The following is a 70,849-nucleotide window of genomic DNA, read 5'->3' as shown; positions in this document are numbered from 1 at the left end:
CATCTTGTGCAAGTCATCTCCAATCTCCAATCTGTTTGATTACATCCATGCAATAATCAGTGGAAAGATGCTGCTCCGACATCGTGAACATGACCTTTACAGTACGACACTCAGTAGAAATGCTGACTGTTGATGAACGGCACTAAAATCTCAGAAAGAGAAAGGGACTGAGAATGAAAGGAAAAGAACAAAGAGAGGGATTATGTATGTTCTCTTTGAGTCTATGAGCCCCCGCAGATTTCAAAAGGAGAACCTGCATTTCAAAGCCAATGGAAATTGATTAATGTATTCTCTTTGAAGGCTGTAACCTGGCTAATTTGTGCCGAGGTTTACTTTCTGTATCATAAAAGCGTCATCCAGCAGACTGGGTGAGAAAGGACTAGCTTAGCACACGTTTGAAAGAAAGCAGACGGCGTACGGCCAAGATCAGCTGTGAGCTCGATATGAGGAGGCAGGACTGAAGGAATCAAACCCATGATGAGAGACTCTCTGCTCTGGTTCATACTGATCTCACAGAAACACTCAAAATGACCACGACCTCGTGTTTGTGGCTCATGAAGTGTTACGTTTACACGTTGGCACCACGCAGACAATGCCGATGAAGACTCGTGTGGACATACGAATTATAGGCATCAGCGTAAATATGCGCCGCTCAGAGCCGGTGAGGTAGTAGAAACGGTGGGAGAGACTGCTGGTGGGTCAGAGGAGAGATAGATGAGTCATCGAACAGATGACACCCAGCAGACCCGAGTGAGTGTCCCGTGGTGTTGTTGAGTTAGTGAGAAATGAAACAACTCTCAAGAAGAGACACACCTGCAGAGCTACGTAGAGAAGAGGAGGTGCAACGACGTCGCCCAGAAGATGCTAGCAAGCAGAAACGCAGCAACCGTTGCCTCTGTACCGTCAGTGGCAACACGACTGACAACTGAAACCCTGGGACCAGAGAAAGAAGAGCAACATAAGCAGATATTAAAGTCAACCTACAGCTGGACTATTATTCAGTGGTTGCACAATACATGGCAACATGCAAATCATTGAAATAAATACCCAGGAAATGAAATCAATCTAGCCTGTGATGAAGAACAAATGTGCTGCTAGCCTGCATTATAAAGCAACCGTCTTAGTATGTGCAGGCAGCCCAGGAGGGCCTATTTTATTGTGAACATTTTAATCAATTCATAGAAAAAAATATTCAAATTCTCTCCCTCTGCTGTGCATGGGGCAGAATAACACTTTTGCCTAATTATAGTCCGGCCTGGACCACCTGTTGTGCGCACGCTATGTATGTCAAACAGATAAAAAGACAAATTGAATGGATAGCAAAAAGGTGAAAAGCTAGAACTCAGGATTTGATGAGTCAGTGCTGCAACATGTAAGTGAAGAAGTCTCCTCATCTTCAGCGGGAGGTCTTCTGGAATATTGGTAGAACACTGAGATTATGCACAGTTGTTTCCATAAAGCTTATAGATGCTTTGTGAATATTTCGAGGCTGGAGTCTCAACAATGAATTGATTGAACCGACGTCGCCTACATCGAGTCAACAACTTAACAAATGGGCTGAAGAAGGATACAGTCACTGATGCACTACACAGTGAACAGCGTGAAGCAGGTTTCAGAAGAGTCTTTTTCTTTCTGCCGATTGAAAGTATCGACCGAACTTCATCAATCCTTTGCAGATACTTGGCAGCTCATTTTTAAAAAAACACATTTTCTTCATGAGTTTCCTCATGCAATGAAAAATGCGTTTCCCCCCGTTTCTCTGTGATAACTCATAGCAGCTCCTAATAGATGGAGCCCGTGATTTGGCACTAGTCGAGTGACTAGATCATAAGGTGATCACAAATACGAGGCTTTCCAATTTGTGCCCTCTTACCCTCCCGTTCAGAAAAGCCCCTCCATCCCATTTGTCCGTGGACGGGGTCATTTCATCGCGGCCGGGTCCACGGTGAGCCGGTAGGGCCGCTCATGTGTGAACGCACCCCGGACAGAAGTCACAATTCAGGCACTTTTGAAAACCGCCCATAAACATCGGCGGAAGGCAAAAGATGCTTACAGAGGCAGTAAGTATAGTGGAATTAAAGCGCGAGTGTTGGTGGAGGAGGCAGTGGTCCATTCAGGAGAGACCCAGGCTTTATGTTGATTCATTACTCTATTAGGCCTCATGACAGAGATAAGGACCAGCATGTTTCAAAGTGATAGCTGACCTCTGCGTTTTACCCATCCCACCGCCAACACGCCCACAGCGGCCGTCGTTTTTCAAACACACATGATGTGTGGCTCACAGGGGAGGAGGAACAGGTAAACTCACTCCAACACACACACATGCGTGTGCACAAAACCCCCCGAAAAGAACACGATGACGGAGACACACACACACACACACACACACACATGAGAACACACAGCTTCCATATTTGAGCATCCCCCTGCACACACACACACACACACACACACACACACACACACACACACACACACACACACACACAATTCTGCGCTTGTGTGCACAAAGAAAGCAGCAGCCCACATACATAAAAGGCAAATTTTCCAGCGGATCACCTCTTGAGTAAGCCTGAGCTACAATGAGCAGAACTGGCTTAAATCTCAAATCTCATTTTTTGGCTGCAACGCTGTATATCCTAAAGTAAATAATAATGGTAAAAATTGAAAAATAAATACAACGTGAATGTGGATTATGGGGTCGTTCACGAGTTGCTTTTTCTTTGTCCGTAGACGACTCACAATCCAAAGGATATGTTTCATCATCTACATACGTTATGTGAAGTTTACTGACAGTAACGTGTGTGGGTGAGGAACTTCATTTGACACTTCAAATTATTCAAATTTAAACTGATAGTTCTTGTTTCCAACTGGGCAGAGTTCCCTCACGCTGCTTCCACAGTAATAACGGAGCACCGAGTCAACCAAGGCTGCGTCGTCTTTCCTCTGAAGAAGGGGAGGAGAGCTGGCGTTCCATGAACAAAGTGCTGTGGTTATGATAGGGATTAATAACGTATGATTCGGTGGCCACACGCTAAGGATATGAGTAATCGTGCATCAGAGCAGACTGTACATCCTTCAAACAAGCTGTTTGTTTTACAGTTTACAGAGCGAACCACCTCAAACCATCTGGAGCAAGAGAACGACGAACACAGTCGTCTTTGAAGCGATCGATATTTTCCCCACCAAGACGAGACACACTTCAACTGGAACAACTAGAGCCCCGCTTTGTTCTTACATCACCATACAGTCAACCACACAATGGAGGCAAGTGAGATGCTTTGCCTGTTCCTCGCAAAATGAAGTCGTCCAGCTTTCATTTCAGCTCCACTGGAAACTCTGTGTGGCAAACCGGGCCGGCACACAGCGAGCCCCCGTGACGTCTGACACATCCTGCATTGTTACAGAGAGCGTTATTAAGACACACAATTAAACAACCTGACACGCAAACAAACAAGACGTCACCAAAGCGGACAACACGAAGACGTGCAAACAATACAAACATATGAAGGTAACAGCGGCTGCGGCGGCGAACACATTCCTCTGCAGTCAAATCCGGGATTACTGTCACATCAGGGATTACTGTCACAAACAGCAGAGAGGCCTCCGAACGTTACCGACGGTAACAGACCCTCAGCGTCAGTCCGCCAGCATTTTAGCCGCATCCGGCGTGCACCTGTGAGATCACGCAACCTCCTGCATGTGCTGGATGTGGGTCACGCTCACTGCCTGGTGCATTAGATTAGTGATTACTCAGGGCAGATGCGGCCTTTTTTTTTTACTGATTTTCAACAATGCTAACCCCCATAACCACACCCCCCAAGGGTTTGATGGTGTGACCACAGCCTCATCGCCTTGATGTCGGAGAGACGGGGGTCAGCTGCAAAGCCCTCTTCACTACCAGGCTCAGTGTTGCTCAATCTGTGGGACAAAGTCTCCGTTCCTTGCCACCGGCAACCGCGTTCGTAGCGCCACCTGTAACCAGGCATCCAACCTTTGTAGTTATTACCCATTCCTCCACGAGGGAGACTCGCACACTTGCTAAATTTTTCAGCAGCGTGTGCCTGAGGATATTGTAGTGCTCTTAATAAGATTGTAAGGTGTTGTTGTCCATAAAGGAGGCCGGTTACTGCCAGGTAGGCATCCATGTTGATGGATGTCCACCTGTCAGAGGAACGGCTCACCGGAGCCACCTTCTGCACTTCAGCTTCAGCCTTCTGCTCTGCTTTGATACAGTATATTTAGCCTCCAGCACGACCTTTAAAGACTAAAGTATGAAAGCAACCTGTGCTTGATTATATTATATTATTATATGATGTTAATCTGGGTGTCATTCACCATCAGTGACCAAGGCTTCATCTGGGAAATAAGAGAAGCTATTCAAATACAGAGTCTGATACTTTTCCTTCATTTGCATGATTTGCAAAGGTCAACAAAATAAAATATTAACGGCATATCATTCTGATATTTTTGTATGACTGTATGACCCCCCCCCCCCTGTTCTCATGCAAGGTAATACCTCAACATGGACGAATGCAGTGCAGCCATCATAATGTTACTATGTACAGTATGTACATTCAATGATTCAGTGAGGTTTGTTTTGTTCCTGGTGAATTTGAATGAAATTAGTTTTACAATGAATGCCCGTTTCTGTCAGTGAAGTGGTTTGGCCGTGAGGAGAGCGGTTTGACGTGGAGTCTGAACAGTCCATCAGATCTGTTGACAGTGAGGTCTGTGGTTTGTCCGAAGCAGCTTAGAGTTCGCTCAGCACTTAAAGCCGACGCCGTCTCCATGGCTCGATGCCACTAAGGCTCCTCATTCGACGCAGCTTTCTTTCTCCCACCAGAAAACCTTTAAGAACCGCAATTTCAAGATGTTTTACTACATTATAGAAATATGTTCCAAACATGTAACCGTTAAAGGGATCAAAAAGTCCGGAGCATTGTTTGAGCCGTGTCCAGAATCAACAGCGCTCACATTATCAGAGACGTACAGGTGCACGGCGCCTCCATCTCCACAATCCCTGAAGATCTGTGGAGGCTATCTCTCCAAACCAGCCCTGCTCTGTCAGCTCCACCGTTCGCCAACACTAACATGTGAGCAAAAGATGCAGTATTTGGAGACGATCAGAACACCCACAGATTGATCTCTTATATGTCTGCCATCTATTTCTTATATATATTTGTGACTATATTTTTTCACCGACTTTTCCTGGAGCTGAAAGGAATCCATGGGTGCCGATTCACATAGAATCACATTTCTTAATTTAGGCAAAGTCCAAACCCCTTGAGGTGGATCACCATGGGACCTTACTTCAGAAAAGAAATGTATTGTAGTCAAGTTATAAAACTCAAATATGCTCCATGAATTACACATAATGGTGTGAGTCGATTTAAAATGTAACTCTGCACATCACAAAGTGACTATTTGTTGTAAAACTGTTGACATGTGACACTGTCAAACATGTAGTTATAAGGCTGCACACCGTTTCTCTCTGAGTTTCCTATACGATGCACTCACACCATCAGCGGGTCTCGCTCGCTCTTTTGCTTCCCGGCTGATGAAAAACGTTATCTTACATCGGGTAAGATAACGTCACATTTGTGCTTATAGCTCATAGCTAAGCTAGCTAGCTGGCTCACAAGCCGAGGTAGACCAGAAGAGAGACGCTGCTCACTGAGCGGATTCACACAAAACTAAACGGTAATACCACGAATCTTTGTTAACTTCTTCTTTTAAATTGACAAACATTAATATGTGTAATTTATGACACGATGCAAATGGGATCCAAAAACATATTCGTCTTTTGACATTGACTGATTTTCAAAATAAGGGACACCGGCCCTCATGGGACCTTATTTTGAAAACCATCTGTCCGTGTCTTTGTGTGGTAGATTTTTACTCATTATGTCACTGATGCTTTGGTCATTTATTAAGTGAATTTGTAGAGATGTTCTTGAATAGATTGTTGTAACAATCAGCTCATAACTAAAACTATTGCCTCTGAACAACAATCGGTGATAAATTCACGCATGTGTTCACGAGGAACACTCTCTCAGTTTGTCGCCTCGCTCACAGGCAGAGCGGAGGTCACGTTGCAGCAGCTGGTGTGTGCTCAGGCTCTTGGCTGAGGACAGTTCTTCCAGGTTTCTGGTGGCCCACACGGAGCCCTGAAGATGAGTTGTGTGGTTGATGGACAGCCTCCATAGCTGCTCCACCTTCCTGCCGTTCTCCTCCAGGCTACATCTCTTTAGAGCATAATATATACAGCTAAATGGATCATTTTGCAGCACACGTTGTAATCTGAAGCATGCATTATGTAATGGGTTAGATTGTTATCCGTTTGTAAGAGCCAGTTAAGCATTATTGTGTGTGTTAGATTGTAAACATTGTTAGATATGCTCTCATGTCATATTCAGCCTTGAATATTGAATTATCTCTTAACTATTCCAAATAGAACAATTCTTTCTTTTGTGCTACATTCCTTTATTTCTTATTTGACAGAACATTCATACCTTTGCAGACTAAGGGGCCTTGATAGTAAAATCATTTTCTCACAGCATCACTTTTTGCATGGACGTGTTTTCTGAAAGGGATTCTCAGGATCTGATTTGAGAGACGTTGAGATTATAGCGCCGACAATGGCATCAAAGTATCTGCATTATGTGTTTTACCTGCTTTCATTCCCCCTACTTTATTTCACTTATGTGCGTCGTCTGGAGCAGGAACATGTGTTTCTTTGTTGTTTGAGTCCTGAAGTAGCCTGTGCCTTCTCCTCTTCTTTACATTTACTCTAACCTACATGTGAACCTCTCACTACCGCGTCTCGTCATCTTGATATTTGATTGTACCGTTCATTGTGAGATCACTTCACAGTCTTCTCTTGCCCTCAAATGAATGCACTGAATCCCTTGTAACCGTCCAGCTCCTCATGTGTTCATTGTGACTGGACCATAGCCTGACCACTCCTACATCAGGCAGTACAGCTTCTCAGGCCTCTTGTATCCAGGCCTGTGAGGATACGCTTCAGATGGATTTACACGTGGAAATAAAATGTGCTGCCTGTCTCCTCACGTTCAGATTTCTCTTTCTTGTGAAGAAGCACAGACACAGTGCATGTGCGCTGGCTGGCTTTCATTATTCCGCCTCTATATATTGACAGCAAAACGCAGCGCCGCTCGTTGCCCATCTGCGAAAAAGCCAGACAATCCGTTCTGACAGGCGTGCGTCTGCCCATGCTGCCTGCCGAATGTTTGGAGTGCATGATCCATCTGATGGGCTCTGATGAGGGAAACGTAGTTCCATATGGGATCTGACACACATTACATTTTCACCCCATTAATTTGGCCTAATTTGCATTTTTTGTTTCATGATTCCTCCTATGCAAATAGTTCCCCTAACATTATTGAAATGTGTTGATAAACCTGTGTAAATGTACGCCTGTAATTACCTCCCGAGACAATACGCCATGAAGAGATTTAATGCTTTATGAGACGTCCTGTGACATAACAGAGCCGTTTAAAAACAAACAGTATCCGTGTGGATGTGGCCTGAGTGAAGGCAGAGATATTCACAGAGACGTCTCTGCCTGCACTTGAGGCTCTGCCACAGGATATTGCGACTGCACTCTTTAAGAGAAGCAATAACAGCTCTGTGTCATCGGAGAGCGCGTCTCTTTAAAGGTGCAGCGCTGAGATAACCGACCTCTCCTTGTCTGCGAGAAGAAGAGAAAGTAAAGTACAGAACAATGTGAAGAATTAGAACAAAGAGAAAACGATTGACTTATGAAATGGGAAAGTAACAATGTGAGTGGGTATAGATATATATATATATATATATATTGTGGTTATTTGCCACGTCAGTTAGCATTTCTTTTCAGAACTGGCCAATATGGCGGCGAATTGACCATGACTGAAAGCATAGAAATTAGAAATTATTCAAATGTGATAGGGTTTCCTGGTTTTTATGCAAATGTTGGATCATTTTTACGTGAGCTCATTGCTGTGCATAGAAAAGAAACTGGAGAAAGAGACCGCACCTTCATTCTTTTTCACTTTGTGGAAGACAGACGCCACATTTCTTGAATATATATATATATATATTTTTTTTTGTTTGCTTTTCCTCTGCAGGCACATCGTGTGAATAGCGCCTCGCTTCCTGCCAAAAGCACGCACATGCTTCCATCGATTCCTCACTTCAAGGGTCAGGTGTTGAGACGTCGAGAGATGAAAGAAGATCACGTTACAGGAGCTGCAGAGGTTTACTGACATTTAACTTTGAAGACAAACGACAATACATGACAGTCACAATGATGACCGTCAGGGTGAGGTCATGTTGATTTGTGTGTGTGTGTGTGTGTGTGTGTGTGTGTGTGTGTGTGTGTGTGTGTGTGTGTCATATGTGAAAAAAGGAAATAAAAGAGCAAATAATATAAATTATGCAATATAATCTTAATCTTAATAAACATGATAATAATGTACACTAATACTATGCAGAGCTACTTATAACACTCTCAATAACAACAGTAATAAAGTGTTAACTGTTAGGAAGCTCAGTCCGGTTATTGTTGACTTTTTTTGGGGGTTATTGACATTCACAATTAGTTTTTAGTTGTCGTTGCTTTTGCGCTAATTGGTGCAGCTTTGGGTCTCCTGCAGACCTTTATAGGAGGGAGCTGGCCCATTGGAGACCTAATCACTTAAAAAATAAAAACACAGTGACATGCCGGGGGGGCTGACAGTTCTCATATATCATAATTATCATTATGAAGGAATAACATTATGGTGGCAGAGGAGTTTCAGACAGACATTAAGGGAGGTATGGGTTTGTGTGCACGTGCATACTGAGCATGACCTGTGTGTGTGTGTGTGTGTGTGTGTGTGTGTGTGTGTGTGTGTGTGTGTGTGTGTGTGTGTGTGTGTGCAGGAGGCTGGGTTCCTCTGACCTACAGCACGAGAGGCAGACGTGGCGTTCCGAGATACTCCCTGAGCACCCGCAATTAATGATGACAATTTAGATCTTGATAGGCTGGTCTTTGCCGGGGCAGCCGGGCCAGACGCGTTGAGGAAGTCACCTATTAGATGCCACATGATATTAATGCACAGAGGCGCGCCGCCTCTAACCTGGCAGCCTCGGGAAATCAATCACGGCGCCGGCATTACTTTCTTTTGACAAATACGCTCTCGCCGGCCAGGCGGCAGAGCTAATGGCCTCCAAAGTATATCTGTCAAAGACACAGCTCCTATTAATTATTCAGTCACCTGTGCTCCTATGCTGCGGCGCTACCTTACACATATTTACAGTGCTGCGAGGGGCCGCTCTCCCACCGGCTTACGTTCCCCGAAGTGGCGAGCTTCCTCCTCGGCGAGCCACGATTCCATCTGCTCCACTTCTGCCGGGAGAGGGAGAGAGACGAGCTGCTTTCATCGCTTATCAAGAAACACAGCGGTCTCTGGAGCTGCGTGAGAGTAAACACGACTGAAGGCTGATGAAGGGTTCGCATTGTGTTTAAGTCATTAAGGAGACAGGTTTCATCATCATGCTGTAGTGGAGGGCGAGAGTCAGCGCTGTCAAGGCCCGCAAGTGTGTGTGTGTGTGTGTGTGTGTGTGTGTGTGTGTGTTTCCTCATCAGTCTAGATGTGAAAGCATGCTAAATATAGTTGGTAATCATGTGTGCATAATGAGGCATTACAAATGTAACAACCAGGGCAAAAATAAATGTGTTTTAGAAGGTTTGAGACAAGCGAGAAGCTTTGCAGGCAGGGTTAAACAAAGAGCACAATGGTGGCAAATCCAGCTGTTACCAGACAACCACTGGCCACCATGCTCTCACTGAGTTAAATCCCCTTTTTTTCCCACCCACGGGGGGGGGGGGGGGGGCAGGGCGGATGGCTTCGGAGAAGAGGGAGAGGAGGGAGAGGAAGGAGTGGTGCTGCATTCACGGGCATGTGGGAGGAATGAGTTTCGTATTTTGGAAATGCCATCCTCTTCAGCGTTCAGGACGGTGACTCTGTTGCAAATCTTCCTCTTGGTTTGTTTTTCTCAAAAACAGACCCTGACATCTCCACTACGCTTCTCAGTTCTGACGGTAGCATCTTTACTCTGCAGTCAGATGTAATTAGAAGCATCACGTTCAGAATAAATAGCAAAAGTATGACATTGCAGGACGTGTAGCCTTTAGAATCGTCATGTTCTTTTTGTTTCATCTGCACAAGAAAGCTGCACAACTTTCTTGTTGCAACATTATACACAGGACATGTGTCACGTTGCTTTATACACACTTCCTCTTCTGTTTCTGGATGTGACTTAATGTGACAGTTGGAGGTTCTCGTAATGTCTTCCTGGGCAGAGAATTCATTCACTCTCCCTCTGTGTGTGTTGTTGTTTGAGCGGGAATTGGATGAAGTGAATGAAACAAGACTCAGACCAATTGGAGAATGTTGTGCCAACATGTTAACAGAGACCTGGCTCTGTGGGGACATTGTGGATCAGGCTGCACAACAAAGAGCAGAACTCCAATGGGACGAGAGGAGGCGGACTGTTGACATCAGTCACGCTTGGAGCTCAAACGTTGTCGAAGTTGATGGACAATGTTTCCTTGAATTCAGATGTTCAGATGCCGACCACTACTGTTTTTGTTGTGTAGCGTAAATGGACTGCAGCTGCATGTCTCTGTGCAGGATGACAACCATGGATCCCTGGGTCCTGTTTACAGCCATGCAGCCTCCTGAGTGTGCATCCATGACGTTCTCTTTGCTTATGTTTGTTTTTACATTTAAACATATCAACAACAAACAAAAGGTCTGTTTCAAATGTTGCATATGTTTATATTTGGCTCCAATCAGATCAGAAATATAGTCCTACTGTACCTGTTTTATTACCCTGTGGTAGCCATGCCAGACATGACCGCTGCCATTTAATGCAATAAATGGGTTCAATAATAATATCCTGGAAGAAGAATATATCAGTCATCACACGGACTGAACCTTTAGCAAGTTTTAATCATAACTGTGTGTTTTTACCAGGGCGTTATGTGTGTGTGTGTGTGTGTGTGTGTGTGTGTGTGTGTGTGTGTGTGTGTGTGTGTGTGTGTGTGTGTGTGTGTGTGTGTGTGTGTGCGTTTGTGTGTTGAGGAGAGATTCTCACCCACACCCCGTGAACGCAGCACGACGGTCACGTGAGACGCTCCGCTAATAATGCAGTGACGTGCTAGAGCTCCGTCAGTAGAGCGGTGTCTGACAGCCTGCCTCCCCGGGCCAACAGCTGCGTTGCCCGGCTGGGAAATCCGACAGGGGTCGGTGAAAGACGGAGCGGAGGAAAGATCCTCGGGAGAAGAGAAAAAAACAAACAAACCCAAAAACAGAGGTGCTCGACTGTCAACACGGAAGGAGCGACGGGAGGTGAAAGTGCACGACTGGTTGTTTTTGTTTTTTCCTCTCCGGCACTCGGGTGAAATGTTGTGGCAGCGGTAGGTGGGACAGGATATTATTCATCTTGATTCTGTTGTTCTCCATCGCTCCTGGAGGCTGAATCCTCCTCCCGAGCATCGTGCAGGACGAGTCGCACCCCTGCTGCTCCGCCGCTCTGCCCTCCTCAGAGCCGACCGGGCTCCGGATGACCGTGTGCGGCTGCTGTTTGGTGCGTCTCCGGGTCGAGGTAGATGTGCACAAGGATAAGATCAGGAAAACAACAACACATGTGTGTTGAGTGAGGTTAGAGGCAGGCTGCGGTGTACAGCGGACACACGGGGCAGGAGAGGAGGAGTCGCAGCAGGAGAGGAGAACCCCCAAAAAAACCTGCAGGTTTTTTGCTCAGCCTGCGGGGATGAGGACGAGGAGGGACGGAGCACATCCAAGGGTGTCCGTGTGATTAGAGAAGCGCGAGCTGGAGGAGGAGGAGGAGGAGGGAAAGAGGGGCACTAAAGCGCGAGGTTGGTTCCGATCCAAAGGAGGCGGCGATGGCAGGCGAAGGGACCGGGGTTCGCGCACTCCTCCGACAGCCGACCGCTGCCCTGTCAGCAGCCGCAGCAGCAGCAGCATGAGGAGGAGGAGGTACGCAGCACCGCACGTCTCATCGGTCCTCCACATCCTCATTATTCATTTAGCCTTCTTCCCCGCCCTTCTCTCCCCTCCATTAGGCTACAACCAGCCCATCCACCCCTTCCGAGCCGCTTTCAGGCATCCATCCATCCCATCAATGCACGCACCCATCTGCGCCTCCTGCATCTCCTCCCCACCGGGCACTTTGTGGAGCCCCAGTGGCTTCCTAAAAGGTTGCAGTGACAGTCAGGGAGGGGGGGCAGACCTGGCGTTCGAGGCAGCTTGACAAATTAAGAATGCTTTGATTTCATTACACCGTCACCCCCTAAGGGTCAGCATCCTAACCCAGAGCACAGAGTCCTGAAGGAACCATTGACACAAACAAAGGGGTCAGTCCAGACTGCATGCTGTTCCTTTACATTCAAGTTTAGGAAACTCCTCGTTGGACCTGCCAACAGGCCGGGCCAGGGAGTTCCCATTGATCCGGTTCAATTAACTGGGCTTTTTATCCACTTCATCACGTCCAGCTGCCGGAGCCATTTGGCACTAGAAGCCTGTGCATGCTAACTGCTGAGATGGATATATATATATATATATATATATATATATATATATATATATATATATATATATATTAAAAAAGCAGCTAAGCTCACCATCTGGGTATCCACTCTGCCCGCTAGACGATGAAACTTTAATAGGGTCTAATTTTCAAACCACCTCGTAATTTATTGCTGTGGCGTCTGAACTGAAGAATACGGCTTCATTAACCGAGCGGAACAGAATCACTAGAATCACTAGAATCAGATTCTACGGTGAAAGTTGTCCGCAGCGCAGTGAGACGGGTTTGGAGACATCAACTCGGGCTGAGTGGAAGAACGCCACCGTCATATAATATTTACTACGGCTATAGTAGCTCAGAGCTGCCAGAGCTTTATTTCCCAGAGGGCTCCTGTATTTTTGAGTCCACTTTTAAGAGGCTGCTGTATCCTTTGTTGCAGCCTTTCTGACAGCGCAGATTAATCTGAATGTCACGCTGTACATCTACTTTATGTGGGTTTGACTTGTGTGTTAAAGGGGTCGATTCACACATTAATACAACAAAAAAGATTTCTCACTTTTGGGCTTTTTCTGGTGATGTTTTTGAGACGTCCGTCTTGTGCCTTGTGTGGTGCTCACAACATGGACAAGTTGCACGTGACATTTAATTTATAGTGGTGAAATGATTATTCTGCCACAGCATTAGAATGACGGGTCATGAAGTTATGGTTTGGTCTAAAAACACGAGGTGACGTCTTCAAACCAACAGTCAACAAAAAAAAAATCACTGTTTCAGCTCAAAAAACAGCAAAAATGTCTCTAAATAAAAGAAGCTCCTGTTATTGTTGATGCATTCATGGAACAAACATCCATCTATTGTGCTGAGGTGGAGGCAGAGGTGGTGGAAACATCTTGATGTCACCAGAGAGGAAACCTTCCGTTTCTTTGTCATTTGAATGAATTGACCCTTTAAGGGTTAGACGGTCGTGTGTTTTGATGGGGGGGGGGGGGCTCCTGTGGCCTGTCCCAGATCTGACCAGCCTGTCAGTGTGTGATGAAGGGTAAAAAAAACCACACACACACACACACACACACACACACACACACAGCTGGCCGTCCAGTGTCACTCATCTGCTCTGCAACACTTAGCGAGAGCGCAACCCTTCCTCTCCCAACGGGCCGATCCTATTTGAGGCAGGCTAACCCAAAAACATGCCTTTTATTGGGCCTGTTTCCTGGGTGACGTGTAGTGTTGAACACTGTGGGCCTACGCACAGGTTCAACCATCTGACCGTCCAAATGAACAGGGGCGCCGGGTTTCAGGAAGCGATGCTGCTGCTGAACTTTTTAAAAGGGTTTAATGTTTACGTTTCAGCTCCACAACTTCCATTAACTTCCATTGTAATGTTCCAAGATGTGAAACTGAAATATCTGCGTGATAAACATCCCACGAGGAGTGAACTCACGGCGGCCGATAAAGACACAGATGAAGGGAAACGGCATTGAATCGATGGACAGTGTCACAGTAGTTTAATTCAAAAGCTGGACAGATGCAGTCCTAGAGTCATGGTTTAGAAATAGATAAAGGCGGCCGGTGACGATTCAGAATAAGAAGATATCGTGTAATATAATGCAGTAAGGCTCTCAGGCGGAGTCAACATCGTGGAGTCTTCCTTCCTCTCATGCGTCTTCTTGCTCGGGGGAAGTAACCACTTTAAATGTGCACTATCAATAAACCTCAATGAAGTGAGAGTAACGGGAACCGGGACGCACCGATCCAACATGTCCAGTCTGCGTATGGAGAGCGATGCACTACCGCTCTGTTATTAATTAATAATAAGGCAATCAGGCACCGCCATTGCTTTCCTTTTGTCAAACAGAATGTAACAAAAACATCCATAAATGAGCGGAGTCGTTACGGAGATAATGGTTCTCGATACCAGATCCAGCTAGCATCAGACTGGCGTCAGTGTTGGCTCATCTCCACTGGAAGTAGCTAAAGGTAATATGAATAAACGGTTGTCATAGTTACCTAATCAATGGTAGACAACGGTCACGTTTGAGGAGGAAGGCAGCTGAATAGAGGAGGACAGTGACCGGGACAAGAAGGCATTACGACACAGCAGCAGCAGCAGCAGTGCTGAGGGGAGACGTTTGAGCTCCACAGCATTCTGTGGAAGATGCTTTTTTAGAATGAGCCCAGCATGACCTGAGAGATGTGAGACTCTTGAGACTCACGGCTGTGCAGGTCAAGTCTCAACGCCAGAGAAACTAGTTCACGTGGGTCTTGCCAACACGTGCATCGGCCCACAGTAAGAAAGCAAAGGGAAGAGAGGCGGGAGGAATGAAGTGAATGAAGGTACAGCTGTTCAGACGAGGACATTGCTGGAGGGTTAGGTTTGGTGTTCTGGTTCCCAGCTGGAACGCTGACGATAGAGAGCCGGGCCGAGTCCCAAGTAAACAGAGAGGTAACTGGGGCTTTCTGGTAGCTGGAAAACAAACACTTTGAATATGTTGTGTTCAAAATGATAATGGCCATTGCTATTTATTTTGTGACAATAATGAACTGGGACAATGATCGGCAGATGGATTGATAATAAATAATCATTGGCGCCACAACTGTCATGGTACCTTTGTTAAATCAGTGTTCAGCCTTCGTCATCCCTGACTTTTCTTTACCCTGATAAAAGAATGCACGTTAACATTAACATGAATCATAAATGCAGTGGTTGAATGAGGATTGTTGCTTCGAGGCAGTGAACCTCAGTCAGCCACATACTCAGTCAGGCTTGTTTCAATAAAGCGCAATTCAACCTCTACCTTCAGTGAACCGCCGCGCTGAACGGCTCACAAATCGTAGCTGTAAGTGTCTCCAGGAAAATGTGTCACTATCACAAAGTGCACCGCTCCACTGAGTGAAGGTCACATCGCCGTCGACGGCGGCGGCGGCGGGGCTCGTTTTGCATGCGTTACGCACGACGTGGAGGTTTAGACGTGGAAACAAAAGGAAGCTGTCACCTCGCTGTGGAAGCCGTCTGCTGCGTTTACCGTGTCCTCTCTTTCCTCCGGGTTTGAGGCCGATGTAACGACGGAGACGACGCTCTGATGTATGCCGAGTGCGTCACCGTGTCGCTACCGCAGCCTCCGTTCTGATTATTGACCGCTGCAGAATCGCTGGGGCTTTAATTAGTGCTAGTGTAACTAATTGGCTTGCATAAAAGTGACATTGATGGGAGGCCGGAACATGAATTAATGAGGGCAGGCTTTGGCAGATTAAATGGAACCGCTAAACAGTAAACGTCTGGATGTCTTTTTGAAAAACAACAAAACAAAGTCTCACACTCGACCATCCATGGTGGTCTGCATGTGAGGACTGTGGCCGTGTGGGCGTCCATCACGTGTGTGTGTCTGTGTGTGTGTGTGTGTGTACTTCTGTGTACACAAGTGTTTATGAGCCCCTCTGGGTGTGCACACTTCATCAGAGCTCACGTAACTAGATGTTCATTTAGTTGACAGGAGAGATCTCTCAAGCGTTGGATATGCTGCGATGTAAAGTACGTTAACCTTTAGAACAAAGCCGACCCTGGCCCCTCTCGTTCTGCTGTAATTGCTTGCGCTGGGTAAGCACACTCGCCTGAAAAGGTTATCGTGTTCCTTGCCAGTTGTCATGATGAATGAGCAAACATAGCAGGAAATGAAAATTGGAAGTTAAGAAAATCTGCCCCACGCCGAGCCGACGCGAAGCATTCGCACAAAAAATAAAAATAAAATAATGCTCGGTGTGAATGATTAGAAGGAGAGCGCACAAACACACAACATGGTCACTCAGGAAGGAAGGATGGATTCAAGAGCTGCACTGCTGCTACATTAATATTCACTAGTTCAACCTGCAAGTTTCTGTTGGCATATTCTGCTGGTGGTATGTATGTGTGTGTGTGTGTGTGTGTGTGTGTGTGTGTGTGTCATCATTGAACACAGCACTGATGCTGTGTGTTTCTAGTGTGGATGTAATTATGTGTGACGGGCACATGCATCTTTTGTGTGGGTCTATAGACACAACAGTTACATTGTGTGCACTGCGTTTGTACCATTAAGTCTGATCTGCATTAGATTTCGTGCACGTGGGTCTGTGGACGCACACACACACACACACACACACACACACACACACACACACACACACACAAAAAGATTGTGTGTGCACTGCAGTATTTGCCGTGCATGTGATTATGTGCGATGCACAGTAAATTTTGTGCTTGTGCAAACTGATTGTTTGCCCCGGCGAGTTGGAGAGTCAGTGTGCGCATACGCGATCGCCCGTGTGCGTCCCTCGGTGCACAACTCCCCGCGGGCGCCAGATGCAATCGTTCACGTCACATTTTGTCTGCTTTGACGCACGCTTGTGTGTGTGTGTGTGTGTGTGTGTGTGTATGCATGTTTCCTTGCGTGGCCCGCGTTCATGCCCGTGGTAGAAGATCGAGCAGCCCGGGTGGTCTCGACTAGACGGTGGGCGGCATTGGTAAGCTGAAGGTGCGAGGTGAATGGCGGGTGAAGGCTGTTATCGCCGGAGGCTGGCTGAGGCTTCGGCACCGCTGCCTGCTGGACCCTGAAAACTCATTTTGACAGATGCATCTCCTCCCTGGCTGTCGAGGCGCGGTGGGGGGCTGATGACACTCGCCCGCCCAAGCGGCTCAGCGTAGCGTCAGCCGGCATCACGTTGAGCAAACCTGCAATTTATACTTCTGCCCCAGGCATTAAGCTGAATAATGACATGCAAGAAGCCACCACCATCTCGACATGCCCGGCACCAGACAACCGGCTCATAGTCTCAATTCCTTTTTTACAGTCCCAACTGTGAGATGTGTCCGTGACGATCAAGGAAATGCTCTTATGTTCTTTCACTGCGTGAAGTAAAAGGACAATGTGCTCATTTAGTCAGTGGTGTTGATTCACTCTGATAATATGGGTTATTCTGTTTTGCCGCCCCTAGTAATATGTAATACAGTAATGTGTACGGCAGCGGTCTTCATGCGTGCCGCAGTGTTCCCTGAATCTCCCGTTTCCTTCCTCAGAAAGCAGGCGTTCCCCAGAGCCTGCTGTGTTTTTGCGTCCCCGCTCAATCAAAGATGCTACAAAGCTGTCGTATTGATTGATTTCTCCCTTTCAAAATGTTAAGTCAGCTTACAAAAGTGCCATTTACCATAGTGGGCTCTGCTTCCACAGAAGGCTCTAATTGGGGCCTTTTGCATCTGGAAGAAATTAATTCAGAGTTACTCTCGAGCGTGTCAAAACAAACCATGAATAAAATGATTAAGAAATATGCTCGGTTCTCCCCACAAGTGGAATGAAAAACACATCTGCATCTCAGACAATTGACACTTGGCTCGGTGCCAGTGGATCGGAGGTACTTGTCGGACCGCTGCCAACATTGTTTTCTCATGTTTCTTTTTTCTCGTTTCAGCACAGAGAGAGCAAACACAGAGGAGGTGACCCGCATCGTATCCTGAAGCAGACGAGACATAGAGCATGACATTGTGTTTGTCTACAGTGCCGAGGAAGAGTCAGGAAGAAGCCTCCATGGCCAGAGAATCACCGCCTTCCTAGCTCCACCAGGAGCCCCTTTAACCCTGTTGCAAGCTGCACTGGGGGGCTCAAACGTTCCCCTGACTCCACCAGGGGGCTCACTCCAACCCATCTGCCAGCTCAGATAACCCTCTGACTGTTGGCAACCACATGTTTGAGGCGACTGTGTGTGACCGCCGCCGCCGCCGCCGCCCATTCTCGAGCAGCAGCAGCTTCCCGCGACCCCGATCTGCACCATGCAGTGGAGACGGCGGCACTGCTGTCCCATCAAGATGACCTGGACCGTCAAGCGTTCGCTCTTCCGGACCCACGTGGCCGGCCTCCTCTCGCTGGCTCTGCTCTTCACCCTCTTCTTATTTTTCAGCCACCAGGACTGGCTGCCGGGGCGCAGCGGACCCCGGGAAAACCCACTGGCCTACACCGTCAGGGGCTTCCGCAGCCCCAAGGGCGAAGCCAACCAGAGCAGCTCCCTGAGGAGCCTGTGGAGGGAGACGGGCTACGTGGCGCCAAAGCCTCTGCTCAACCTCAGCTCTCAGCAGGCGGATGGGGCGGCGGGGGAGACAGCAGGAGGTGGAGGAGGGGCTGGAGGAGCCAGGATGGGCGTAATGGGGCTCGGGGACTCTATGAGCACTAACAACAGTTTACAGAAGGAGATGGGCGTGGGAGGGAGGCTCAGCGCTCAGCCCTACCGCTACATCCTAAACGAGCCTTTCAAGTGCAGGGACGGCATGCCCTTCCTCATCCTCCTCATTGCTGCAGAACCCGGCCAGGCCGACGCCCGCAACGCCATCCGCCAGACATGGGGGAATGAGAGCATCGCGATGGGCCTGGGGTTCGTCCGTCTTTTCCTGCTCGGCACAGGAAAGAGCTCGGACACCTACCTCCAGAGCAGCATAGAGGAAGAGAGCCGCGTTCACCACGACATCATCCAACAGGACTACCAGGACACTTACTACAACCTGACCATTAAGACGCTGATGGGCATGAACTGGGTGGCCACCTACTGCCCACACGCCTCCTATGTGATGAAGACGGACAGCGACATGTTCGTCAACACAGAGTATCTCATCCAAAAGCTGCTGAAGCCCGAGCTGCCTCCCAAGCAGAGGTACTTCACCGGCTACCTGATGAGGGGCTATGCACCGAACCGAAACAAGGACAGCAAGTGGTACATGCCGCCGGAGCTGTACCCAAGCGAGCGCTACCCGATATTCTGCTCGGGCACGGGGTACGTGTTCTCAGGGGACATGGCCGAGCTGATCTACCAGGCCTCGCTCAGTATACGCAGGCTGCACCTGGAGGACGTCTACGTGGGGATCTGCCTGGCGAAGCTGCGCATCGACCCGGCGCCCCCTCCCAACGAGTTCCTCTTCAACCACTGGCGGGTGTCTTACTCCAGTTGTAAGTACAGCCACCTGATCACGTCCCATCAGTTCCACCCCAATGAACTCGTCAAGTACTGGAACCACTTGCAGAGCAACAAGCACAACGCCTGCATCAACGTGGCCAAGGAAAAGAACGGCAGGTACAGACACCGGAAGTTTCACGGAGAGAGGCCTCCTTGATGCAACCCGTGAACTACCGCCCGCCTCAAGAAGAGGGGCGATGGGCCGGAGGAGGGCGCATTGAACTCAGCACTATACACTATATGGGGAAAAGCACATTGTTTTTGGTATTGTGTACAGTCGATGATCCAAACTATTTTTTTAATTTGAGAAAAAACAATGTTAAGTATTGTAAACCTGTTAAGCTATTTCTAAGAGGGAGGCTGGAGGACGTGTCTGCGATGTAGAGCTGCTGCTGCTTCAGAGTGGTGTTTATGATAATTCAGGTGCCAACCGAAAAGTGTTCATTCATGCTACAGTTAATGTGAGGGCTCTCCTTGAAAGGGAAGTACAGTGTGTCGCACTCTACAAATCTAAAGAAGAAAAAAAAAAAACAAGGACACAGTTGTGTTTACGCAGACAAAAGGGAAGTGCACATGTGTTTTGTCGACAGTTACACTACCTAAATATGAATGAAAGTATCTTTGACGTTGACCAGTTATGCTGCCCTGTTTCTCAGTGTTTACTTTATGGATTTATCAAAGAATACGACACTAAAGAAAAGGTTTATCTGTCATATACTGTATTTTGTTTTAAAAAAAAAAAACCTACATGAAAGCACTCATGTCACGTCAGAGATGACTGAGATTGTATTTTTTAAAGCTTTACATCGAGTATGACTGCACTTGAGCAAATGTGCAACGAATTAATTAACAATTAAATGTACTGAACTCATTTTTGCTTGCAGTTGCTTGTGTGTGTGTGTGTGTGTGTGTGTGTGTGTGTGTGTGTGTGTGTGTGTGTGTGTGTGTGTGTGTGATTCATCCGGGACGCTTTTCTGCAATCAAGCAACTTTAGTGTCATTGCTGCCTATGAGAGCCAAGGGTCATCAGGTAACGTCCTGTGACCCGTTTCAAGGCACAGTTTCTGAATACGTTGTGTGTTTCCTTTTTACAATATAAGTTATTATTATTACTACAGACAAGATCCTCTACATGCCATTTGTTGAGGGGAAGGTGTGATCTAAAGATTCCCTCCTTCACGTCACTTCCTGTCATTAAGAGTGCTCAGACGTCTCCGCTCTTTATGGCCACCAGTGGTTGTTACTGAACGATCTAAAATGATAATTCACGAACGAACCGAGGCCAATAATGTGTGTTTTCTACAAAACAAAAGCCACCGATCGTTAATAAAACAAAAGGTAATATCGTATCCAGTGGACCTTGAAGAAACGCATTAACTTCCAAATAGAAAAGTGAAACACTTAGATAAGTTTAGGTAAAGCAATATGAATACAATCAGGCTGAGCGATGACAAATTAATTATACATCCAACCCTTCAGTGTCCCCTGGGAACATTAAATATTCGGCTGCAAAAACACCCAAGTTTAGATTTTAATTGAAAATGAATGCATATGATTTTGAAAGGCTGCCAGTGTTGCTCCATGATGGAACTGCCTGTGCAAGTGTGTGTGTGTGTGTGTGTGTGTGTGTGTGTGTGTGTGTGTGTGTGTGTGTGTGTGTTTGGGTGGAGGGAGGCAATAAATAAATACACGCCAGAATGCTCAAGGCCACCAACAAAAAGAGCAACTAGAATTGGGTTATGACTTGAAATAGCTTATATCAGATGAAGGCAGATCTAAATGAACTAATGGGAGCCGGGCCTCCTGCGCGTCTGTCAGGCCTTTTTCTTAATCACCTCCACGTTTGAGCGATTCCGTTAAGGGAGCTGTAAAATGGGTAAAGTTCACACAATGGTATATTTTAAGCCGCTAATCACTAAGCAGAGGAGTCTTAAAGGGCGGAGGAGGCTGAAAGGTAAAGACAGCGGAGGGAGAGAATATCAAGATGTTCATCTCAGATAAACTGCACAGTGCAAAGAATGATGTGATGCCGGAGCCACAGGCAACGAAACAACAGCTGTATGTGTTGCTCTGTACACAGTCATGAGAGGGATTACCAACAGTACCAACCTCAGAGACGGAGCATTATTATCTCCAGCCGTAGGATCTATAGGAACCCATAACGTGATCCAAACGACAGATACCTTATGACATGTTATCGTGGCTTCACACCCATTTTAACATTGTGCCAAAATAACTCCCCTTGTTCTTCAGAATAACTTCTACAAACGTCCTGATTACCTGCAGTCAGGTTTGATATTGATATTTGATATTCCAAACTCATCGAGCTGTTGACCTGACAGTCTTCATATGTGGCTGTTTGTTCAGAGGAACGTCAGCGTTAAAGAGAGCCAATAGACGGCAAGTACTGCTGGAATGGATTCTGGCTGAAGTTGCAGTAACTGGGTCATTTCTATATGAAATATATAATTGTACAATTTAAAAGCATAGCAATCTCTTGTCCCCTTGATTTCCTACAGGTGACCCTAATACAGCATTCAAACCATCGTTCTATTTCCACCTGTTTCACTCTTGTGTGTCAGGTCTTCATTCATGGTATTCTTTGAGGAGAGACTCAGATCTAAACCTGGCTCATTATGGTGTAGTTTTGCATGACATATCTAATTCACCGAGTCCTTTCAGTGTGGAGGGTTGAGTCCTCGCCGTCTGAGAGAGGCGCCCCCTTTTTTCTGGCCACAGAGGCGGAGCTTCATCAAACTGCTCGTGTGGCTTTGCCTCCCGCTGCTTTGTGGTCTCAGCTGAAAGGTTACGGTGTGTACGTTACACGAGGAGCCAATCAAACGCGTCTCTAGAGATGCCCCGACCAGCCTTTAGGTCTTCTATTAAACCAAAACCTCTTGGTCACCACACAGGAAAACGAGGACATCCAATTTCCTTCTCGAAGCCCGTTCCATTCCTGCACAGAGGAATTCATGAAACACTGAACCGGTCCCAGGTATTCACCCATTAGCGATGATTAAAGCCATGACTCAAACCTTGGGAACAAGGTTTGGTATCATTCACGCATGTCCATATGCAATCAGAGCGGCAGATTACCAGCATCCGGCTGCACTCAGCCCTTCAACAAACGGTGAGGAGGAGAGAGGGAGGGCTGGAGGAGGTGAGAGGGAAAAGTGAGGCAGAGACAAATAGACTGGTCTGCTACTGCAGAAGTACGAGGAAAAGAGAAAAGGATGAGGAGGAGAGAGGAAAATAGCGGGAAGGAGGGAGTGATGAATGAAAGGGAAAGGAGCAGTGACTGATCAGTAGTGAGAAGCCGTGCCGCTGTAAACGTGGTGTAAAAGGCTAACAGTGGAAACGGATTGAGATGTCGGTGGTGATGGAGTGGAGGCTGTGGTCCGGCTTTAACATCACAGCTCACTGTTCCTTTAGAAACCAGAGGAGAGAAAATACACTTGAGGAAGAGACGAATCTCCTGACCTTTCAATAACAGCCGGGCCTGGAACCTGACTAATAGTCCGCCTCTCCGTGGCCATGACGGATGAATCCCTAATGGAGGTTTTGGGTGAAAAATAACTGAATTTGACAAAGAAAATGATAAATGTCGTCCGCTGCAACTGCAAGTGAAAAACAAATCAAATTTTTGAAGTAGATTTTTATGATTTACAAAGTCAAAATACAGCAGCTGTATGTGGAGTAGACTACAGCATTCCAAGCCCCCACAGCACCAAACCAAAGCAGAGTAGCTGCACCTCGTTAGACACAGGATACACACAGCTGTAATTCACCACTTTAATCACGGCCTATAGGAGGGCCACGGCCCTGCTGCTGTGCATGCTGGCTCGCTTGAATGACTGTGACGCCACATAGAACTGCATTATTACACCTGTGTTCACCCTGCCGGGACAGGTCAACATGGCTGCTGTTGTAAAGAAAGCTCAAGCTAGCCGCAATAGCCACGGCTGACCTCGGCTGAAGCTACACTCACCGACATTTTTTGATGTACAGGGGTACATCCCAAGTCTCTTAATTGCATCCTCGTTTCCCTCACTTGCGTCCTTTCTCACCATGCGAGGAGAGAGGAAACAAGGAGATACGTTTTAAGACACATGAGACGTCCTTTCCTCAGTCGTGAAGCGACGTCTGTTTCTGATCACAGCTGGATCAGCTGATCGGCTGGAGAGACTTTTGATAGTTTGTGTGTGTTCACATGATCACTGTACTTAATAATAGTAACTATAATGTTAATAACCAATAAAGAAACACAGTAATCATCACTGTAGAGGTATTTCTCTGTTTCCTCTTTTAACAGACTGTGTTCTGTTTATGAGCACAGGACCGATTTCTACGGCAGAATGAGTTTGACTTATTTATGACTTATTAGCGTCTGTACGTGTTTATTAAATAACCCAGAATATGATGATGGTTTCTCTTAAATGATAAAACTCATCAAACACTCAGGAATGATCAGCCTCACGTGACTGAATGAAATGATGATAAATGACAAAAAGAACTTGAGATGTGTCCCTGGTCAGTCGCCAAATCCAATCATTGTAGAAAAGAGACAGAAAAGGAAACAGTAACCTGTCACAGCAGAGTTACAGTAGCTGCAACGCAGCCTCGAGTGGAATAAGCATTATGTGGGGAAGCTACCTCTAAAATGGATCAACTGAAATGAATTTGTAATATTTTAATATCAACAAACAGAGAGACAAAAAGACTGAGCTACTTCCGTTAACTAGTCCTGCTTAATTTCACCCTCTAATTCAACAATTCAGATCAAAATCATGTTCATTTATTAATTTTAAATCAATAAACGTTTGACATTTACAGAGCAGCCCCTCAGCCTTTGAATTCATGATTTGTGTACGTTTCCTCTAATATTAAATTAGAATCCATCATATGTTGATTTCATGTATTTCTCCTGTGAGCTCTGCTCCAGAGATAAAACTAAAATAAAGATAACTTCCTTTTCTTTTGAGGGCAAAATACCCAAAAATCCACCGACTCAGAACAACCTTCACACAAATCCCCGACGGTCATTTCAGCATCCGCGAGGAAGAGCTCCCTAACGCTTTCAGACAGATGGCAGACTCCAGCCAGGACTCCAGCACTCAATGATGGGGTGGTGCCAGCATTGAGCCAAAATCTATTTATAGATACAATTTGACGGTGACACTCCACACTGCAGGAGAACTGCTGGACGTCTAACCTGCCAGGGCCCACATAAACAAATCCAACCCTGTTAGCACTTTGAAGGACCTCCGAAGACGTTTGTGAGGAACTCTGGACTTAAGCCACACAGAGCGGCTACGAGGGACGCTGGCCACAGTTCTACAATGGACAACCTGCACACAGACAGCATGAAGGGGTCCAAAGGAGCAGGAGGCCAAGTTTACAACGATCTACAACAAGGACTATGTGGTGCTGACGCTCCTTAAAGGACTCAGAGACACGCTTTAAGGACGACGCAGCAGACGACCCTGAACATGAATGAAAAAGGCTTCCAGAGAGGTTTTGGTTTTTAGGATTTAAAAATGGAAACTCATTGAAGGTACTCATCTGATCTCCATCCAGCTGCACGCAAACACACCCAGAAACAAGCAGGAAGTAAAGATATCTGCAGTAAAGGTTAAGATTAAGATCAAGAAATCATCTGACATCATCTATCAAGTATGACTTCAGCTCAAGCCTTCACACGTTGAAAAACCCTGGAATTGTAATGTTATGATAGAATAACTGGAAATATTGATTTTGTTAATTATTCATTATTTGTACATTATTCATGCTAGATTGGTGCAGTCTTTGGTGCAGTCTTGATGCGAGTCCCCTGGTCTGATCCTTGTGGGGGTTCAGGTGTGTTCTCAAGCTACAGATCTTATGCCGTTTGGAAGTAAACGCGCTCATATTAAAACCACCTTAACCACATAGTCATTGTTTCATTATAAGTCTGTTACGCTGGCGTGCAGAGCCACAATGAAACGTGTATTAATCTGGTCATTTAAACCACACTGTATAATACAGTGATCCATCCCGTTGAGAGCAGTGAGCCTCAGCTCTGTACCTGCAGTGACAATTCTTCTGTTTCCCACTTGTTCTGAATAACGGCCTCGTAGCGTGTGAAGAGCGCCAGCTGCACGGAGGAAAAACCTCCCCGACAGTAAATCCAAAGGAAGGAGACGTCACAGCAGCACCCACGCTGATTGACAGGTGATCTCCACCCGCCAGGAGCCGGGGAAGAAACACCACGGCAGTGAGCGATTCGCACCACAGATGGTGACAACAGAAGAAAAGAAACCACTCAGTACTTTATTAGCATGATCAGGCCGTACAGACTCATCCATTTACGTCTCTCAGCTTATTAACACGGCGGGGAAATTGAGCCTCGTGCAAGAAAACAAGTCGTACGAACGGGTTTGTTCTGAAGCGGCGTGAACCTGCCGCCATCAACGGTTCAGTCCAGACCTGTCGAAGGAGTCCTGCACTTTGATGCAGTTATGGGTTTGAAAACCCTTTATGAATTCCACTTGACTCAAAATATAAGCTGATGTGATTAACGTAGCTTTATCACCGCTAAAGTAATTGTCTATCGATGCTATTTGACGACCCTGCAGCATCGATATCTCAAACTGCAACATGTCTTTGGTTATGTTCCCGTCGCTGTGATGAGGCGTTTTTTCAAATGGAACCATTTATTCTTTATTCCAGAGCCAGCACCACTTCTTCATTTTCCCCGTTCTTTCGCTTAAACAGGTCCCTTAATAATAATTAATAATTCTGCTACTGACGCCGTTCAGAACCACAGACTTTCCTTTCTGGATATCTGAGAGCAGGACTCAGTGCAGGACATACGGGCAAGATGCGTAGCCTTAAATGGTATCATTGTGACGGTTATTACGGTAATTTACAATTCTCATGAATACACAGGTGGCATTCATTGTGTTTACGACGGTCAGCGGCGTTTTCTGAATCTGACACACTCGTACAAACCTACTGTGTCCAGAACTTCAGATAAGAAGATGAAGATGTTCTTGCATGGGGTCCGATGTTCTTCATTTGTATCAATGCAGAGAACACTTTTTTTTGGGCCGTTGGAAAGTACATCTGGACGGATATTTATCCAAGAATAGCTTGAAACCATTTTCCATTACCAGCAAGCAAAAAATAGAACCAAGATTGTTTTAAAAAGTACATTAATCTACACAAATCAATGGGGGGGGGGGGGGGGGGGGGGGTAATTATCTCTCCCCGGGCCTGTCCGCCCCCCCGGCGGGGGGTTGTGGAGGGCAGCAGGCGTTGCAGTTCCTCTACCGGGCTCAGGTTTCAGCGCGGCGTTCACTCTTGCACTTTCTGCGATGACAAATGAGAACAAATCGCGGGCCAGGAGTGCATCAGTCGGGTTATTGGGTTATGTGCCGGTAAAATATAAGACCGACAAAATGCTTTTTCCTACAGAATCTCAGAGGTGTCATCCGGCTAAGTGGTAAACAGAGATCCTGCTGCGTAACAATCCCACTGATATCCGTTTGGATGAACTGTGACGTGAGCTTTTCAGTCATGGACCACCGCTCTGAGCCGGGTCTCAGGTCCATAACTCTGACTCTGAATCTGGTATATATATATATATATATATATATATATATATATATATATATATATATATATATATATATATATATATATATATATATATATATATGGGGATTAAATATCTGGTGATGCATAGAGGCTGCCAGCACATATGCAGATTAATGCACAGTGCATGCTTTGTGGGATGAAACTGGGTCTCAGCTGTAGTGTCAACAGGCGATCCAATGTCAGAACAGGTATTTGGGCCGTAGCGGGTCAATTCATCGTTTGCAGTGACCTACCACTCAGATTACCAATCTGTTGTTGTCATTCCTTAGTGTGTAAAACTACCATCAACCGGCACAACTAACCCTCTCCCAGAGGATCCCATCTGTGGAGCCCTGCAGTGATTCCCTTACAATGATTAGTCTGTTTCTCAATAGACATTTGACTCAATGTGCAGGTTTATTCTTCAATAAGCAACATTTAGCATTCAGCTGGCATCCGACAGGTAATCAGGTAGAAATACACAAAGTAAAATAAATGAATCACTGAAAGTCTTGCGTTTATCATTTACTAAAGCCTGCTTATAACAAACACAACATTGCCCTAATAACCATATCATGCTAACGAATCAAATCTGTTAGCAAACAGTTGCAATTTGGAGCAACATTTGCAAACATTTGGATTCGTTTTTGTGGCCACCTTACAACCTTAAGCACAACATTCACTCTTTCTTTTTGCTCCGTTTTGCTCTCCACCAACTCCTGATCATTTTAATAATCACTATGTTTCATAGCCAGTTGCTGACTGTCTTTGTACGCCTTTAGCTGCTGAACTCGTAGCATGCAGCACAGCGATCAGCCGTAAAACCAAAACAAACTCTAATATGTTAAATGCTCCATTGCTCAGGGCAACGGCAGAATCAGGTGATTGTTAATATTTCAGAATATTGATCAGAGCAACCTTCAGTAATTATAAAAAAGTATTATCTGTTATGAATATACTCAAGGACTAAAAGCAATAACAGCGATAGCCTCTCCATCTGTCAGAAAGGAGTTTATTGCCGAAAATGTTTCAACATGTGAATATAATCCAGCGTGAATCAGAAAGGCGTCGTCTGTGACGTTTACACGTTGTGTCAAACGACCCGGTGATCAGAAGGGTTGGCAGCCGACGCTGCCGATACAGTAGCTGCTGGATTAAGTCCTACAACGCTGACATCAGCTTGGCGCCGTTTCCTTCATCCCTTCCCACGCGTCCTTAATCCTCCCTTCTCCCTCACACTTTTCATCCAAAAAAAATGACTACAGAGCTTCTCCTGGCCCCTTCTGGAGACCTTCTGGAGACCTTGTTGGCTGGCTGCATGTTTAACAGAAGAGCATGCGACCATTTCCAGGAGGGCCTGATATATGGCATGGCGAAGAGGTTGTGACGGGGCTCTTTGCACGCGGCAGACAGGCCTGACAAGCTCACACCGTGCGCCTCCCGTCTGCTGAACGGCCTCGGCTACAGGAGACGTTTCGGATCGCTGAGAAGAGGAGATTTGACAGACGACGTCCAGACGGAGATATTCAGCATATCCCACATTTGCAAAAAACTATTAAGCAGAAAATCAAGGCAGAGCTGAATGTAGGACACCGAGATGTAGAGCATCTTTTAACTTCACTTTGTTTTTGCAGCTCCCCACACACACACACACACACACACACACACACACACACACACACACACACACACACACACACACACACACACACACAAGAGTAAAGGATGTACACACTATAACCGAAGCTCCCTCTTGCCTAATTGAGGTGATTGATGCTGTGCACTAACCTGTAACATCCCGAGTTTCATTAAAACAAAATGCAGCAATCAAGATAACGGCACAGGGGGCCTAAATAAAAGTGGCAGCCCTGAAATTGGAGCAGATATAAGTCCCCGTTCTCACTTAATTCCTGAAAACGGACAATTTTAGACAAACGATAAATTCAAGGCTTTTCTCACTTTGTTTTTAATTAGTTTGGTACCATCAGTGACAGATTAAAGTCAGAGTCAGGACCACAGCCACGTGGCTTTAAGTCAGAGACCAGGTTGATTAAATGGTCATTTGCATTGGATTCAACCGTGACATCACACAGTCAGCCGATCTGCCACACCTTTAACCTGCAACCACCAACACTGACATGTGTACCAGAGGTTCTAAAGCTGGGAGTCAGGATCCCCAAAGGAGATGGAAGAAGAGGTTACAAAATGATCAATAACATAATCTGCAACATTTTTCAAATCTAATTATCTTTATTGACAATTAAAAATAAACAATCAGAGAAGCAATGCAAGTCCTTTGCTTGCTTGCGTGGAAGTCTGAAGCATGCTCATCTCCCCCCCTGACCCCCTCACCACAGTAGTGCAAACACGTCTTCCTGCATTCGCACTGAATGTTGGGATTTAGTGGTAAAGCAGCAGCTGCAGGTGATTTCACTGATTGGCTCCTCCTCTGGCTGAAGGTGTGCTAATCATTGAAATCAGCTGTTGAAGTGTAAATGTATGAATCTCCCAACATCCAAACACAATGTTAGCAGCATAGTTTACATATAGTACTTATGTTTGGCTGATTTCAGGTAAGAGAGTGTTCTGTAACCAACAGTTCAATGAAAAGAACAGAACTAAACAAAATGTTCCATTAACTGAATTCTTTGTGGGTTCTTTCTGTCCGGGCAGAAAGGACTCAGGAGACGCATACAAAGATACAAGCTGCAAAATGATTTCACTTCAATGTTTTTTTAATGGAACAATGACTGGATTTGTCCTTTTTCTTTAGCAGATTTTCTGGAACTAAAGTTGAATTTCGTGCTTCATTTGGATGAAGAATCCCCTCCAGACGAGGCTCACGGGTCGGACGGCGCCGCTGACGTTGTTTGCTCCAGCTGTGGTCGAATCTGAAACGTCTGCAGCCAGAAAGGACCGTTCTCCTCTGAGAGAGTCTGAGCGACAGCGAGGAGAAACTCTCAGGAGATAATCAAGCTTGATTACGCTCCGGCTCGGGCAGATTGAGGTCACACACACAAATAAAAACTTAAAGCATGTCTGGGGATCGCAGCGTGTAAATGAATATGAAACCTGACTGAGCCATTAGACCGTTGTGTATTGAGTAAACAAACACATACTTGAACAAGCTGTTGGATAAGTCAATCTCATGAGACCTGTTGGAGAACAGGAAGTTGTCCTTTTGCACTCAAAAGGTTTAAATAACGAGGAGAAACACTGATTGTACCACCAAGAGCTTAACGGAGAACCGTCTGAAAACAGCTCGATGAATATGAAAGAACCAATAAACAAATCACTTCCCAGCATGCTTACAGCTCGGTTTACTGTACACCAACTCTGGGCTAAACTCTAGTCTACATTATTAGGATTCTAAACCGGATACTTTTGATTATTTTCTTGATTTGCTTCTGTTTTGCCCTTTCTGAACTTCCACACGGATGCTTCTCCCTCATGTCACAGACCTGACAGTAAAATGAAAAGTCAACATTCTCATTATTCATGGCTGCGGGCGCTGAGGCTGGGCTTTCTTTCCACAACATCCTTCAAATTTATACATGAGAAACGCAACATGAGGAGCGGTACTGAACATGTCGCCCGGGGCCAAACTCCGGTTGCCGTTGCTTTGCTAAAGCCCGCTGTGCTGCTGACTCTCCAAAAAACCTGACTCTGGCTTGTAAACCTCAGTTTGTCCCCTGATAAGCACAGTGTCGCCATAGAAAACAAATAGTAGAAGTGCTCTTAAGAAGTTCTTCATGCCTTTAAAATACAGTCTCCTCTGTTTGACTCTGTTGAGCTGAACTGAGCCACAGGGATCAGTCATGTGAACTCGTCTACAGTAAGGCAAGGAAGCAGACTTTGATTCAGAGAGATGGTGGACACAAATGAGTCGATGATGAGCAGCTCTGACGATCGTATTCTGCAATATAATGTAGTAAACTGGCAAAGTTAAAAACCTCCGGACTAGATGGCAGTGTTGGTTTATGATTTTAGGAAATTGGAACGTGCTCTAATGGCCGCTTAAACAAATTCTACGTCGCTGACATGAATGAGTATTAGTGCTTGACTGGCTCAGGGTCAACCTGAATCTTTAACAGGCAAACCATGACAACAAAAAGCAAACATTGTTGCCATTTAAAATGTTTATTCATGATTTCATCATAAGTGGTCAAATCAATGAAAACACAACAAATCAAAAGAAGACATTGTTCTACGTAACTCATTGTCCTCCGGCTCTCTGTTGGTTGTTGCTCTCTCATAGACTCGGCCGAGGACTCGTTGTCCACTAGGAAGCTGTCCTGTGTGTGTTTTCACTTCCTGAAGCCTCCCTCAGGCGGATTCACTGACGCAGACACACAGGACTTGCTGCAAAAGTGATTATTCAGCGTGTCGTCACTGTGTGAGCAACGAGAGCAATCTTTTCTGTGTCTGGTCACGTCTGCCGATCAGCTTTCCAGATTGACAACGGTCACATGTTTAGCTCATCGTAATGGATGCCCAGCTGCACTGTACATGGCCTGCTTCTAATTAAACAGTCTCAGTAACGGAAAAACTAATTAAATGAACAAAAAACATTACAAAACATGGAGTAGAATCAAAGACTGTATATAAGAAGTGACACGGAGCCCATTGGTTGGTGGACTGACGTTTTGGAGTCCGTCGGTTTGGCCATCTTGTCTTTTTTGCAATCAGAAGTCAGAAGAGAGGGTGGAGCTACAACAGACTGACTTTTTGAATGTGACAAAAAAGGTTACAATTAATTTCCATGAACTGAAAACACACTGTGAAAGAGTTAAAGATCTAAAACGGAAACATTTAGAGCTCCTAGAACAGACAAGGCAGAGCTAGCGAAATGTCAGTAACAGTAGACTCCCGAAAGCTTACCTTTCTTTATTGTCATAAATAAACCATAACATGAACATCACGCTGTAATGAAAACAACTTGAAACTATAGCGATCGAGAGCATAAACTCATGTTATCAATGTTTATTGAGGTAATAAATGATGTGAGAAGTAATCATTTTCTCATAGACTTCTATACAACCTGAATTATTTTTGCAACCAGAGGAGTCGCCCTCTGATGGCCATTAGAAAGAATGCAAGTTTAAGGCACTTCCACATTGGCCTCACTTTTCAGACCCGCCTGATTACAATAGAGAGCTGAAGTGAAACTTCCAGATTCTGTTCCCAAAGTAAGAAAGTCTAATTCAAAGTTTTGGCTCCTGTGAGTCCTCATGTGCAGTCCCAGAACACGCCCCAGTCTGCCCGGTGAGGTGTAATTCCTTCATCCGCTCTTTCTGCCATTTCCCTGCGGCTGCTTCTATCAAATTCAAAAGCTAATGCAAGTGTAACCTTGTATTGTCCGGTTTACAGTCAAACCTTGCACTCCAGCCCTCCTCCCCGTGTCCTTCCTGGCAGCTCCACCTTCCCCACTGTGGCCTGGACATCACTCCACCCGGGCTCCAGAACCGCTCCACCGTGCCCCCCCCCAATGGTCGAGTGACCTTCCTACTCCCAGCAGGACTGCAAAGTCACTCCCTGTTTTCCGTGATATGAATGAAGTGACGCTGCGTTTGAGAGAGCCGCTCTATACCGACTGCTGTAATTTAAGACGAGGTGCATCAGCCGGTTCTGAGCACAGTCCTGTCAGGCAAACACCTCCTCTGACCGTAACGGACAGAATGAAACAACTCATCAGCGGTGACGACGGACCGCTCCATTCGAAGGAAGTGGGACTCACAACATTGGATCATTCCATAACCGCGTTTATGCAATCCTTCATCGTCAAGCATCACAGCTCAGCTGCGGTAGTGACGTTGCCTCAGATCATTTCTGAACAGCTTCTTCTTTCCTCAGCTGCGTCGCAGTGCAAACGTCCTGGTTCGACCATCGAGCGCTGCCGGAGTGAGTCCTAAAACGTGAATAGGTTTTTGGTACGATGCCTGAAATACGGTCTGTGGTTAACACGAGCTCAGGACATTTTAACTTATAGAAATAGAAAATACGTCAGTAAAGATCCTCTAAATGAGACGACTGAACATCATCACACTGAACGCTCACTGACCGTGGAGTACCTGGTTTACAGGCAAACAAGAGCTTTTTACTTCTATAATAAAACGTGTAAGTATCGTAAACGTATGTCTGCCACAGAGGTTATTTTCTTTTAAAATAAGAAGTGGAAGAATCTGAATTTGTCTTTGGTCGGGAGAATCGGTACGATGTTAACTTCCGGGGACGGCCTCCGAAAAAAATCACGTCATCCCCGCAGCACTCAGCTGTGGTGACCTTCTGTCATTCACTTTGTGATGAAGAGTGACGGTGGGCTACCTTCATCGGTACAGAACAGGAGTCGCAGCGGTTCTATAGACGCTCCATAGACCATGAACTGGGAAAGATGTTCTGGATGAACCGTGGAGCGCCCAGGGGAGTATGTGGGTAACACTAACATAGAATAAAGCTCATCTGGGTATTAAAAAGAAACAAACACTCTGTGGGTCCATAAAGTCCGTTGTTTATGGAGCAGCTGCAGATTTACACTTCTTGACATCCCGAGTTTGAGACTCCTCTGGATTCTGGTTTAGAGAGAAACTACCTCATGTTCACAGCTGGTTGAACCGTGAACATGGCAAAAACAGAATTCTTGATTTCGGTGGTCTGTCCAATTGACTGCTGATGGTTTGATGTTGTAGCTTTAGGACATTGATGAATTATGAATTTTCCAAGCAGCAATACCCATTGTTCTTTGGTTACAGCTGCACAGATGTGAGGGAATGTGAGTTTTTCTTAGTCTTATTGTTGTTATTGTATTGTTATTGTGTTGTATTGTTTGTAGTTGGACCATTTGAAGACCTTGAGACAAACATTTCTTTTTACATTTATAGACTAAGCGATTAATAAATGATCACAAAAATAATGGTTGATTTTATCACCACCACGCTGAGTAGCGCCCAGAGTTGATCAAAATCAAAAGTGGACCATAGTTCACAGTAGACTGAGGAGAAGTCTGAGGAGAATCTCCGTGAGCTTCCTGTCTGTCTGTCTGAACGAGAGGCTGTTCTCTTATCTTACCTCGTTTCAAAATGATCAAGTCCACCAGCCTGCGACTCTTCTTTAACGTGTGTTGTTGTGTAGCACTCCCTGTTATTAAAAATGATCCAGACTCACTCCTGCAGAGACATTAATCTGCTCATTTAGATCAACATTCTGTGTTTGTCTATGCTGTGCTGAATAGAGCTGAAGTCATCAGTCACAGGCTAACCTTCACTCTGCACGAGAGAAAGAGGTGAACGCATGAATCGCGCTTTAGACTTGTTCCATGCGTTGCGTGAAGAAGAGTGGGAGGTTCCAGGGCGGCTTTGATTCATTCGTCACATATTAAGGTCTAAGAGTCAAAGAACTGAATTGAATAGAACTAAATAGACTATACTCTGCACTACCTGGTATAATATCCACGGGTCCATTGTGGATCTATATCTGCCACCTTTTGAGTCCTGTTATCGTGAGAGCAGAGCTGCAGTGCTTAGAGACACAAACACGTACGCCTTGAGTTCTCTGAAGAGGTGAAGAAGCATTAGAACAATGATGTCACTCCACTGGCGCATGTTCTGTCCGTTTGCACTGTTTCCTCATATATATTTAAGTGCGGTATCTGTCACCCTTAGAGGCGCGTTGAAAAGCGTCGCCATGTTGAGATTAGCAGGAATAAAAGACGTGTAGAGTTTGGGTAAACAGACTCGACGCTTTGAGACTTTTGAAAGATTTTGATGTGAAGCAGAACAGCCTGTTTAAACCTCCACAGACTCTTTATTCAGTACATCCTTCACTGGCTATCCATCCACAGCAACACTTTATGAAGTGCAACTGCAGCTGCTGCTGCTGCTGCTGCTACACCAAAGGCAGGGCTTTCGGAAGCAATGCAGGAATTCAAGCTTGGCTGGTTCCTGGTCTCGGCGATATTACCTCTGGAGAAAGGGGGGCATCAATCCTGCTTGTCGAGAGGAACAAAAGCCTGCGTGTCTGCAGACGGGGAGTTTTCCTTTTGTTTTTATTTTATTTATTTACTTCCTTTCCACAAAGCTCCTCCTCTGACTTTTATTTAAAAAACATCAAAAGCAAATTAGAAAAATACATTTTGTTTTTGTCATGTTAGTTGTATTATTTAAACTATTTTGGGGGGAAGTTGTGGGATGTTCACTGCTCTTGTTTCAGTTCTCTGTTGGACACAAATTCTAAAAAGAAATGCAGCAAATGATGAATAAATGATCAGTGAGCCACGGGCGTCAAGAAGAGAATTAATGTGATTTTAATCTCTGATGTTTCTACCAGCTAGATGCTTCACTCGCTTCATTTTCTCAAATTAAGTTAATTGACCCAAAGATTTGGAAAGATTTCGTCGAGTCACGCTGCGGATGTTTGCCGTTTCCTTTCACTCGCAGCGTTCCACTTTGTTTTCGGTCACATCGGCTCCCGGTGTTTGTATTTGTCAGACTGCAGGACTTCTTATTCCTCTGACGTCCCTCTGACCGCTCGATGACCACCTTCCTCCGGCGCTCGCTGCAATTACAAAACATGATACATTCACTTGGAGCCCGGCTGGTGTGGTACATCCTGAGGCCCGGTGGATGCGATGCAGTCTGTCTCTGCCAGCCCCCTTTCTCTCTCATCACCATGCACAGCAACCTTTCCCTCACAAGGGTAACTTTCTGCATGTCGTGAACAACGGTAACCACAGTTCGCCATCCGCACTCTGGAGAGATAATAAAGCCAACTTTTATGCAAAATGGGGCCACGTCGTTCTTGGTTTATTCTAATTATCCAGAGCGTCTTCCTATAAATACACCGGGTCGTAATCGCTGGAGAAGTTGAAAGGGGAAGAGAAGCGAAAATCAAGGTGCTGGGAAGGACAGAAAGGGAAGTGGAGAAGCGTGAAGACGTGCAGGAAGTGACAAAGCGAGCAGACAAGTGGGAGGGTAGAGATAAGCAAAGGTGTGAAATCTGGAGGAAGACCTGGCAAGGGGAGGAGAGACGGGATGAAAGAGACGGGAAGGATGACGAAAACATCGAACACTTTGGGAATCAAATTTCTCTTTCACCGCGTCAGTTCTGCTGGAAAATAGATTATATTCTGATCAAAACAAGCTGGCTGCACAGGGGCTGGCTGATTCCCAGCTCTGTGCCTCCAAGCTGCTTTTTATCAGCGTTCAACCTAAACCTCTACACTCTGGAGGAAGCGCTAACGGCGGGCAAAGCGCCGCTTTATGGCGACGGGCTTCGCCGCCGCGCAGCTTCTTTTTATTCCGACCCTTCTAATGTGTTCGAGACATTTCAATAAATAGCCTTCACACAAAGTGTCTTTAAACGAGAAAGAAACCAAACAAGCCTGACAGCCTTTTGAATCTGGTCATTATTCTGCACAGAGCTGAGAGGAAGCCAAGTGTGGCGGGTGAGAGCGTCTCGAGTAGACGGCTGCCAAAGCCGCTCTGGCAGCGCGAAGGAGAGCGCGCATCACCGGCGGAGGCCTCCGACCGGCGAGGAGCAGGTACGGTCGGCGTGCGGCGGACACACGCAAAAAAACGCAGACGAGTCACGCACGTGGCGCACACCTGCACGGGTGGTGGTTTTGTTGCCACGGCAACCGGTGATTGATCCCCCGAGCTGTGCAGCGTGCGAGAGAGAGAGAGAGAATATTAATGACGGCAAAGGGGAAGAAAAAGCAGCGGCGGCGGCGGAGGATGGAAAGTGACGGCGTGGTGGGTGAGCAAACAGCTAATACACACACAGAGGCTTCACACTAATGTGCCGAGGGAAGGATCAAAGGAAGCAGCATGTAGGAAGATTTGTGCTCGGCCATGTCTGCGAGGCAACGCTGTCACACTGCAAGCCTTCATGCTCCATTTCAGACTGCTGCTCGCTGCTGATTGTGTGGAGGACTGTTGGTACTGTATCAACTGTTGGTTGTAACCCAAATAGGGAAAAAAGAACTGCAACTTAAATCCTTTTTCATCTTGTTTGATTGTACAATGAAGAGTAGCCGACTGCATGAAAACGGTTCTATGCAAAATGTCTCCGCTTGCTCTGGAGGACCTTAGTCTAATGTGCCATTATTAATTGAGCACTGTCTACTGTTATGATGGGTCGTGGCTACCCTCACTTAACAGAGGCTCTCCGGTGCGTAGGGAGTGCCACTCTTTTGATTATGGCGGTTAGCGTTGCTGTGGCATCGGCCCTGAATGCCTTGTGAAGTTCTGGATACAGCGCAGTAACAGGCAGGCCCATACGCTGTGCTCGTTCAAGCCAGCAGGGGGCGAAGTCTACGAGAAAATGACCCTAATTCTCTCTTGTTTCAAACTTGATCGCTAGTTTCAAGTCTTCATAATTCAGCATGAAGTTCATTTAGTAAACTATGGGCCCTTTCAGAGAAAAGGGCGTGGCTACCTTGTGATTGACAGGTAGCTACCCTGGTGTGGGAGTTGTCTGTGTTTTTATCTCACAGCTTCAACCCTTTCCCAGTGTGTTTTCAGTTCATGAAAGATAATTGTAACAGTTTGGTCGACCTACATCTTCAAACTAATTCAGCGTTCGGTTATATTAAATCTACCTCTGTTTGCAAAAAAAAAACCAAGATGGCGACGGCTAAAATGGCTTCAAAACTGCAGTCCACGAACCAATGGGTGACGTCACTGTGACTACGTCCACCTTTTACTGACGGTGTATGAACCAGGCCCGTTTAAAAACAATTTCATTTTTTAAGAAAGGTGGCACAAAATCAAAGCGGCTCCCCTCTGGCCACAGACGGTAATGATTATTGCTCTGACATGAAGCTGTGGACGGTGGGTTGAGAATCATTACTTTAGTTCCTTCATCGAGGTTCAGCACATTGAAACATTGATTAACATGCCTAAAACCATAATTGGATCATTCAGTCCCACACGCTGTATGGAAAAACTTGAGATAACACATCCACCTCCGTTCACGAAATCTCTTTATGTGTGGTTCCACCACAAGCGCTCTGTGTGGTTTTAGTTTTAAACATTAATGGTGTCTGCAGTGTAATGGGAAAAAATATATTCTTATATCATGAAATGTTTTAAAAGATGTAAAACTGAAAGGTAAGGTGAGGAACACAAATACTGACATAACACAGCAGTCCTATAGAAGTAGTGAATCAGTTTTAATGAACACAGTGTCTTGTTTCTCACGGCTGGTCACACACTCCCACTTCGGACAAAGGAAGTGAAGACACAGTGTCTGACAAGTTTAAGACAGACCATAAAACCATCACTGATTCCCATTAAACACACTTGGCGTGTGGTTAGATAAGAACGATAGCCAGGGTACGAGAACATCTACTCCCTGTCTATGATTTATCCCAGGGCCTGAACTCATGTGTGCATAACATGGTTTGGTATCTTGTACGATGTTGAACTTTTCACCACAGACACTGACTGAGGTGGCTGTGGTGCATCTTTCCCTTGCAAGCAAAATAAAATAGAAGGGGACAACTTTGAATCATTTGAAGACTTTATTATTTTCTTTGAATTTGTGAACAAAACTCTTCTCCCGATTTATAATTAGAAGTTTTTCCAAAACAGCAGTAAACTATTAATTAGTTAATCCAGCAATCATCTACCTGGGTTAACACTAATGATGCCTGCCCATACACGTGTTACCGGAGCCTAAACTGAATAATTAATCAGGCCGGCCGTCCTCAAATTGGGCTATTAGTGGTGCACTTGACGGGCAGCTCTCCAGCCCATCACATAGCTTCAGCCCTCCAGGACATTCAACCTTTGTGGGAAGACCTTGGAGAAAAAACGGAAAAACATTTAAGCTTGCGTGTATTTAAACTGTGGGACGGAGGGTGGATAAAGTCCACACAGAGAGCTGCAGTCCAGCCCGTGTTTCATTGTTTGAAGCGTGTTAACGATTAGCTGGAACTTGGAAATGATTCATTTTGTGAAGGAATGGTGAGAAGAGTGATAACATCAGTGCTCCTGATGTCCCGTACACCCACAGATGCTCTTGGCGGCTAAAAGAGAAGTCATTTTAAAAAGAAAGAAGGATGAAGGCACATATTTCTCTCATTTCAACAATTGATTGTTTTTCTCTTGTAGGCCAATCAATTAATTGACTGATTGTTTCAACGGTAATCTCCAATATTCGTCTTTCCAGGCAAATGCCGCACGTCTAGTCATCGCTTCTCTTTACCACTTATGCAGAGCGTCCTCACATGGTCTCATGTGTGCCACCTGTGAAGGTGAACACATAGCTGCAGCACTTTTGGATGCAGCAGAACGGTGTGGTGGAACAAGGAGACACGGAGCCCAGAGATAAGAGCGGTATCAGCCTCGAAGGGGACCGTGATGAGCAAGATCCCTTCGAGAGGAATCGTCTCCGAGGTGCATGGGGGACGGGCTGACTATCCGAGAGGACTGGCAATAAAAAAAGAAATGTGTCAGTCATCAGTCTCGGAACAGACGCCGCCGACCGTTCATTCTGATCAAACACTTATAATCCTGTTGAAGAAAATCAGCCTGTCGCCACACACCACATGTAAAAATAACGCAGGCGCAATTCTGTGAAACATGAAAGGACTCACTGTCACACTTGCTTTTCAAAAGGAATAAATAATATGCATAATAATGACAGAACACTTTCTTACATATGGAAGGCATTAATTCTTAATGTTTCCTCCTCTGAAGCGATTATGGATTGATAAAGTAGCTGTTATGAAGAGCATCTTTTTCCTTCTTGAGGACGATGAGGCTCAGTGTGTCGTCTCCGTCTCTCAGCCAGCAGCACTGTAACCCCACAGCGACAACCTGGACGCCCGCTGGGCCGCATCTCCTTTATTTTTTTTTTCTGCCGATTCGCTTTCCAGGCGAAGAAGATTATTGTGCTTGTGATAAAGTGTTTAAGTCGCCGCAAGGTCAACGTAATTCCTGCTGCAGATAAAGCGACGTATAGAGAGACCCGGCGCTCTGCTCGGGGGCTTTGAAGCCCGTTGATAATACTGCACCGGGGGAAGGATTCTCAAAACAGATAAGAGAGAGAGAGAGAGAGAGAGAGAGAGAGAGAGAGAGAGAGAGAGAGAGAAAGGGGGGAAGATGGATCGCCAGGTCCCATAGCCAACAGGAAGTCATCTGTGATTGCTGCAGGCCACCCACACAGGGACAGCGGCAGCGACAGCCTGTTTACTTATCTGCTTTGGCCTACCGAGCCCCAGGGGTCGAGGATTATTAGAGATAAATGCTACAATTTCCCCTTGATGTGTGGTACTACTGCGCACGACGTAACCGTATCATTGTGCTGTTTATGCCCACTTTGCACATACAAGTCTGGTGTTGAATTTGAAGAATGCATGTGACAGGTAATTAAACCAAAGGCTGCAAGAACAAACAGAGTAATAACACTGTAGTGACAGTGGCGTCTGCGTCACACTAACTTCTTCACTTGTGAGTTGATTAGATGCTTCCTTGAGTATCCGGCTTTGTCACGGTGTTGTGGCTGATGAGCGATACAACAAAGCTACTCTGCCCTCCTCAGTTCAAAACCAGAACTACACAGAAGCTGACTCCTCAGACGTGACAGCGTGGAGTCAAGAAATGGCTCCCCGTGATGGAAATTAATTCAGCTCTTCTCACATTTGTTTTACGTCAAATTAAAGTGTGTGTGTGTGTGTGTGTGTTTTTAAAAAGACTGAATTAATCTGTCAAACGTGTGTCTGAACTATTTGCATTTGTATAATACACTCATACCTTCTTTTGTACATTTTGCCGTTATAATAATATCAATCAAGTGTGAGAAAAAGGAAATGCTTTGATAGATTTCAATGGCTCGACTGTCGGACTGTAAAACACTCATAATGAATACTATTGGTAAATGTCAATCAAATACACCCGCGACAATTTTTCAGAAAATGTGCACATTTGAACATTTGATGACCCGCATGCATGCATTAGCGTCGTAGCGTGCAGCTTGAGCGAGTGTTCGATGAAACAAATGAGTGTATTCAATCAATTCAGAGGAGATCACAGCGTGCAGCGAGCAGCTGTTGACCTTATTTGTAGGGGGACAAGAGCACTTGACGCTGCCGAGCGATACAGATCAGTGGAAGTAGGGTTCAGTAAGTGTTTCAGCATCGTTCAGGGGGCCGTTTTATTTGCCATCTTGTATCAAGAGCTCCAGGATTACTGTGCTCAAGGAGCTGTGAAATCTCTTCCGACACCTTGAGCCACTGAAACAACTGGTGTCCGCCTCTCCTATCACGGAAACACACACTGGCCAGCGTCCATCCTGAATAACAAGGAGAGAACACACTCGACACGCGGCCAAAAGAATTGGAACCTGTCCCTTTTAGACTTCCAAACACTAACCTGACATGCCACCGATCCAATTTGTGTCAGCGGCGGCCCCTCCGCCCGTCCCCTCGACGACAACAACAAAAACAGCAATTGGTGTTGACAGCAGTCGAGAGAATACTTACTTGACGCTTTGTCGCAACCTTGCCTAAAACAAACGTCACCATCAATAGCGCTGCCCGTCTCAGCTGACACGAGACGGGTCCAATCGTTCAACAGAGACATTTAAAAAAAAACAAAGATGACACGTGAGCGGGAGAGGAGCATGCAATTCACTTAAACCCGACAAATGGAATTGTGCTCGCACCCTTCAACGAAATGACAACTTGGTGGATTTCTGTAAATTAACAACAACAGTGTTTCTTCTTCTGTTTAATCTTAGACAAGTTCTCCATGTTCTGTTCTTAGCCCTGTGCTATCTCCACACTTTGTGTCAGCGCTGGCTGACATTCTGGTCTCTAATTATCAGGGGTCCTCATCATGTATAACTGCATCTTACAGTCATACATAAAGAAGAAGCCACAAAGTGTCATTTAGGTCCTCCACTGAAACATGAAGACACACTCCACGCCAACAATACACACACACACACACACACACACACACACACACACACACACACACACACACACACATTCATACGGAAGCACTGGGATGATGCAAGCATTTGGACTAAAATCAAATAGTTATACGGTCATGTAGTGCTTTTCATAAGTTGAAAAACATTTCCATACAGCCTGATCTATATATGGCTTGGTAGTGACTACATTAGGATTCTTATTAATCTGATAACAGTGAAGACAATCTTGCTGATTTCACTTAAAATGTCAGTCATAGTAATCTTTTTTTTTTTTGCAGGTTTTATGCTTACAGGTTCAGAACCTTAACTTTTGTAACCTTAACTTTTGTAACGGCGTCTAAAACAATCGTTTTCTGTTTGGCACGTTTGATTGAAATTCTGCGACACACTTCTTGCAAAACACAACATTACACACACACACATGTTCAAGAATGAATCTCCTGCAATCATTGGAAAAACACATGCAATGCAAAACATGCGTGGAATTGGCAAAACACACACACACACACACACACACACACACACACACACGAAAAAACCTTTCCAGATGAATTGAACACCAGTTGGTTTGAGCCTTGTAGCGCTAGGAACAGACATCAGGTAAGCTCCCTGCTTTTGTGAGAGCTTTGCAGACATTGAGGCAGTGAGAGGAAGAGGAGGAGGAGGAGGAGGAAGAGGAGGAGGAGGGAGAGAGCAGGACGAGAACAAAGAAAGGAACTCGATATGACATTTCTTATGATGTGGCCAGAAATCCATAAACCATCCCCCATCTTTTACAACACTTCTTCTTTTGTTCACCATTGCACTGCGTTGTTATTTTACTGTAATTATTTCTGCTTCAGTGAGTTTACAGAAACACATTGTATTGAATTCTACTTTGTTTTTTGTTCTCCTGCAATGGGACAGAAATAGTCTGACTACATATTGTTCTATTTGTGTGTGCATTGAAATGTGAGGAGATGTACTGTACTGGAACCATCTCTCACAGAAGATTGACACGGTATGCAGAAGACGTGCAGCAGTGTTTCACACATAAAGTACATCAGCGTGTCGTTGCTGCTTTGAAAGAGGAGCGAAAAATGCCATTATGAAAAAAAGGGTTGTGAGGTTTTGTTTTGAGACAGAAGTAATATGTTGAGTCTTGTTGAGTCTTATGTGTAGAGTTTTGAAGCCATCTTAACAAAGCTGTCACAGCTTAAGGGAACAAAACAGCCTTCCTCTCCCCACACAGGCGGTTCCCCAAACGCGCCTGTATGCATCGGACCTCTTCTCAGGACGTTGTGGGCGTGTACAGACTTGATTGATGAGCATCTCCACCTGATGTCAGCCTGAGTGGAGGTCTACAGGGGACAGGCCGACTGATTGAAAACACCTGTGTGGGTGAGCGTGTCCTCTAACGTGGGTCGAGTTTGTAACGATGCCGTCCCAAGTCCGTAGTTCTGATCCCATGACGCTCTTGCAGCTGCACTCCACTAAAATCATCTTCTTCTTCTTCTAATTGGACTGTGTGCAGAAGCTCTCTCTCTCCAGACTGCTTGGTCCTGAGACACATGTCTTTGCTCAAGAGACCGTGTCAGAGAATCAAAGAGACAGTTTGCTCTTTCTATTACATTCTGATATTATTGAGGACCACAACAAACATTATTTTCATGATAACGTCGTCAAGTAATTGTCAATAGCGAATGCCCTGATCATTTCTGCAGTAGTTCTTCTTCTGACCGGACTCTGTGTTCACTCCTGCATGCCCGGCTATTTACCAAAGACCTCAGAACGCTCACGAGCAGCGAGTCTCACCTTATGCCACCGTAGTGGAGTTCAGGTGCAAAATTTGAAAGAGAATCTGAAAATAAACATTTTATTACAGGTATTATCACGGCGGGTCGTCAAGAGTTTAATCTCTTATTCACAGTCGGACTCAAACAGTGGAGACAATGCAGCACCATTCCCTGTGATCTGAACCTTGAACAACACGACAATCATGACTCAGGCGCTCAGGGGTCGAGTGCTTGGACCTGGGCGAGTTGAGAAAGTTTCACCTTTATGCAAAAGTCCACTGATGCGTGGGAACAACAGCAACACATAACTGGTCCTTAGGTTCCCTCACATATCATGTATGCAGTAGTCGTGTGTTCCGCTCCAGCTTAACGATGTAAAAGAACTTCAAACAAAAGAAGGATAATGATAAATCTTTATCACAATATAACTTCATCAGGCAACCGGGACCTAAATCTAAAAAAAAAAATGACTCGTGGAAATGAAGTCGTTCGTCATGTGTCAGTGCGGCGACGTGACTGAATAAAAACTGTCCACTTGGCGCCAACTATGTAAATGAAGTGCAGAACACAAACACGCAAGTTTCAGGCTTGTGAGAGCCAAGACTCATCATGCTGCTCCTCCACAACATCTGGATGATTCTCCTGCTTTACAACTTTCTACTTGGAATTAAAACAATAAACACATGAATCATTTTTTCCCACTACATGCATTTGCATTACAAAACATCACTCTTCATTTTTGACCAATTGTCCAAAGACTGTGAAGAAAACCATGAAACCCAAACAAGAAAAAGAAAACAAATGTTTTTGCGTGATTGCATCCCGACAGCCAATCGACAACCTGAGTCATGAGTGTAATCAGGAAAAGCTGCCATGTCCTGCTGGCGAGCTGGTGATTGTCCACCGGAGGAGAAGGGGCTGCAGAGGGGGGGGGGGGCAGTACAGCCGACGAGATTCATGACAGCCTCGTGCGGAACCTTGTGGACTGATTACACGTCCAGGAAAATGCACGCCGCAAACGGATATTAAATCAACACAGCTTATTGCCATGCCGGTGTCGGGCCGAGCCCGAGCGTGGGCAAAATGCATCCGTAGCTCACCCATATAAGCACTTTAGGCAGTGGGAGAATTACTTTTCTATGGGGGCTCCCGATGAGTTAGGCAATCCTCCTTTGCGATCCAATGATTAATAGTGATGGTCCCATAAATTGTTCTGTCTGAGAAATATATTGCTGCTATAGTATCTGTTGTTTTGCACAGGGAGGCCACTCTGCCTTTGAGGGCAGCGGTTGGATAAGCAGTCAACAAAAGAGGAAAAACAAAATGCTCTTGTCCTACTGCTGAGCTGATCCATCAGAACCGACTGTCATTTGACATGCACAGACTTTTCCTTTTAAGCCCTTTGATGCAGAATTAAGCTCCCAGAGACCAAACAAATCAGAGAGAATTGTGGCAGCGTTATCTCATTTCATCTGGCTGACCTCGTACGCTCGCTGTCATTCCAACAAAGGACTCCGTATTTTTAGCTGACTGCAGGGCTATACTTGTTCTGGAGTCTGGTCCCCAGACCATTCCCGAACATCTTCCACTTGTCACGCACTTCTGTTTGTTTGACCATAGCGTGCAGACTCCATCTCTCAATCCAGGTTTCTGTTTCCTACTTGCAGACAGTATTTCCCTTTGCACTACAGCACTAGCAGCAGCAAATAAATACATAAAAACATGCCGTCACTCTCAAAGAGAAAGTAATGCACCCTAAAATCTACATTATTTAATAATGGAGGGTTTCATTTAAGGTGTTTAGTTTGTGCCTTTTAAGAACCTTGTATATCATTGTATACCTTCCACTACAGTTGTGTTAATTAACGCCTTTTCAACAGAACGGACACATTACGGTATCTCTGTAATACTCCTGAATGTTCCTCTGAGGAATAGATTACTACTTATTGGTATGTGAAGGGAGTCTTCTTTCTGACTACCATGAATCATGGCTTTAACTACATTTTTTTTTTACTTTTTTTTCCCAGCGTGCCAGAAGAGCACAAAGTGAACAATGGACAATAGGTCCTGATTTTCTCTGGCCGTGGTGTTGGCTCGCTCTGGACCCCTCTGGACCCCTCTGGACCCCTCTGGACCTGGTACTAAGCATATTTGGAGTCCAGCCAGGTCTTCCTGACTGACAGCTTTCTCAACACGTAGCTGTTGAGTCCGGCTGAAGCTCAGCTCCGTTCCTGACAGAAACTCACATGGAGTGAAAAATCACAGTGACACACACTTTACTTATCCGCATGATAAGTGCTATAGATTTTAGTGTTAGCTTATTGACGAACTGACTAAAAATGAGTTATTATGCACTTTGCCAATTGCCTGTTAAGCAGAAACTCCACAGCACTCAATCAAGCTATGGCCAAGAGAACTATGCTTTAATCAATGGAGACTACGATTGAGAATTGTCTTTAGCAGCGGGCTGCTGGGCCGGCAGAAACTGCTAACTGCAGAGAAAATACAACCGAGAGACTGAGAAGGAAAGACTTTCTGTCCTCAAAGGTTGAGAAAATGATTCACGTGTTAAAGAAATAACTTCATTTAATTACATTCATTAGTATGATACAAAAGTGAATCGTACCAATCGGCCTGTCAATCAAAAGGCTCATCTTCAAACGCTTGTTTAGAACTCACCAGAACCAAACAGCTGTCGTTAAGATATGGCCTTGTGTCCATTCGTTACTTTTATGTTTTTCTCCACAGGAATGAAGAGGAGGAGCACACACTGTCAGACAGCGAAGAGGAATCTGACTCATCAGTCTCACATTTCACACCTCATAAAAAGGTGTTTGCGTGTTTCTTAAGGCCGGCAGTAAGCGTCTTCAGAAGTGCTTCTTCAGATGCTTCTGAACCCCCCGATGTTAGATTAGGGGCAGCTGTGTCCGACCATGTCTTTCTGAAACATTCACACCCACTTTATGCTGTGATGAGCCGGCCAGGGTGTCTCTATCTTGTTTGTGTACGTTTCCTTCAGCAGTCCAGAGATTCCTATCAGGAGGGTTTGAGCGTGACTTTCTGATGCTGATGAATGCGACGCTCTGTTTTGACTCTCACTGTGATGGGGAAGGTCTCCAGTCCGTGAAGCAGGAAAAATAAATGACGTAAATAAACGAAGTCCACGAACGCATCGTGATTTGCATTCCAAACAAACGTGGAACCAGAAGAAGCAACGTCAACGGCTCACCCTGCGCTGTCTCTTAATTTGTCAGAGTGAAGCATCAGAGTCCTGATGCCAATGAGATGTGTCATATAGATCACACTAATGGCTGCGCACTCTTTTGCAAAGACAAATTATCCACAACAAACGGCACCGAGTCCATTTTCTGAACAGCATTAGAGTTCCTGATGTAGTCCTGACCTGATCCTCTAATCTATTCTTAATGTACGTCTATTTTGTCTAAATTGTGTTCTTCGTATCACATGTTAACATGCTGTGTGTGTGTGTGTGTGTGTGTGTGTGTGTGTGTGTGTGTGTGTGTGTGTGTGTGTGTGTGGGTGCGTACACCAGGAGACTGTGTAGATGTTATAGTGGCATTACAGATCAGATGGCTCTGTGGCACCCAGCGGTGCGAACACGTCCACCAACAATTTGTCAATGAATTTCCGTTCCACGTGTCAGAATTTCATTGCAGCTTGAAATGTTTTTTATTCCATGCCTCATTACCTGTTTTACGTGAGGAAGAGCGCTCACGTTTCCCTGACTGTGCCTGAAATGTTACATGAGATGTTTGTCTTTTACAATTCTTTACACTTTAAAGACTCTTTGTAAGAGAGAAATCATCATCAGACAATACATGTATTACATTCATTTCCTGGAGACTTGCCCTAACCATCCCCCCCCCCCCCCCCCCCCCCCCCCCACACACACACACACACACACACACACACACACACACACAAGTCCCCACAGAGTGAATGAAATGCAGTTGTAGCCCATTTGCTACGAAAACAAACATGATCAGCAAAACAGTAGTGAGTTCCTGTGCATTTTTTAAACTTGCATCAGGAGGAACATGAACAGCATCAACAAAAACAATTATGTGGGAAATATGGTTGACATTTTAACATAAAAAAATCGTGCATCCCATTTGACTACGTTTGAGCGCCTACAGTCGCATCATTGAGGTAAACACTGCCCCCTCTCGTCCCACCAGAGTACTGCACTCTGTCCTCTGGACATCACTGAGTCGAGAGGACGCTACCACCCTACTCCTAACCCTTACACTAACCCAAATCCAACCTTATCCTTACCCTAAAACCATGTCTTAAACACACACACACACACACACACACACACACACACACACACACAGCCGATTGGATGAAGATGATGGATGAAGCTGTCTCCCAAAAGGAAGCACGTTCCCTTTATGTGAGGGAAAAGGTTTTACACCTTTAAATCAAGCCAGGGAGGTGTTGAAGCTCCCTCCAGCCTGACTAAAATAACTGAGGTTGTAGAGATCAGTTGGACCAATCCTCCCTGTCTTTTATCACGTGCATCAATTCTGTGAGCAGGTATTTGAACCCTGACGTTATTCTCCCCTGGCTTTCACAACATTTCTGGATTTGTGTCGGGTATTATCCATTCCAGGGCAAAAACAGATGTCTCCGGTGGTGGAAATCCATTCTCAAATCGGGCAATTCTCGCTTGGCTTTGAAAAAAAAAAAAGCCAAGCGAGAATATGCATTTGAATTGCTTCACTTCGAATGCATATATATATATATATATATATATATATATATATATATGATATAATTCTTCTCATTACATACAAAGCCCTTCATACCTTTAGACCTCCTGCACAGACACACACAGATAGATAGATACTTTATTCATCCCCAGGGGGAAATTTGTCAATTTTATATATATATATATATAGTGTGTGTGTGTGTGTGTGTGTCTTTTAAGTATATAATAATATGTCCAATTCAACATACATTAACTGAATATGCCGTGTCATAACAATTATCACTTAAGTATATCTAATATTTAGCCAATAAAATCAGAGCCGGGCGAAATTGTTATATTTAACTTTTTAAAAATGTGTTTTTGATGAGATAGCGGCTGTTAATTTACAGAAAAAAACGCTCATCTTTAAATGATATCTTTAAAATAAAATACGTTTGTTTTGATGACGCTGGGGGCGTTTCCAAACTGCGGCTTTGCGTCACAACTGTTTCCGGTGGTCACGTAAGGTAGGCTTCTTCTGCCATAAACAGTGTGAATAAGGGGCAAAAGCAAGCGTACAGTAACAGCCAGGGGTGGAGTGTGATTGGAGGACTGTGTGTACACTAACCGCATGTTTCATCCAGGCCACCGACGCGATTATTTTTTAGCCATATTTTCATTTCTTTCCATGTTTGCGCGAGCAGGATGTCTTCCCAGGGTGGCGTGGAGCGGCTGCCGAAGGTCGTTGTGGCTAGCTTGACTAAAACGATAGCTGACGTTTAGCTAACTGTAGTTGTGTTAACTAACCTCACTGACGTTTAGCTAACTGTAGTTGTGTTAACTAACCTCACTGACGTTTAGCTGACTGTAGTTGTGTTAACTAACCTCACTGACGTTTAGCTAACTGTAGTTGTGTTAACTAACCTCACTGACGTTTAGCTGACTGTAGTTGTGTTAACTAACCTCACTGACGTTTAGCTGACTGTAGTTGTGTTAACTAACCTCACTGACGTTTAGCTGACTGTAGTTGTGTTAACTAACCTCACTGACGTTTAGCTGACTGTAGTTGTGTTAACTAACCTCACTGACGTTTAGCTGACTGTAGTTGTGTTAACTAACCTCACTGACGTTTAGCTGACTGTAGTTGTGTTAACTAACCTCACTGACGTTTAGCTGACTGTAGTTGTGTTAACTAACCTCACTGACGTTTAGCTCACTTTAGTTGTGTTAACTAACCTCACTGACGTTTAGCTCACTTTAGTTGTGTTAACTAACCTCACTGACGTTTAGCTGACTGTAGTTGTGTTAACTCTACAACTCTACGTTAACTCAAAGCTAACCCGCTCACTGCTGAGTGTTTAACCACGCTGAACAGACACGTTTCATAACAACCTCATAATATTTTAAATTTAACATATATTAAAGGGCCAAACGAAAATATCTTTAAACTTTTACAGTTCAATACGTTCCTCGGCATGCATGTCATCTATTACCAAGTATTACTTCATATATAAAGAAGTCAGCATTGATCGTTGGCATGCCTGTTGGTTGTCGACGTTAGCTAAAGCCATGCTAGCTCTGCTATCTTCCGCCTGTGGTAGTGGAAATGTTACATGTAGACTCAACTGAAACAAGTGTACTGGAGGCCGAATCAAGTGTAAACGCATGTCCAATGAGGTGGTCACGTTTCATCACGAGTTAGGACGTTATTCTCGTTCACGGTGGCGGGTAGTCTTGATATTGCTAGATTTGTAATGGGGTTTGGCAACAAGCATGTCAACATCCGATCTGAGTTAATTACCAGTGCCAGTGAAGAGCATGTGCTCTCCTAATCCGGGATTACCGAGCACACTAACCTGACTGCAGTTGTATGCCAGGCGTGGTTAGAACAGTCACGGTATCTACGACTAGATCAATGGAAATGGTTGTTTTCAGACCGGCAGTTCTCCTCCACATCATTGCGATGCTAATTATTAGCCTTCAGCTTGCCTCTGCCTGTGACATCTTCACGTTTCAGAGGTTACTACCCACCTCGGTAGAGTCGGTCCTTGTAGAGTATATCAGTCAGACTGACGTAGATTCACATGTTCACCAGAAATACTACACGCTCCAATTCTGTGACTTGTCTTTTTCAGAATGGGGAATTTTACATCGTCCCCGTCTCTGTCCAGCACATCCTGTGTACAGTATGTTAAGGTAAGTGGATGCTCTCAGGTCTCTCTTTAATTGGTTCCTTTCACCTTTGCTGAGCAACTCCTTTGAGGCCTGGTACCTGCAGCTCTGTGTTCTACTGATATTTAATTGAATCTTTTTTTTTTTTGCTTGCCCTTTCAGGAGATGGTGTCACAGAACTGTGTTGTGATATTTTCAAAGACCACGTGTCCTTATTGCAAAATGGCCAAGAACGTGTTCAGTGAAATCGGTGCGACCTACAAAGTGATCGAGCTGGACGAGCACGACGACGGGAGGAGAGTGCAGGAGGCCTTGGCTCAGATGACCGGCGCCAGAACGGTGAGAGCCTCCTGTTGGGATTTGGGTTACGTTGATTTGAAGTAACTTTGTAGCCTGTTATTTCAGCATCTATGTAAACAGGAATCAGAACACGCAGCGTGTTTGTTCTGGCAGCTCTGCATTCAAGTTACATCTAGATTACTTGATTAGAGACTCTGGTGGATTTTATCCTGACTCAAAACAGCTGAATCTGAGTCACGATAAAGAGCAGACAAAGCTGCATCTTTGTCCCGCTATAGTCTTTAATGATAGCAAATATATACAGTTAATAGCAATAACATTTTGATTGTATTGGGTTTGAAAGTTGCAATATGTAGATTGTTTTAAGATCAAAATAAGATTTAAGAAGAAACAAAAACTTAAATTTACGTGGGAGGAATGTATCAAAATCATGCAAGACTCCTTTATGCATTTGATTTTTGTCTTTTATTTTATTTCAGTGCTGACTCACTGTGTTCTTCCTCTTCTACCTCAATGGCTGTGGAAGTTGTTCATAAGTTAAAATATGCGCAGCTTATCTCTGATTCTATATTTCAAGGCATTTGAAACTGGGGATGTCCCGATCAAGTTTTTGTCCAGTCCGATACTTAAACTGACCTAAATGTTGATTACATTATGTGATGTCATTTCAACGTCTGACACATTAAAATAACGGACGTAGACGACCAAATCGGACCCGCCGTATTGTTCATTGTTGTTGTGATTTCTGTGTTCAGGTGCCGAGAGTCTTCATCAATGGACGCTGCATCGGGGGTGGCTCTGACACCAAGCAGCTCCATCAGCAGGGACGGCTGCTGCCCCTGATCCAGCAGTGTGCTCCCTGCTGCGCCAGCGGCTCCAGCGGCTCCAACGGCTCCAACGGCTCGGGCAGCGGGCAGTTCGCCTCGGCTAAATGACTAACCGTTCTCGTGGCGTTTTTCAATCCCGTATTTATTAAATGGTCGCTCGATCTCGCGCTACAAGTGGAACATTGCTTGAGCGTGTTATTTATTTGTCAAAGTGCATTTGACACTTGATGTTAGGCTACGTGTTCATGCAGGGATGTACAGTATTCTTATTAAAGTTGCCATCTGTTAAAGAAAACCTGTGGAGCTACTTCTCATCTGCATGGCTGCTTTATTGAACAATATCACGTTCATAAAAAGACATGATCTCTCTCTCAGCGTCGAGCATCACCAAACTGTGAACACCGTTGGGTTGTGAACTATTGACGGTTCATTTTTTTGTATGTCGTAACATTAAAAGAACTGAGCATATTTGTACGATTAGCACATTTTAATGTGCCGTTATTTGAACATTACACAATTCTGAGAAATGCTCATTTGTTTTTAATCGTTTGTTTACTGGCGTGTATGAATAAGTTAATAAATCTTGATGCTGGTCAGTGTTATGAATGTACAGATTAATGACCACTTGAAAATGTTTTCTTAATGCCAAGAATGTGTTTATTATAAAATATTAATAAACGTGAATGAATCTCCACCTCAGCCTCCCATTGCTTTGCGTTTTTTTACTAAGAGTACTGCATTTGTAATACCGCGTCGTCTTACGCGGGCGGGTATTGCGTCTAGTTCATAAGACAGCAATGTTCAGTACGTAATAGTTCATTCGTTTTTATTCTTCTCTTTGTAAATGTTGATACGTGTATTTTCTGAAAATGCTACTCGTTGCCAATATTTTTAAGTAACGTCAAATATATGCGTTACTCCCCAACGGTGTACGCCGTGCGATAAAACGCGCGCACCCCGCATTGCTCAACACCGCGACGGCGTCACGTTGAGGTCACTCCAGTCTGCTTCATTGAAATTAGCTTTGAGTAGCGGGCACTGCTAAGCTAGGATAATTAGCATCTCGTATATGCGCACCGTAGGGTTTGAATACGCGACACTGTAAACGATGGCCGGCAGCGCAGGAGAGTGGTGTCTGATGGAGAGCGACCCCGGCGTGTTCACGGAGCTGATCAAGGGTTTCGGTGAGCGGCTGGACGTTAGCTAGCTCTGCTCATTCAGGCAGCGCTAGCTAGCTAGCTTCTTTAAAGCTAACGGACACTTCTAAATTAGCTACTGTTGATTTCCTACGCTTTATAGTAATATGATACCATGCAGAATGAACCGAGATACTTGAGAGGCGATGTATTCTGAACAGCCACCATACACGCTGCATGTTGTAAACAGTTGCCTGTGATAATTGGGCAGCTATAGCTAACTCAATTAGACGAGCTAACTAGCCTAGCATTACTCAGCGTTCAAAACAACGGCGCGTGAAAACAAGTCCCTCGTGAATGACATTTGTTGTGGTTTGCTCCTGCAGACTACCGGCCGGTGGGAGCATCGGCTCACTTGGTTATAACGTTTGTGAATTGTGCCTAAACATTCGGTGTGAAAGTGTGAATCAATATGTGGTGCTTTACTCGTCCATGTCAGGTTGCAAAGGCGCCCAGGTCGAAGAAATCTGGAGCATGGAGCCAGAGAACTTTGACAACCTGAAGTATGTCAACAACCCGCAGCCTCGGCACGTTGCACCGCTCCCTCCTTCAGACGGACCCTTTTTATTAAAACGCATGTCTTCTGTTCCAGACCGGTCCACGGGTTGATCTTCCTATTCAAGTGGCAGCCGGGCGAGGAGCCAGCAGGGTCCATCGTCCAGGACTCGAGGCTGGACCAGATCTTCTTTGCTAAACAGGTAGAGTGATCTCTGTCGTTGCATGAATACTATTTTAATATTAGCAACACAGTGTTATTTTTGCAGCTCTGGTGTAAATAACTGCCAACTAACCTCACAATCATCACATGGTAACTGTTATGACAAGCTCTTTTGATGAACGTATTCTATCTGTGTGTGTGTGTGTGTGTGTGTGTGTTCTCAGGTCATTAACAACGCCTGTGCCACCCAGGCGATAGTCAGCGTTCTGCTCAACTGCTCCCACTCCGACATGCTGCTGGGAGACACGCTGACGGAGTTCAGAGAGTTTTCACAGAGTTTTGACGCCGCTGTACGTTCATGCTATTTTTCTCTTGAATCCAAAAAACCCCACAGTAAATATATACGTCTTTTTTTAACTCAAGCGATGCCAGTATTTGGCCTATACCTCAAATAATAAGTAGTAAATTATTCATGCATTCAACAGAAAATAAAGTGAACAGAGCTTTCCCTTTTGGAGCAGTGCTGTATTACACAACGCGCTGTTCTTCCCACTTCCACCTGCAACCCTGACAGTTTCATCCTCTTACCTTGACGACTTGTCTGTGGAAGAGATCCCGACTGAAGTGACTTTTGATGCTCAACTTCTCCTTTTGATGTGGAAAAGTTCCAAGTAGAGACACACTTTGTGTCGTTTTTATAAGTTTATAAATGGAAACAAGTTATTAAGCAGGAGTGGACTCACCGCTTAGAATAATCTGTGTATTTCTAGGCAAGATGTAGAAGCAACAAAATAGTAATTTCTTCAAATTGGTACCTTTTTTTTTAATATTATTGAAATAGAAAGTCATTGAGTCATCTGTAAGTTCTACACTCAGCGTTGTAATCCTGCACCTCCCGCTCCTCAGATGAAAGGTTTGGCTCTCAGCAACTCCGAAGTGATCCGACAAGTTCACAACAGCTTTGCCAGGTAAGCTCCCTCTCGTACCACATGGAGCCGGAGAGAGTCTGCTCCAGTGGCTTCGTGTTATTTTTAGCTCCTCTCTGGAGAAAGCGATCGGCCCGTTTGTTGCCAACACATCTGGCTGGGTCAGGCGCTGGTCACCCCGGAACCCTGTCAGTGCCGGTTCTCTTACGTAAGAAATAGAAAACACAAATATGTTAGTGTCGTCACGGCGACGACATTCTGTTCATGGCGTTGATTTATTGATTTGGAGTCACAGTTCCTAAATCCCCACGCGTCTGACAGACTAAACCGCTTCTACTAACTGTGTGTGTGATTCATGACGAGCGTCTTCCACGTCGACCTCACTGCTGTGCGTCGTCTCGTATTTACAGGCAGCAAATGTTTGAATTTGATGCAAAGTCGTCGGCGAAGGACGAGGACGCCTTCCACTTTGTGAGCTACGTCCCTGTGAACGGTCGACTATACGAGCTGGACGGACTCCGAGAGGGACCGATCGACCTGGGTAAGCAGAACACAAGACGTCCGTTATGTCTCCGTCATTGCTTTACGGCTTCAATAATACCGGCGGTATTATTTGTCCCCGTCTGTGTTTTTCACCAGGAACGTGCAACCAGGATGACTGGATCAGCGCGGTCCGCCCAGTGATCGAGAAGAGAATACAGAAGTGAACGTCTTTACATTGATTCCAGATGACTACTGTTGGCTTTTAATCAATCGCTTTCTTTTAAGACAATTAATACAGATAATGAAGACATTAGATATCTGTGTAATACTGGTTATTATTATTATTATCGTCCTCTTCAGGTACAGTGAAGGAGAGATCCGATTCAACCTCATGGCCATCGTGTCGGACAGAAAGATGATATACGAGAGGAAGATCGCAGAGCTCCAGACCCAGCTTACTGAGGTGAGACGTGACAGAATAGATAGAAGCTCCCATCTCCCTGTGAGGCTGCATGTGACATGCATCAGATTTCATAAGTCGCAGGACATCATCGTGTTCTGTCTTTTCTTCGGGACTCAACCCAGTATTCGTCCTCCACACACACACACACACACACACACACACACACACACACACACACACACACACACACACACACACACACACACACACACACACACACACACACACAGTGTGTATGATACCACTACTACGTTTTTAATAAAATCTAGTGCAATGATGCAATCTGTAACATTATGAAAAGAAGTATTCGGGACAAGGGAGTCCCGAATACAAGAAGCTCAAACTTCTTCTTTCACTGACCTGCTTTTGGTTGAAAGGTGTTGTCTTGTTACACCTGGTGCCACTCCCAGTGTCATTATTAGGTTTATTATTGTTGCCGAAAATGTGCTCTGTTGCACCTGTAACCAGCCACGCCAACGTCAAAGTACACGAACCACACCCTGACTGACCACACCCTGACTGATCCCATCCTGACTGACTGACCACACCCTGACTGACTGATCACACCCTGACTGACTGATCACACCCTGACCACACAGCAGCACGACTGCAGCAAAGTGAAGCATTCAACCACTGGAGGTCAGCAAACACAAGGTTTAACTTTATATTTTTATTTATATTTATATTTGAGTTTTGTCCCCTTGTGTTGGCAGGATGAACCGATGGACACGGACCAGAGCAGCACGTTTCTCAGCTCCATCCAGTCTGAGATTGCCAAGTACCAGCTCCTTATTGAAGAGGAGAATCAGAAGCTTAAAAGATATAAGGTGGGTAGACTACTACTACTACTACTACTACTACTACTACAACATGTGACGTTTACTGTGATATATGTAGAGGCTGTGTTCACAATGTGAGAGGGCTTTTTTTTTTTTAGTTTCAGTCCCGCCCAGTTTTTCTTCACTTGTGTGAACTTGTCTGTGTTTTCTCACAGATTGAAAACATTCGGAGAAAGCACAACTACCTTCCATTCATCATGGAGCTGCTGAAGACACTGGCAGAGTACCAACAGTTAATACCTTTGGTGGAGAAGGTATTTGCTTTTCTTCAACATCACTTGCCTTCTATCGCATGTCAGACTCAAGTATTCCTCTTGGTTCTTTCTAATGGGATGTCTCGTAGTGTGAAGGGACTCTCGTGGGTAAATAATAGCTTCAGCTTCAGTGTTTATTCTGACCACTAGAGGGCAAAAGTGAACGGCTCACAAGTTCATGAATAAGACATTGATGATTATCTAGTTTTTACAATTCTTTAGGTGTTTTAATCCACTACAGTGATTCAAATCAAATGTCTTTGTTTGCTCTCACCAGGCGAAGGAGAAGCAGAGCGCCAAAAAAGCCCAGGAGGCCAAGTGAACACCATCACCACACTTCCAATAGAGAAGCCTCTAATCACACACATCCAGAGCGACAGTCCCCCTTTCATCACCGAGCCACGTGCAGATGCCGTTCACCATCGGTCATATTCACGTTACGGACCGCGGACGGTCTGCAGCGCTTCCTCACCGCGGTGAACCATCCAGACATTAAGAAGTGCGCCGCAGGTGCAGCAGAGAGACCGGACGGCAGAACACTCTCCGTGTGTGTCCATCGGCTCCAATGCATGTAGAAGGAATGATGTGCTCAGATTATGTCCTGTCTTATTTTCATAATAAAATGTCTAGATGTTTGTGAATTTGTGTTTTCAGTTCTTAACTCATCTGCAGATTTATTTAGTTATTGTTTTCCTAAATGCTCCTCTCAGGTGAATCGTTCTACGATCAGAGTGGTGGAGCTTTGTCGCCACCTACTGGTAAAACAGAGGAAAAATATGACTTGCATTACATTACATTACAAAAAGCCATCTGCTGAACCTTTTGTTCTGTCCAGTCTTACTTTATAAGTTCATGTATTTGACAAAATTAATATCAAACGTTTTAAAAACAATCAAATCTGTGCTTTTGACCCGATGAGAGCACACCAACAAGCTGCCAAGTGCTTCATGAAGAAGCGACTGGAACAACGGCCGTGACTCGTGTGTCTTGGATGGCCTCCAGTAGAAGCCCGGTGATGTTTTGAATCTTCCTCTGCTCACTTACGGGTCCTTGAACACAACGTCCGTCTAGAGGCCTGCGTAGTCTGACGCGTCTGCAGTCTGGTGACCGAAGTAGAACGTGGTGCTTTTTCTATTTCTGGCTCCTCTGTTTACATACACACCTTAAGTACTTCTTGGATCTGGTCCCAGTAGTCTGTTGCCAAGATCCGTCATAGATAATGGAAACCTACAGGTTTTACTACCATCTGAGAGAGAGAACAGTATGTGTCTGTTGTATCAGGCCACATGGATGAGTAAACAATAAACATTCAGGGTCACCGTTCCAGTTCTGCAGGGTGTTCATGAATACCGTCACCGCCTCACTCTAAGTGCTGTCATCCAACATAGCAATTATCCTAATTGTCATTACGTCGCTGTGTTATCCTACAAAAGGATGTTATCTTTTATATTGGTCTGAGGTCACAAAACATGGAATGTATGTACTGGCACGCAGACGTGGATGCAAACGCTACAAAAAGAATCAAGTCTTAAAAATAGACAGATTGCTGCGCACCGGAATGTGCGCCGCTGGGGCCTGCTTTGAAGGTCGTGGGAAGTTTGTTTGTACAGTTCATTATCACGTACGGCGTCTCAAAGGGCCCGTAGAGGCAGCAGGTCCACACCACACAAGCACAAAGTCCTCACAAGATAACACAAAGGCAAATAATGCGTTTTTACAATGTCAGGAACGGAGCCCGAGATGGAATTGCTAGGGTTGTTTTTATTTAACAGTTCAAAACCCAAAAGTATTCAATTTTACAATGATCTGAGAACGAGCTGACTGCCAGACGTACAGTAAGTTTGAAAAAGACAAAACCAGAAATGAACAGGAAGGGAAAACTGTTCATATAAACACAGCCAAAGAGGGTTTATAACACGTTTATAACACAATTGAAGCGTCTTCACCTGTGAGGCTCCATGCGTTGCTCTCAGGCACCGCGGTGCTTTGAGCTAAACGCTAACATCACATGTTAAGCAGGTATAATAATAATTGCCACGGTCGACGCCGTCATGGTTTAGCATGTTAGCATGCTAACATATGCTAATTAGCACTGAACACAAAGCATTCTTGAATACCGTCACCGCCTCACTGTAAGTGCCGTCATCCAACATAGCAATCACCCTCATCATTGTCATTACGTCACTGTGTGATGATTTAGCATGTTAGCACGCTAATTAGCGCTGAACACAAAGTATTACAATTACCATCAGCTGATGGTAATTGTTGTGCAGGTATTGTAGTAGTAGTGACAACGTGACATTTCCATGTGATTGAGGCGCTATATGAAAAGCTGAGAGGTCACCAGAGTTAATGCAGTTTATTCTGAGGAGAATGTGGATTTAATGGCTATTCATGCAGCGGCTACTGAGACGTTTCACTTTAAACCACAAATGTCAAGCCCATGGTGGTGCTCGGGGAAAAGTCAGGGGATCACCGAGGTCAGTAGTCTTAATTCTTTGGGGATCACGACTCATCATGTCTGTGCAAAGTGTCATGGCGGTCCACGAGGTGGGCCCACAGATCGCCTGACGTGTAGTCGGTAGTATATTGGGATTATTATTGTTCCAAAATAACTCTTTATTAATCCGGTTACACACACATCCTGGCCAGTGTCAGTTTAGGATCACGAGTCCTTGAACCCGAAGGCCAGCAGAGCGTACGGTTCTGGAGAGCTGCCGGTGTAAAAGATGACCTATTGCGGGTCGACAGCGGGCCGCAGGTCCGAGGGGAGAGCCGGAGCCGTCGGCCCGTCAGGAGCAACGTCTCGGTGTCTGGGTTCACGGCCGGAAACGTCTTCTTTATCAGAGAGCAGACACGCGGCAGGCAGGCGAGGATTCACAGTGAGGAACTAAGCAGGAACTAAGCTGCGATGACGTGGCCCATCAGCTGCACAAAGAGGAATTAAATGTTCCCAAAAGATGAGGAATGTTGCTTTTGTTGTGCAACACGAAGATCCAGCACATTGTGTGTAAAAACATGTCAGCGTCAGTATGTGGATGTGTCTGACCTTCGTTAATCCAAACACCCAGAGAGCATGACGTTCACGTTAAACCACTTCAAGTGTTGGTATTCAAGATAAATGGAAAGCTTTGAGTTTCAGAAGAGTGCTTCACTTTAACAACAAACAAGAGATGTGAGGACGGAGCCACATGTTAGTCCTTTACAAGGAACTACACATCTTATATTTAATCAGTACTTGTGTTGTTAATGGATCAAATAACTAAGGACAGTGTGTCAGAAATTGTTCAGACCTCTTTGACTTTTTCACATTGTTATGTTGCAGCATTACGCTAAAGTAGATTAAGTAATTTCCCCCTCATCAATCCAGACTCCATCACATGATGACAAAGCCCACACAGGATGTCAGACACACAAAGGCACACACCTGTCGATATAAAGTCACCTGTTGATATAAGGTGTGGCGGCTGACACTGCATACCAGACAAACGACCGAGGCATGATGTCATAGGACCTGCTGCAGAGCTCAGAGGCACAGATCTTGGGAAGGTTAAAAAAAAAAGAAAGAAAAGAATCACTAGACTTTGCAAATCCCCTAATTCTGTCCCCAAGCTTATTTGTCATTGTTTTGGTCATTGTTTTGTCACTTTCACGGTTTTCATCAATGCCGTTTCCGGCGGCAGTTTTTCGCAAAACCGTTCTGATAAAACCCTCGTTGGAAAGCACAGTGGAGCATTTAGCGGTAATATTTGTTTCATTGTATCATTGGTGGAGAGCATGAAGTTAAAAAGAGAAGGAATATTGGACATAGGTTTGCCAGGTGACCTGGAAACATGACTCCAAATGAATGCTAATGTTGTTCCTCATCTGCTGGATGAACATGCTAGCCAAACCAACTGTAAAGGTAACTGTTTGCCAATTTCGTGTTTAGGCAAGGCAAGTTTATTAGTAGAGCACATTTCAACAGCAAGGCAATTCAAAGTGCTTCACATAAAAGCATTAAAAGCATCAAAAACATAAGCTGGTTTATGCTGCTGCCAAGTGGGCAAAACATCTGTTGATGCAGGTTTTAAGTAAATGACCATTTATCAGTAATGTAGACATGTGACCAGTGAAGTAGAAGAGATGTAACACTTTAAAAATACATGAAATAACTGTAATGACATACACTGTTCCCAAATGTCATCAAATGAAGAAGTTGATTTCAGAAATAAACGCAACAAAAGCATTTCAGAATTGAAGAAATCATATTTTATTTCTTGAGCAGTCCAGCTGCCTTCAATTCACATTCAACACATGCAATATTTACAACACATAGCGCTGTCACAGTGATGCCAAATACAATCTTTAGTGGACGTCGTGAATACATTTATAGAAGTTAGAATTGCACTTTTTGTGTAAACAGATCCAAGCAAATCCAGAAGAGCGACATGTCCGTCAGAACCAGGGTCCTGTGGATCGGACAGCTGTGCAAAGTCTTCACAGTGGAAGTGAGCGCAGAAGTACATTCTAACAGCACCGGCGGTGAGGCGGTTCAGTGTAAAGTGTTTGGACAGTCGTCTCAGCTCTGAATGCAGCCGCACTTCAACAGAATGTTCTTGTACGCATCATTCTAACAGCCTGGTACAAAGGAAGTGCCGGTAATGGTCCAGTGAGGAGAACGAAACAATCATCCCGTCAGGTCGAAACGCCTGGAGCAGCATGTCGCATCCTGACCATCAGCTCTCACACGGCTTCACTTTTGCATTATCCGCACTTGGCGTTATTGTTTATGCTGAGGAATGAACATCATCAGCGGAGCATTCACGCCGTCGCAGCGGTAAACAAAGGACTCCAGGAGCGAGTGTCCTAGTGTGACGAGGACTTAATGTGCTTGCCCTCTGACCCTGGCAGCAGCACACAGCTCTCTGTAGAGGTTGGAGTAGATGAATCTGGGGTAGGAGTTGTTCTCCATCAGGCTGTAGACCTTCCTCTGAGCTGCCAGGAAGCTGGTCACAGTGGGCTCATGGAGGCTCTGCACGATGGCATTTCTTGTGTGGAAATCCAGGTTTATCTGTGACCAAAGAAACCATGTTTAATAAAGAACATGTCGTGTGTTTGTACAACCTGAAGGACATATGTTTGTGATTGACAGGACATGCTATCATGGCAGCTGGTACCTCTTTGGGAGCTTCACTTTTAATGAACTCCTCGTAGATACTGTTGGCCTTGGACGCCAGCTCTTTGTGCGACGTGGTGTTCCTGAAATCCTCGCAGGCTGTCCAAAACTCAATGTTCTCTTCGCAGAACTCAGATTTCAGAAAGATGAAAAACACAGTTTTCCCGTCTGTGGGAGGAGGAAAGAGAAGAAGAAGAAGCGTTAAAGAAAAGGTGGGTGATATAAGCCGGGGGGCGTCGTTTGCTCATCGACGTAAGGTGAAGTAAGTGAAAAGCCATTTATTTTATTGAGGCCAATAAAGCGCCTTCATTTAGCCCACGGTTACGGCGTGACCTTTGAGGCCCTTTTATGTACTGGTGAGGTGAACGATGCTTACATTTATGAGCGAGCAGTTTGTCGAGTGACTGCGCCCACTGGTGCACGTCATCAGCCGACGGCCTGAGGGGAGAGGAGCACATCTTTAAACCCACGGAAACAATACTCACTCCTGAAAAAGGTCATTGTTCCATTGAATTAATTACGTTTCATTTGTAAACGTTACTATACAGTGCGTCAATGGGCGTTTCACTTAGAATGAAATAACTGATCTGAGACATAAAAACACAGTCATCTGGTTTCATTTAGTCTTAAAGCAATGATACAACATGCACAGTGCAACAAATACATTCAATAGAGTGGATAATGGGTAGGCTGTGCAAGGACACAATGCAGTCAAATAAAATCAAATGAGGTCAATTAGATTATATACAAAACTTAATTTAAAAAGTAATAATTTAATTACATATTTAAAACGTAATAAACATGAAGCACAAACAAGACGTTGTGCAGGATGGTGACGTATAAAAGCCTCACCTGTAAGATCGTTTTTTCATCAGATGAAATATCGACTGGGAAGTGTTGGACTTCAAGAACAATCCTATTCTGTTCCTCCAGTTCTTCCTCCTGGAAGAAAGAAATCACTCATTTTAGACAAGAGTAATTCTCACCATCCTAACCCACATCCTAACCCACTCCGTCGTTATTAACAGCCACTCACTTCATCCCCTTCCTCTCTGTGCTCAGCTCAGTGGGTGTCATGCAGTCAGTGAACGCCATGCTTTGGGATGACACACCAGCAGGATTCTCTCTCATGATTCAATCTCCTCTCCTTCTCCCTCTTGACTTCTCAGGAGACTTTATAGTTTCTCTCTCTCTCGCTCTCTCTCTCTCTCTCCATACACGATCCCGGAGCGGGACAGGCGAGGGGCGGGCCTCCACGTGATTGGCTCTCGCTGTGTAAACAGTGACTTGCCCCGGTGTGGCTCTCAGGGCCTGAGGCATTGGCAGGCTGTCACTGCGGTGGCGTTCCCTCCCTGACTGTCCTGCGGGCTTCCATTTTTAAGTGAGAGGTCAAGATGTGACGTACATTGAGGACGCGATGCCCTCATTCCTAAAATAAAGTGATGGCAGCGGTTAATGGAAATGATCTCAATTTCCGGTGTGTTTTTTCTTTGATCTTTTACATTTTTAAGAGCGTTTTGCAAAATTGCAGCAGCTCTGAAATGTGTCCCTTATCAATTCTCTAAGCATTCGATGCCTTCATTCTTTTTTACAAAGAACTACAGAAACACAGCGCCCACACACACACCCACACCCACACACACACACACCCACACACACACACACCCACAGCGTTCATCCGTGAACGAGCCTTTTCTGTTTCCGGGAGCTGTTGTCCGTCACATGTTGCCATCACGGATGTACAAGTGATTCATTGTTACTTGTACACATTACCAACAGTGTTCATATTCAATACATTACTCACAGCGGATGTGGACGTCATGACGGCGTGTTGAAATATATCCGGTTGGCCTAAAGATGATGATGCAATATCCTCTTGCCTCTATATGAGTGTTTGGGGAAATTGGTTGGAAAGTTAATATGTAGGTTAACCATCTTCAACAGCAGCTCAATAGCTGTGTTTCAGAGTGGAAGCTAACACCGTGACATGTTAATCAGTCAGTCAGCAATGCGTCCGTCGAGGAATTGACCATTTATAGCAAAGAGTTTTAGCCGACGGGTAGATTTGGTGGAAAAGAGCTTTTCTGTTTGAGGGGGCTCAACGGTCGCTGCTAGGAGAACTGATCCCCCGTCAACAAACACACGCATGAACATGAGATATTGTTATTAAAGTCAACAACACCAGAAGCTCCAACACCATAGGAGGAGGGTAGAGGGAGCGGCGTTCGCACGGGGGAATCAGCAGACAGGATATCAAGGTATGAATGTGACTCCGATTGTAAAGAACCAAACAGCTGATACTCATCAGCTGACGTAAGGGCAAGTTCAGCGCTCGGTCGGAAGCCTTCCAGTCGCCGACAGGCTGTCGACAGGTACTTTTACGTAACGGACACCTAAGAAATGTAACCGTCAACCAGCTTTTAAGTCCAATATTTACTCTGATTTTGGTTTGTTGTGTCTCTTAAGCTGCTCTTTGACTGGCGTGGCTTTAAGGGGCATAGCTAGTTCTAAAACTACAACTACCATCGTGCACCAGAGGACGCCACCCACTACCTAATACAGGTGTAGAGAGGTTTAACAATGCCCTGCTCCAAGAAGGAAAAGCGCTGAGAGGACTCATGTTGAAGAGCAGTTCGTCTGGCCCTTATAGGATCGCCACCTGACGTGGCAGATACACCCTCCAGCTTCACGACGGAACCGTCTGGGACTCAGGAAGACGTGCTGCGTACCAACAAGCCCGAAGAAGAGAAAAGGGACGCTAAGGTGTTCACTTAGGGTCAGAGAGAGAAAGAGTTTGAAAAGAGGAACTGTAGGACCTGACTACAGAGAACAGTTAGTTAGAAAACTACAACTACCAATGTTCATTTACAGGATTGATGTTGTTATTGTTGGTCAGGTTAACGTCCAGGACTCGAGAGCTGAAACATGTAACGTCCTCTCTTCAATATAACTGAGTAAACGGCACTACAGGTTGTAATCACTGTAGTTAAGACACTCATTCAGGTCACTGACTCTGTCTGCTCAGTCCTGTAGAAGTAATGGTCTCTGGGTTTAAGCTCTTTTGTTGTTGTTGTTGTTGTTGTTGTTGTTGTTGTTGCTAAAAACTGCTGCTGGAAATGGAATCGTTGCAGAACTCAATTTGCAGGCGAGAAACCAAAAAAAGGACTCCTGTCACTTTACACTTGATCTATTTCTAATATAGCTTTATATAATCTCTATAATGAATGCTGTGTTACTAGGACACATAACTAAAACCAATCTTTTGGCTCAAAGTGTTTGCAAACTAAATAAGCGGTTGACATTGATCAAAGCGCAGCTGATCAGTTTAGTAACTTAAACATGCGAGACGTCTGTCATGTGCTGCAGACCTGCGTTGATGAAGCCGAGTGTCAAATGAATCAAAATGTGTGATTGTTGAGCTGAGACCTGCACCGGTGTTCTTCATGACACACAATCTGTCTGCATGGTGATGGAACAAATACATACAGTCTTTGTTATGGTTTTTTATTTTAGCGTCCTTTCAGTAACACGTGAGATGAATGCATGCTAGTCGAGCGGTCTGCACATCAGCTGAACACTGAGAGTAATTTCCCGTCAGTCTCTGCTTGAGAATCTTACCTTGTAAGCACTGTGAAGTCCTTATTCCAGTAACAATATCGACATCACGTTCCCGAACCACTAACAGAGCATTTCCATTAAGGAACGGGACAAACGTATGTAAAGCACAATCACAATGTGTTCTCGGTTATCTGTGCCACAATGCAAGTGCGTCACCTGCTGCGTCGTGTTGTGATTATCAGCGGCCTCCCTCCCTCTCTCCCTCTCTCTGCAGGGTGAAAACACGGCGTTCACCCCGTGTGTTTATTATGGTGAGCAGACTGTGTGTAAGCAGCCGTCTGTTTACAAGTGGATGAAGAGCAGAGCCAAGTTTCCACTGAGGCACGAGGTCTGTCCAGAGCGCCTCACGCAGAAGGTGATTCCCAGCACCGAGTTGTGGATCAGAAAGCCCGGCTGCACTGTTAACTCCTCTGAACTCTCTGGGCTGTCAGCGCCACAGACAAGTGCCTAAAGTGAAAGGTGCACACAGGTCATGCATGTCAGGAGAGGTCACCGCCATGGAAGACAAGTCTGCAAAGGCAGGCAGGGAGGTAAACGAGCACAGCTACTGTGTGTGTATGTTACAGACTGGAGAAAATAACAATATGAACCACCAGGGCTGCTGCGTAGGCACTCGGTCCAAAACAATTAGGGGGTGAGATTACATTAAAGACAAGCAACGGATGGTAACTGAAATTGACTTTCCAATTCGGCGGCCGTGTCGGTAACTCGTGATTAAAGTTCAACCAAACATGAGATAAAGCCCTGATCTCCGGTTCCTCTGATACTCCTCGTTATTTATCAGGATTTGACCGAGGGGATTCTTCACAGAATTGTCTTGAAATAGCCTGATATTGTTGAGGATTTCTTTATAATGAATCAATGAAGCAAACGTGTTTGCTACAAGAAGAAAAAGGCATTTAAATAAAACTAATTATAGAGGGAGCCATCTCCAGGAAAACAAGGCCCATGTCATTCTAAGAGTCAGTCTTTGTGACGGTAACGTGAACGTTGATTCCTCGACCACCTGTTTCCTCCTGTTCTCCCTTCACTCCCTGAAGTGGTGAAGGGTTGTGTCGTGACTTGACGCTGGCCTGGCCTTCCTGTATAATGTTGGGCAGGTTAAGACAAGGCTTCGTCCCGGGACGGCAACAGTTCTCCATAGTGACTGATATTATGTTTGGGGTGTTTTGGTGTTACAGCAGGGAATCAACAACGCCACCTGGGGAATTACACCCCAGGAAGTATAAGCTTAAGGACACTAATATATGGTGTCGAATTATTAAGACAGAGACGTGTTTCGTAAAAATGAACCGAAAATGTATTAAAGGAATCGATGAAAATCATCAAAACAAACAAAGCCGAAAACATGCAAAACAGAAGCAAAACATGCAAAACGGAGGCCGCAAAATAGCAGCAGGTGAACCATGAGTCCCAGGGACCAAAGAGGAGTGAGGCCTGAGGCCCGGACCTCAGGGGTCTTTTATAAACTGGCACTGATTGGTGGGGGAGGAGCCTAGCCTGAGGGCTGCGTTCACAACCCTACACTTCCTTCTCTGGGGAGCGTTCCCCACTAAATTACAATGATAAAAAGAAGTACATAATGCTCCTGACAGTGGTAGAACTGTAGTGTGATTGATCCAAAGCGTGATAATGAGTCAGTCAACAACACAGGACAGATCACACCAGTAGAGGAAACACAATACTAGAGGATATTACATCGCTCTGGGGCCAAATCCAGTAAAAGTGAGACCAATAAACACAGAAGCATTCCCTCAGTTAATACAACACAAGCTGGTAGTCAGTCCAGACACACGAGTCAGCTGAAAGGACAATGGACTCACTGTTCCGTGCAGCATCTGTAAACTGTGCAGTCCTATTTTTATCATTCGTTGTAATGTGGTTAAGGAGATAGCTTGATATTTGGGAAATCTTAACAGAGAGTTTGACAAGAAGATTGAAGCCAAACGCACATTTGTCTCATGAAGCCGCAGTGTCTAGGATTTTGGCGGCATGCTAGCGGTGCGGTGAAATATAAATTAGCAAAGCTTCTAACACAAAACCGATCAGCTGCTACAGTTACTGTAAATTGGATCAGGGTACATTTTGAAAATAAGTGGAAACATGATTGATTCATTTTTCTGTCCTCTAACGGCCAAAAATGTGCATTTGCCAGCCAAGCTTAAGGCGCTTTCCTGAAAACTGATGAGGGAGCTATGTGCAAACTAAATGATGAAATGACCCATTAAATGCCTTGTATAACGGCGTGTTCGAAAATATATGATGTAAGGTTTCACAGGTTTAGCAGCTTCCACGCTGAACGGCTGTAATTTGATGGAAGAAATTTGTGTAACTCCAGCCCCGTCAATGGTGATGCATGTTTAAATGTTTTAATGTGCAGCGTATCAAATGTAAGCAACTAGCAATTAATCCCTTTCAAATGTAAGGGACAATAGAACGTTGCATTGAACTTGTGGCATACATGTTTTTATGGAGAACTGTTCTAGTTTTGGCATGAAATGCATGATGGGGCCAAGATTGCACAACAATGAATTCCAACCCTGTAAAGGTGTGTGTGTGTGTGTGTGTGTGTGTATGTGTGTGTGTGTGTGTGTGTGTGTGTGTGTGTGTGTGTGTACTGCCGGGGTAAGTTGGCACACAGAGTACACACACAAACCACGGAGGAACTCCCTTTTAACAGAAGCTGGCAGTAAAGAGTCGGCCAACATAAGAGGACCGGTTGGTCTGTTATGTAGACGCAGGCTACGCCCCGCCAGCAATTATAAGGATTCACTACAGAACAATAAGGGTTTTTACAAGATTTAAGCATTGACAAAGCGTTCATATGTAAGGCGTTGTCTCATCCCATTCTCATTACCATGGCATCAAATAACAACCATTCCACGACCCTCGGCGTCTCATACCGATGCCCCAAGGCAGCCTTTAGCATCTATAAGAGACGCACCGAGCTTTCAAGTACTTATGATGTGAAGGAGAGAGGGTCGGTGGACGGGTCACACAAACACTTTCAACCAGGAGACCAGTGATTGAGATGGGTGCTTGTGTCCCAAAGTGTCGTTGAGATATTTTAGTCCTCGCGTTAAGTTTGTTTTACTTATTTTGAGCCCCACCATGAAGTCTATCCGAGACCTCGCTAAGTGATTTTGTTGCCTAAATTAATAAGCAAGTGTTTCTGTTTGAATGCACAACCCTAACCACATGTTTTAATGGGAGCGTGTGAGGAGCAGCGCGGTTTGACGTGCTGGGCTACCCGGTGCATTAGAAAGTGACGCTAAGGCTAATGACCATGCGTCAGTAAGTGACAACTCGGGGTGTGTTTGTTGTGTTTATTTCATCCAAAGCCTGGCCGACAGTATCCTCATAAAACAAGCACAACATGAAGTTGACACAGCGTGTAATCAATCACAGATTGCACCTGCACATTTCCAATCAGTAATAATTAACGTCTTCTTTGCAAGTCTACAAACTTTCTACACAAGCAAGTTGTGTTTTTATTGGGAATGCCGCGATCTACCCGCGGTGCACGCCTACCTACAATTTTTGATTTTTTGATATTACACGTGAGCTCACCAATCCACTGCTCTGGTATTTTACCTCAGCAGGGATGGTCACAACCTGATCTCACAAAAATATGTGAAATGGCAAAGACATCTTTAGTGCATTACGTGGTGGTAATGTGTTAAAACCAATGTGTTTATGTATTTTACTTAGTTTATGTACTTATACCGTTGCTGACATGGCTGATCTACTCCATTGTTCATTTCTGTTAATCCTAGTTTCATTAAATTACTCTTGTTTTTTAAGGACTACCTCCTCGTCACATTCCCTGAGCCAGATTGTGACAAATAAAGCAACGCTAGCTTCTCTTGTTGCTAGCTTCTCTTGCTGGCAGCTTCTCTTGTTGCTAGCTTCTCTTGCTGCTAGCTTCTCTTGCTGCTAGCCTCTCTTGCTGCTAGCCTCTCTTGCTGCTAGCCTCTCTTGTTGCTAGCTTCTCTTGCTGGCAGCTTCTCTTGCTGCTAGCCTCTCTTGCTGCTAGCTTCTCTTGCTGCTGGCCTCTCTTGTTGCTGGCTTCTCTTGCTGCTAGCCTCTCTTGCTGCTAGCTTATCTTGTTGCTAGCTTCTCTTGTTGCTAGCTTAATTTGCAGGTTGCCGATTCACCTTAAATCAGTTTCTGCTTGGTGTTGTGGAAAAGTACAATAGGTAACTGTTCCAACCCAAGTTGCACAGATTCTATAACAGATGGTAAACTTCAGATTGTGTAAGAAAAGTCTCAACAGAGACTTTGGGGGTTGTGGAGAACACATGGAAGAGTTTATACCTTACCTTTACTTAAACCCTTTTTCCAATTAGCACATACATATATACAGTATTGTTTAAACACGGGAAAACCCACTAAAAATCGGCCCAAACCTCTTTTAATTTGTTTCATTGAACAGTTCAGAGTAAACCTCATTGTTCACAATGACTCATAGAAAAACTGGAAGTCCGGGCCTTCCCGTTTCAGCACACTTATGCACTCATTTTTGAGCCAACAGATGCTTTTCTGTGATAACACAAAGGATAACAGGAAACTGCAAGCATATCGGATATCACAGGGATCACGTCGACTTGACGTCATTTTGCATTAAAAAACTGAAATTCAATGCAAGCTTATGCTGGGTTTTCCTCTCGATATGTTGTGACTGGTATCATCATATCTATCTGCACTCACTTTGTCATGTGGAATGCACCTTCTTCTAAAGTAGACTGCTGAACGTATTTGAATACGAGAGACCAGGAGCACTATTTATAAAGAACTGTCCTGTATAGTTAAGCACTCCGTAGGATGGAGTGTTAAGTCTCGTCAACACCGTAGCTGCTCCTCCACAACAATGAAAATAAGTCTTCGGCCCATCAGAACTTGGCACAGCCTGTGTGTTTCCATGCGTATGCAGTGGAGTGTTGCTTTAAACATATAACAGACAATCATTATGCAAACATGCCATATATTTAGTAATGCGATGTTTTAAGATCTACTCCACTAGAAGTGTGTTGCTGTCTTCTTCAAACAGCAACACAGAGCTGTAATGTGACAAATAAGAGATCAGAGACTCTAGTGTGTGTGTGTGTGTGTGTGTGTGTGTGTGTGTGTGTGTGTGTGTGTGTGTGTGTGTGTGTGTACTGCCGGGGTAAGTTGGCACACAGAGTACACACACAAACCACGGAGGAACTCCCTTTTAACAGAAGCTGTGTGTGTGAAACTAAAAAAAGTTTCACTGTATTCCAAGAATGGCAATTTAAATAATTTAATGTCGTTCAAATGACTAACATTTTAACAATCACTTCAACACTGCAAAACACTTTGT

At 45.0% G+C, this 70,849-nt stretch overlaps 5 protein-coding genes across 9 annotated transcripts in view; 3 read left to right on the top strand and 2 right to left on the bottom strand.

Annotated features, from left to right (window-relative positions):
* The first annotated feature begins 11,240 nt into the window (after positions 1-11,240).
* On the top strand, positions 11,241-20,431 carry b3galt2 (UDP-Gal:betaGlcNAc beta 1,3-galactosyltransferase, polypeptide 2). The gene is made up of 2 exons (XM_068725114.1): positions 11,241-12,050; positions 18,040-20,431. The coding sequence occupies exon 2, from the start codon at positions 18,398-18,400 to the stop codon at positions 19,724-19,726; it is 1,329 nt and encodes a 442-aa protein (XP_068581215.1). The 5' UTR covers positions 11,241-12,050; positions 18,040-18,397; the 3' UTR covers positions 19,727-20,431.
* A 28,688-nt stretch (positions 20,432-49,119) lies between these two features.
* glrx2 (glutaredoxin 2) lies at positions 49,120-52,604 on the top strand. Of its 2 annotated transcripts, none has more exons than XM_068725100.1 (4): positions 49,120-49,138; positions 50,747-50,807; positions 50,946-51,122; positions 51,839-52,604. In XM_068725100.1, exons 2-4 carry the CDS (start codon positions 50,748-50,750, stop codon positions 52,016-52,018), a joined length of 417 nt encoding a protein of 138 aa, XP_068581201.1. In that variant the 5' UTR covers positions 49,120-49,138; position 50,747; the 3' UTR covers positions 52,019-52,604. The 2 variants fall into 2 exon arrangements, with proteins under 2 accessions (XP_068581201.1, XP_068581200.1); XM_068725099.1 differs by lacking the exon at positions 49,120-49,138 and adding an exon at positions 49,149-49,352.
* Positions 52,605-52,893: 289 nt separating this feature from the next.
* On the top strand, positions 52,894-57,370 carry uchl5 (ubiquitin carboxyl-terminal hydrolase L5). The gene is made up of 11 exons (XM_068724957.1): positions 52,894-53,094; positions 53,546-53,609; positions 53,699-53,804; positions 53,989-54,114; positions 54,671-54,732; positions 55,101-55,231; positions 55,330-55,393; positions 55,534-55,636; positions 56,350-56,463; positions 56,631-56,729; positions 57,007-57,370. The coding sequence occupies exons 1-11, from the start codon at positions 53,019-53,021 to the stop codon at positions 57,049-57,051; spliced, it is 990 nt and encodes a 329-aa protein (XP_068581058.1). The 5' UTR covers positions 52,894-53,018; the 3' UTR covers positions 57,052-57,370.
* A 3,587-nt stretch (positions 57,371-60,957) lies between these two features.
* rgs2 (regulator of G protein signaling 2) lies at positions 60,958-65,597 on the bottom strand. 3 transcript variants are annotated; one of them, XM_068724961.1, is made up of 6 exons: positions 65,506-65,597; positions 62,924-63,316; positions 62,740-62,829; positions 62,264-62,325; positions 61,889-62,055; positions 60,958-61,782 (listed from the first exon to the last, which is right to left on the bottom strand). In XM_068724961.1, the coding sequence occupies exons 2-6, from the start codon at positions 63,016-63,018 to the stop codon at positions 61,594-61,596; spliced, it is 603 nt and encodes a 200-aa protein (XP_068581062.1). In that variant the 5' UTR covers positions 63,019-63,316; positions 65,506-65,597; the 3' UTR covers positions 60,958-61,593. The 3 variants fall into 3 exon arrangements, with proteins under 3 accessions (XP_068581062.1, XP_068581060.1, XP_068581059.1); XM_068724959.1 differs by lacking the exon at positions 65,506-65,597 and adding an exon at positions 63,692-65,208; XM_068724958.1 differs by lacking the exon at positions 65,506-65,597 and having other exon boundaries at positions 62,924-65,208.
* A 5,176-nt stretch (positions 65,598-70,773) lies between these two features.
* Positions 70,774-70,849, bottom strand: part of LOC137883516 (regulator of G-protein signaling 21-like) — a 3,100-nt gene continuing 3,024 nt past the window's right edge. For both annotated transcript variants that reach the window (XM_068725030.1, XM_068725029.1), the window contains exon 5: positions 70,774-70,849. This exon is cut by the window's right edge and continues 1,501 nt beyond it. The gene's annotated coding sequence lies outside the window, so the exon portion shown is untranslated.

Source organism: Cebidichthys violaceus, unplaced genomic scaffold (genome assembly GCF_023349555.1).
Source record: "Cebidichthys violaceus isolate CVI_PGR_0920_01 unplaced genomic scaffold, fCebVio1.0.p SCAF_33, whole genome shotgun sequence".
NCBI classification, from domain to species: Eukaryota; Metazoa; Chordata; class Actinopteri; order Perciformes; family Stichaeidae; genus Cebidichthys; species Cebidichthys violaceus.
The sequence above is the reverse complement of the archived record's forward strand: the minus strand, read 5'-3'. Positions and strand labels throughout refer to the sequence as shown.

What these genes read in the sequence shown, in the direction of transcription:
- b3galt2 (XM_068725114.1), top strand. Translation starts at nt 18,398, where the DNA reads ATGCAGTGGAGACGGCGGCACTGCTGTCCCATCAAGATGACCTGGACC.
- glrx2 (XM_068725099.1), top strand. Translation starts at nt 49,243, where the DNA reads ATGTTTCATCCAGGCCACCGACGCGATTATTTTTTAGCCATATTTTCA. An exon ending in GCGTGGAGCGGCTGCCGAAG is followed by an intron (nt 49,353 to 50,746) that starts GTCGTTGTGGCT and finishes TGTCTTTTTCAG; the next exon opens with AATGGGGAATTTTACATCGT. An exon ending in CCTGTGTACAGTATGTTAAG is followed by an intron (nt 50,808 to 50,945) that starts GTAAGTGGATGC and finishes TTGCCCTTTCAG; the next exon opens with GAGATGGTGTCACAGAACTG.
- uchl5 (XM_068724957.1), top strand. Translation starts at nt 53,019, where the DNA reads ATGGCCGGCAGCGCAGGAGAGTGGTGTCTGATGGAGAGCGACCCCGGC. An exon ending in AGAGGGACCGATCGACCTGG is followed by an intron (nt 55,232 to 55,329) that starts GTAAGCAGAACA and finishes GTTTTTCACCAG; the next exon opens with GAACGTGCAACCAGGATGAC. An exon ending in AGAAGCTTAAAAGATATAAG is followed by an intron (nt 56,464 to 56,630) that starts GTGGGTAGACTA and finishes GTTTTCTCACAG; the next exon opens with ATTGAAAACATTCGGAGAAA.
- rgs2 (XM_068724961.1), bottom strand. Translation starts at nt 63,018, where the DNA reads ATGAGAGAGAATCCTGCTGGTGTGTCATCCCAAAGCATGGCGTTCACT. An exon ending in ATGAAAAAACGATCTTACAG is followed by an intron (nt 62,326 to 62,739) that starts GTGAGGCTTTTA and finishes CTCTCCCCTCAG; the next exon opens with GCCGTCGGCTGATGACGTGC. An exon ending in CAAACTGCTCGCTCATAAAT is followed by an intron (nt 62,056 to 62,263) that starts GTAAGCATCGTT and finishes CTCCTCCCACAG; the next exon opens with ACGGGAAAACTGTGTTTTTC.